General features: G+C 43.0%; 3 protein-coding genes, 1 long non-coding RNA gene, 2 other non-coding genes and 2 pseudogenes across 11 annotated transcripts; 2 read left to right on the top strand and 6 right to left on the bottom strand.

The window, feature by feature from the left end:
• Positions 1-13251: 13251 nt before the first annotated feature.
• LOC133923326 (small nucleolar RNA Z247) lies at positions 13252-13390 on the bottom strand. The gene has a single exon (XR_009910584.1). It is a non-coding gene; the product is annotated as a small nucleolar RNA Z247 (small nucleolar RNA).
• Positions 13391-22183: 8793 nt separating this feature from the next.
• LOC133923323 (small nucleolar RNA Z247) lies at positions 22184-22322 on the bottom strand. Its single transcript, XR_009910581.1, has one exon. It is a non-coding gene; the product is annotated as a small nucleolar RNA Z247 (small nucleolar RNA).
• Positions 22323-26051: 3729 nt separating this feature from the next.
• LOC133921112 (uncharacterized) lies at positions 26052-27929 on the top strand. The gene is made up of 3 exons (XR_009910210.1): positions 26052-26433; positions 27335-27443; positions 27543-27929. It is a non-coding gene; the product is annotated as an uncharacterized LOC133921112 (long non-coding RNA).
• LOC133921111 (putative D-cysteine desulfhydrase 1, mitochondrial) lies at positions 26487-31532 on the bottom strand. Of its 4 annotated transcripts, none has more exons than XM_062365855.1 (11): positions 31223-31532; positions 31011-31076; positions 30688-30882; positions 30503-30613; positions 30055-30146; positions 29497-29586; positions 29306-29363; positions 29122-29235; positions 28763-28860; positions 28382-28572; positions 26487-26542 (listed from the first exon to the last, which is right to left on the bottom strand). In XM_062365855.1, the coding sequence occupies exons 1-11, from the start codon at positions 31460-31462 to the stop codon at positions 26502-26504; spliced, it is 1296 nt and encodes a 431-aa protein (XP_062221839.1). In that variant the 5' UTR covers positions 31463-31532; the 3' UTR covers positions 26487-26501. The 4 variants fall into 4 exon arrangements, with proteins under 4 accessions (XP_062221839.1, XP_062221840.1, XP_062221842.1 ...); XM_062365856.1 differs by lacking the exon at positions 26487-26542 and adding an exon at positions 26596-27193; XM_062365858.1 differs by lacking the exon at positions 26487-26542 and adding an exon at positions 28179-28274.
• A 6913-nt stretch (positions 31533-38445) lies between these two features.
• On the top strand, positions 38446-46430 carry LOC133921109 (probable cyclic nucleotide-gated ion channel 20, chloroplastic). 2 transcript variants are annotated; one of them, XM_062365853.1, is made up of 14 exons: positions 38446-38655; positions 39396-39459; positions 39857-40304; positions 40404-40589; positions 40847-40945; positions 41799-41936; positions 42543-42791; positions 43220-43486; positions 43727-43872; positions 44036-44113; positions 44623-44752; positions 45227-45473; positions 45555-45717; positions 46057-46430. In XM_062365853.1, the coding sequence occupies exons 3-14, from the start codon at positions 39867-39869 to the stop codon at positions 46205-46207; spliced, it is 2292 nt and encodes a 763-aa protein (XP_062221837.1). In that variant the 5' UTR covers positions 38446-38655; positions 39396-39459; positions 39857-39866; the 3' UTR covers positions 46208-46430. The 2 variants fall into 2 exon arrangements, with proteins under 2 accessions (XP_062221837.1, XP_062221838.1); XM_062365854.1 differs by lacking the exon at positions 38446-38655 and adding an exon at positions 38690-38920.
• Positions 46431-53073: 6643 nt separating this feature from the next.
• Positions 53074-53653, bottom strand: LOC133920784 (uncharacterized; annotated as a pseudogene).
• A 1504-nt stretch (positions 53654-55157) lies between these two features.
• On the bottom strand, positions 55158-57279 carry LOC133920783 (uncharacterized; annotated as a pseudogene).
• A 2436-nt stretch (positions 57280-59715) lies between these two features.
• LOC133921108 (protein trichome birefringence-like 1) lies at positions 59716-62931 on the bottom strand. 2 transcript variants are annotated; one of them, XM_062365852.1, is made up of 6 exons: positions 61948-62931; positions 61368-61848; positions 61080-61272; positions 60793-60989; positions 60530-60688; positions 59716-60434 (listed from the first exon to the last, which is right to left on the bottom strand). In XM_062365852.1, the coding sequence occupies exons 1-6, from the start codon at positions 62726-62728 to the stop codon at positions 60092-60094; spliced, it is 2154 nt and encodes a 717-aa protein (XP_062221836.1). In that variant the 5' UTR covers positions 62729-62931; the 3' UTR covers positions 59716-60091. The 2 variants fall into 2 exon arrangements, with proteins under 2 accessions (XP_062221836.1, XP_062221835.1); XM_062365851.1 differs by having other exon boundaries at positions 61368-62931.
• Between the last annotated feature and the right edge of the window lie 5884 nt (positions 62932-68815).

Here is a 68815-nt window from a genome sequence, read left to right as displayed (position 1 = left end):
CTACTGTTCTTCACCATTGGCAACCTCACAATCATTGGCCCATCTGCATCCTCCTCGGCACTGTGCAGTTTCACTGGATCGGAGGACCATTACGCAGGAGGGGCTAGCTGCTGCTCTTTACAGCGAGGAGGGGGGCACAATGGTACCAGCTTTGGTTTCCTTTCCGGTGCCGATCTTTATTGCTTGCAGCTCAACATTCTGCGCCAGCCAGCCACCAGCTTCAGCTGCTGCTGCAGGGTGAGACTGCAAGAGAGTAAACTGCACGCGCGCCGCTTTGAAATCAAAGGCTCAGACGCATGCAGCACCGCGAACGTGGATCGCTCGCCGTCCTTGGTCACTGGTCATCGACAGCGTAGGGTACGTGTAAGGTAAAATGTGCTGAATTCGATGAGTTACTTTCACTGTAAAAGTGGTGAAAATTCGTACTACCATTCATCGATTGACTGACGCCCGTGGTGAAAACTGAACCTGAATACGTTTCTGCAGACGACAGTGTTGAGGTAGCCATCAGCTTTCCAAAGAACGCCGGCACGTAGCACTGTGCAATTTGATGCAACGGTTCAAACTTGCAGTTGTAGATGGAGATAGCTAGACGAAACAAGCATGCATGCCGGCCGAAATGATTACGCGAAGGATCTAAGCTGGAATTTGGGCCCGGCGCTTTGCTCATCCTGCCGTTCAAATCTAACCATGTCACGGCAACTTTTACCCCACAGGCATGCATGTCACGGCAACTTCTTTTGGTAAAGTGGAGAGAATGGATGGTTGTATGATCCCTAGAAATTATTGGGTAAAGACTCGTAAAGATGAGCAAATAAAGCGCCAAAGCGACAGGCAGGCTCCATGAGGAAGTCTCTCCAGCCCGATTTGTGGCGGCCTGGCGGGTCGTCTCGTCCCTGAAAGACTCTTTTGGCTTTTGGATCGATGGCTACGTATGGTGCCGCGCCACGATTTGCAGAGCCTGAAGCCAAGACGGATGCACGTCACAATCGGCAGAGCCATCGGTTGCAGTCCGGCGCCACGAGGTCGCGGAGTCCCCGAGCCCGCGACTTTCTGTCGGCTACTCGGCTTGTTGCCTCTCGATTCGGCGGTTCCCCGCTCCGCGTCCGCCGAGCCGCGCGGTCTGTTCGTTTCGTCGCATTTCTGCCGTGCCGGTCGGGCGAAGCGCGGATGATCGGGACAACTTTCCTCCAGCCTTTGGACTTGGAGGGCGGCACCAAGTCCGCTGCTTGGGCTTTCCGCCCCGTCTCGGCGGAGCGGCACACAGTTAAGGATGCAAATTTTGTATTTTTTAATCATTGAATTGATTTGAATTTAAAAAGATGAATTAAAGATTCACTACTTAATTAAATTAAAGAAAAAATAATTAAATAGTGATCTAAATTACATATTGAGTACCCACTTTATATCTGCAGGTGCACAGTTATTTGGACCATCCACGGTCAGTAGATTTGCTTGATGGCATGCCATGTGTTAGGAATGATCTCCCGCCCCTCTTCGTATGGCAAGTCGAAATTTACATATGGCTAAACACTCATAGGTGTTGCAGGGATGTTTCAGAAAATACAAGTGAAGATCATGGCGTACCTTCGGTCGAAGCTCGAAGGTTGGCCCATATCCTTCATCCGTGCGGGCGAAAGCCAGGACGGGCCTTTGGTCGAAGCTCGGAGGCACGTCCGCGGTTCCTGCCAGCCGCGTCAGCGAAGGCATCGACAGGCCTTCGGTCGGCAGCCGAAGGTCGACCGGCAATTTCGCTGACCGAAGGGTGCGAAGGTACTAGCGTATCTTTGGTCGGAGGCCGAAGATCGACTCATGGCGCCGAAAGGCAGGAGCGAAGCTCATGGTAAACCTTCGGCTGGAAGTTAAGGAGGAGCCTTCAGCGCAGCCATGAGATTGGCCGAAGACCACAAATGGACGTCGAGATCCACTTAACTGCATAGGGCAGAGTTGTAATTATGTAAATATACTTGATTGTATCATAATACCCCCGAATATGCTGAGAATGTAGCAGGTGAGGGGTGAAATTGTAAATCCTAGCATGGAGTGGTTGAGTACGGGCTATAAATAGGGTCATATTATACCCGAGATGGGAGAGGAATCAATTGAGATTATTTACCTCTAAATATATGTCACACTCAGAAATCTTCGGCTTTCCCTTAGAGCGAAGGTTTTTTTTGCTTGGGACTTCGGTTCCAACAACAGGGTGCATCCTCGATTCTCAAAAAACTAGTTGATGTGGGGATATTTTGTCTTGATATGGGCTAAGGAGCTTGGTTATACTAGTTTGTTAGTGATTATGTTTATTTTTTATTTTTTAAAATTAAAAAACTACAAATATATATGTTTATTTTAAAAAATTGCAAATCTAGTAAGGCAAGGATGCCCAAGGCGGGGTCGCGCGTTTTGCAATCGACTTATCCACGTCCTTGTTCATGTTGTATCACTCATAGTTCATACACGGTTGAATTGTGGATGGAAGCACGCTTTAGAAAAATAAATTGTGGATGGAAGCACGTTACTAATAAAGAGTGGCACGCACGCAGGGACATAGGGTGTGCCAAGTAAGTTGGGTGTAATTTGCGAGGAAACTTTATCAAATAACGGACTGGTATTAACAATGCATTACAAGTAAGTTAGGCGTAATTTGCGACGAAACTTTATCAAATAACGGACTGGTATTAACAATGCATTACAAGTAAAGATTAAAGAAATCATTACACACAATCTAGAAGTGCCGCGTAATGACCCATCCTAATAACACTAGCTAGATTTGGCTTTGAACACACCTTGTTAATGCACCACCATGTTCTGGGACAAAACCTACGGCACAAATCCATGCAGGCACATCCGTACTTACAAAACATATAATAAGAATATGTTTGGTTATTCAAATCTTTCCTAATCTAGTTTAGTATATGTGTATAATCTTAGTGAGAAGTATATTTAATTACTTGAATTTATTGTTTCAGTTTTACTCGACGGATATAAATATACAGAAAGTGAAACTTTAGCTTCACTCCGCAGCTTGCTCCCACGAATATATGCTATGAATCCACTCATACAAGTAGACTCATTTATCAGTGTTAAAAAATAATTTTCATACGAGTAACTAATCATAATATTAATTCTTACATTCGCTTCTACAATCTCAGATTCAATCAACTAAATAGAAACTCAGCTTAGTCTATACAGAAAGATACAATCAATCAAATACTATTTTTTTCAACAAATATGACTCTGCATAATATATTTTTCCTCAATTTATTTATACGATACACCTCTACAAAACTATATTCCAGAAACTAAACACACCCTAATCATGAATGGCGCTGCCGAGACGCATGCTACGTTCTAAAATGCAGTGGATGCATCAATACTAGTTCTTTGCTGGGTCGATATATGCATCGGCCAAGAAGTACTAGCAGTCTCATGCACAAGTGCAGCAAAAACGGAGGAGTTTAAAGATCCCCTTCTTAACTGCTCCGCATTTTAGTATCGGGTTACTAACATGAAAATTCTATTAAAATATACGGATATATAATTTATTAAGATAATTTATTTATATTAAAATTCGAGCTACATAGATAAATATAAAATATGTGAGAGAATTAACTGTTAGATGAGTAAAATGAATAGTCAAGATAGACGTAAATACCCAATAACCTACAAGTTGCATTTCCCGTCTACCTCTGCCTCATCGTCTCATCTCCCACGCGGCGCGCTCCCTGTCCCCTGAACTCGCTCCATGACGAACGAGCTAGCCAACCGGATGATGTAACCGTGGCGCAAGCAGCTGCTCACTGCACACACTTGAGCTGCTTACTCCCTACGCAAACTCAACTTGCATGGATCATATATAAATACACGAGCCCTTCGCCACAAATGTGGGGACATTTCACGCCTCTTTCGGGGTAGATGCAGGGAAAATGTGTAGAGGTGGAACCTATGGCGGACGGTTCCATTTGGGAACACAGTGCCGACCTGATTGCTTCGATCAAGGAACTTTTCACCAGTCATACACACGGCAAGTTCTTCGCCACATATGGCAAGCAACCAAAATGGGACTCTGCACGTCCATGCGGGCAACTGATTTGGCGACCTCCGCATATGGTCGTGCACGGTGCACCGTACATTTTTCTTTCCAGAAAGTGGTGCGCATAGGCTAGCGGTTGTAATGTACGGCTCATAAATTTTTTAACGGAGTGTTGTTGCTTCTGCGACGTAACTGACATCGTTTTTATCAGATTAGTCTATGCTTGACACCGTATATTTTTCTTCCAAGAAAATGTGTGCACAGGCTAGCGGTTGTAATGTACTAATCGTAAGTTTTTTTTTTTCATTAAGGATGCCATACTCCTCAGCCACACAGGTTGGCCTGTGCTAGTCTAAAAAAGGTTGACCTGCTCTTTGCGGCTAGCGCCACCAAATCTTACAGTCAGTCCACCTCAGCGTACTATCAAAAACCATGTTCATACATGGAATGTTCTATAATACATCGATCAATTCATGTTGAAAGACGAAAGGAAAACTGCCAAAAAAAAAAAGAAATTGTCCTCACATGCTGAAAGCATCCTAAAATAGGGTTATCTCACTCATTACTACAGAATCGTTTTTCAAATCGGTTCGTAACCGTTTTCACCATCAATTTTTAAACCGATTGCCAGAAACAGACTATAAAAATCGGTAACTATTGCAGTTGATTGTAAACACCGTCTGCAATACATGTTACTGCAATAGGTTTGGAAGCTCGATCCGACTGTATTGTACTCGTGAAAACTTCATAGAACCTGCTTCCCCTTCACATACAACTGTTCAGATAATTAGCTGGGGAAAAGAACAAGTTCCCAGAGAAATTAAGGGGAATAATGCTGCTGCTAGGTTTGCCAAATCAAACATACGGATCGGAGTGTTCTCTTTAAGAGCAATAATAATACGAGTGTTTACGCGTCTAGAACGTTAGAGGCTTGTTGCCTCCCGGTTCGGCGGTTCTTCCTCTCTCTCCATGTCGGCGGCGCCGTGCGGCCCGTTCGTTTCATCTTATTTCTGCCGTGCGCGGCGTGCGAAGCGCGGGCGCGGACGATCGGGTTCACGTGTGACCAGCGAGGTCAGAGAGCACCGTTCGCTGCTTGGGCTTTCCATCTCATCTCAGTCGAGCGGTGCACGGTTCTGGGGCCGTCCGGCGTCGGCGCTGGGGCTGGGCTGAGTTCCCCGCGCGCCAGGGGATTTGCTGGACCGCATGCCATCGTACGTCCTCCGATCCGCTCCCGCTATCGAGAATAGATAGCAGCTGTTCATGTGCTCAGTACATAGTACAACGCAACACAAGCTGTTACTCGTTCAAGTTAGCAGATTTAAACCGAGGCAAGATTGGTAAAAATATTTGTAAATGGAAGTGCGTTGCTGAGAAAGAGAGGCACGTACGTTGGGTGTGCCTAGTGAATTGCTATGAACCATTATCAAATGATGGGCTGGTATATTAACAATGCATGGCAACACTTAGCTTTCAACAAGACAAACCTAGCTACACTTAGCTTTCAACAAGCAGAAAAGAAGGGGCAAGACAAACGCATGCAGGCACACTCATACATGCTACAAAACAAGATGATATACTTGCTAAAGAAGCAGTGGATGGATCAGTATTAGTGGGCAATATATGCATCAACCAAGAACTAGTCTGATGCACAGACACAGCAGAAGCACAGGAGTTTCACGATCCTCTTCTTAACTCCCCCGCGTTGTGGTGCCGGGTTGCTCGGCCTCTGCTTCATGTTCTCCTCTCCCACGCGGCGCGATCCCTGAGCTTCCTCCATGACGAACGAGCTACCAACTAACAGTAAGACACAGTGATGTCTGATGTACCAAGCTAGGCTCTAGAGAATCAGCAGCTTACTACGCCAACTCTAGCTACCAGCTGCTTACTCTCTCTCTTTCTCTCTACGCTAGCCTACCCTGCATGGGTCGCGAATTTATACGCGGTTTTGCAAGCTAAACCTGAAACCTTCACCACAAATGTGGAGACATTTCACGCCTGTTTCGGGGTGGAAGCAGGAGGCCACTGGGACGTACACGGTTCCTTTTGCGGGGAGGAAATGACCGCCCGATCAAAGAGCTAGCTTTTCACCACTCGCGCATGCACGGCAACTTCTCGTGTGTTTGTGTCTGGCTTCGCCACATATCACAGGCAGCAAAAATCCAAATGAGGCTCTGTACATGCATGCATGGGAGCAGGTTTGGCGAGCCCTACTTTACACGGTGCGGTGCACATTTTTCTTCCCTGAAAGTGCGTCCGTAGCGTAGTGTTAGCTTACATTCATATGGCTAGTAAGCTTGCATTAGAATCCTAGTGCTTCTGCGACGTAAGTTACATGGTCCTCTAAGTCATAAGGGTGTCCCCTAATGCTAGTCTGAATTTGTTCGCTCGTTCTATAGTCGCCCCGCCTAGCGCCTAGAACCCTTTTGTTAGCATGTCTTGTCATCGTGTAGGAACAAGAACGGCGACAAGAGGGGTAATAGACGTTTCAACAAATTTCTTTCAAAATAGATGATCTTTTTCTATTTCTCACCTAACGCATCTCAAAACGCTCAAGCGGAAGCAAAAGAATTAGAGAGGCAAAGCAATAAGACTAGTTTCATAGCAACATGACTCCACAGATGGAATATAAACCATAGTTTCTATTCAAAACCATTCCATGTGTCTTTGTGTATAAAAACTCACAACTTCAAAAAAACTAGAGAAGATGGACACCGGACAAGGTTATCCTCAAGATGATAGTCTAGTGGCAAGGGGACTCAAGACCCGCTCAAATACATGAGTATATGAGTATTTAACTCACTAGCATCAAGAAAAACAACCCTACAAAGGTGAAAAACTGCAGCTCAAAGAAAAGATTTTCGGACAAGGAACCTCTCCAAGTTGATGATCTAGAGGCAAGGGTACTCAAGACCCATGAGCATACACTCGTATGTGAGTTTTTATACCTCTAGTAACGAAAAGAATGATCTCACAAGATGTTGAAATTTCAGCCCAAAAATCAAAACGAAAATCAAAATTGAAAACCGAAAAACTTACATACTAGCAAAGGAACCAATAAAGAAAAACTAGAAGGAGGGGAATTCAAGCATATGCAAAAACATAAACTTAACTTAAAGAGGTCAGCCCTATTTTAGGCGGATTACAAAGATTTATCTCTCAAAAATCTCACATATTATATAGGCTAAGCACTCATCATTCTCTCATCTAAAACTCTAACTCTAAGGCTCTCAAATGGGTGGCATAAGGGGGCTCAAGTGGCTGGTTCAAAGCTCTCTTTAGCTCTACCCCTCTATTTATAGGTCTAGGAAACTTGGCACTTAAGTTTCCTAACTTTTTCCTAAAATACCACTCTCTTATAGTGCACTGCTACCTACCACTCAGGATATTTTGGTCAATTTTCTTCTCCATTCATCGGACGGCCGCAATGCCTTCACGACTTAGCTTCGCGATGGTGCTACATACTCCTCCAGTCTTCCTACGGTTTTGAGGCCAAACCGCCTGCATGCTTCTCAAAGCGTGACTCACCGCCTTGCTTACATCTTAAGCAAGTGCTTCGATGTCGACGCGTGTACTCCGTCATGCGATCCTAACCGCCGGCAAGTCTCTCCCGCTCCCGATCCCTTGGGCTACCTTGTCACTTGCACCGGTATCCCCTTCGCTTGACTTCGTCAACACGCCGTCTCTATCCGTCTTCAATGCTTTGCTTGACCTCCACATATTCAACTAGGATCATCCTTGACTCCGTCCAGCCTCCTTGATCGTCTGGCACCAAGCACTCTGCTTGGTCCCATCATCCCGCCGTCGACCGCCAAGTTGCATCCATCACCTGCACACCATGAGACAAGCAAACACATATCTCCAACTCCAATTCCAATTAGTTCATAATCAATATGCTCAAATGAAATCTCAAATCAATTCAAATCACATTAAAGCTCATGCAAAACCAAAGATCATCAAACCAAATAAATGACAATATCAATCACTCATCACAAGAAAACCAATGCATATTACAACTTGGTTTCTCAACCTCCCCCTTGATGAGTGCATTGATAACCCTCAAAGCACAAAGATTTTGGTTTGAAGAAATTAAAACAAGATAAGATCATCCAAGTGACCAAAAATTCGAGAAAGAGCAAAATATGTCACTTGGCATAAGAAACATTGCAAAAGCCCTAAGAACAGTAAAGACGAGCCAAAAACCTCAAAAAGCAAGAAAAACTCCAAAACCCCAAAACACATCCCTTGTTGAATATTTGAGCATAAAATTTTTGGCATATTTTTTCCCCTTTGACAATGCAAACATCAAGGATAATAGACTATGCAAAAGATGTGCAAATAAAATGCAAGCCTACAAAGCTTCACATATAGATCACAAAGTACTTGCAAGAATTAGATATGTCAAAGCACTATTAGAAGTAAACAATATAACTCAAAGGCGCACAAAGTCTCGAAGTGAGTTCATGTCACAAGCACCGGGAGTGAAGCAAGTTTTGATCATGTTGTTCAATTATCCAAAAGATATCACCACAAAAACATCCGCAATTTCATGTTCAGTACAAAGATTAGAGAAACTAGTTGTCGGAGAGTGAACTCCTGTCGCAGGGATCCCGAAAGACCCCTTTTTAGAGATTCGGCCGGGGGGATGATCCTGGAAAAACTTGTTTGGGAAATAAGCGGGAACGGAAATAAATGCGATGGCTGGCGGGAGACGATCACCCTAATGCAAGAAAAAGTGGGTACGCCGGGTTTTAGACAGGTTCGGGCCGCACGGAGGCGTAACACCCTACTCCTGTATGAGCACTATATTTATCCTTGAAGGGAATTCTTCAAGGAGGAGTCCTATGCTCATCGAGCATCGTCCTAGCCATCTCCACCAAAGTCTTGTTCTTTCTCTCAACCACGCCATTCTGCTGAGAATGCGTGGGGCATAAAATTGATGTTCAATGCCATGTTCAAGGCAGAAAGCATCAAAGAGATAGTTCTTAAACTTGGTGCTATTATCACTACGAATTGCTTTCAATGCACCAGGAAGTTATGTGAACAATCTCAAAGCTAAGCTCTAAAAGTGTGAGAATACTTCATACTTGCTCACAAGAAAAAAGACCCAAGAGTAGCAAGAGAAATCATCAACAATGATAAGAACATACCACTTCCCACCCGCCGAACGAATCCGAGAAGAACCAACAGTGTTCATATGAAGAAGTTCTCCCGATCGTTCAGTCATCACCAGATTGACTAGTGGGTGAGGAGCGGCAATCATCTTGCCATACCGATAAGTAGCACAAACAAGATTCTTCACAAACTTAAGCTTGGGCAACCCTCAGATGAAGCCTAGGTCATTCAAACGAGTAAGCAAATAAAAGCTCATGTGTCCTAGTCTTCTATGCCACATTCAAAGCTCAGAATAAGGTTGGGTAATTAAACACCGAGATGAACTAGAAGACTCAGAAAAATCGGCTCCAAAAACTCTCCCAACTCGAGAAATCTTGCAAATCAAAGTGCTAGAAAAATCAAGAACTCAAGAAGTATCATGCTTGAAGCGCACTTCCAAATCCTCATCAAACAACTAAGATACAAAAAGTAAGTTGTATCCGAGATGCTCAACTAAAGCCACATTTTTTAGAGTAAAACTCTCATTTACCTTTATCGTTCCTTTGGTCTTCACTCTACCTTTCCGATCATCCCTGAATGTGATGCACTTGTGATGCTTCATTGGTGTGAGGCTAGAGAACTATGATGAATCTCCAGTCATGTGATGCAAACAACTAGAGTCAATGAGCCACTTGTTCTCCATGCCTCTGTCGGCCAGCTACATATGAGAAGAATAGAAAGTGGATGGCACAGTACTAGGGTTAGTCAAAAACTTCATGGGAATCCAGTACTAGGTCATCCACCCTGAAGCAGAAACGATAGGTGCATGCAACTTAACACCAACACGTTGGGGGCAAGTACCACGATGAGGAAAATGTGGTTTGCCTAAGCGCTAGGACTCAAAGACTCTTACGTGTGGACCAAAATCATATTAGTCTTGGTAAAATCTACGACAGGCAATGCCTCTAGAGGAGAACTGAAAAGTGTCAGAAACTCACAAGCGAGAGTGAGGAAAAGTCTCATGTACACCAAAAGAGGGGCGGTTCGTGTCCTGAGTACTCCATTCCTACTCACGTCGCATACAATTGGTGCAATGGTAAAGTCTCTCGAGAGCTCGATTGCCGGTCACTCTGGGCTCTCTCACAGGGGCTCTCACCTTAGGTTGTGGAGCTTTCTTGGGCTGTGGTTCGTGTTTCTTCTTGATGGGTTGTGACATGAGTTTCTTCTTGATGGGTGATGGTGTAGCATCAATCTTAGACTTTTCGGTTTCTAGGGTAGTAGGTGTAGTGAATACAATCTTACTCTCTCCAATGTAAGCCATCCTCTCAAAACCCAACCCAAAAGTCAAACCCGCCTCGTCAGTACACATTTTGGTCTTGGCCAAGATCAAATTCATTTTTCTCTTATCATCTGAGCAATTCTCCACTAGAGAAAGGGTGTACTCATTCTCTATCAAAAGCTTTTAAACTTGCCATCTAACTCAGCTGAGTTTGTCCTGAAAGACTATGTAGGTGGAACTGTTCAGCTGCACATCCTTTGAACACCTAATACTCTCTAATCTAGATTATAGATTGTTAAGGCGCTTGTCTTTTAGTTCAATATTCTTTCCAAGCAAATAGCAATTCTTGCAAACACCTAAGAGAGTAGATCTAGACTCTTCCAACCTTTTGACAGTGCAATAGACAAAACAATATGAATAGTGCTAGCTTTGACTACAGGACTGATGGTGTCCACATAGTCAATACCATATCGTTGTTTAAATCCTTTAGCAACCAAACGAGCCTTGTATCTATAAATTGTACCGTTTGCCTTTCTTTTAACTTTATAAACCCACTTACAATCTATGATATTTCTTCCTTTACAAGGCAGAACTAAATGCCATGTATCATTTTTCATAAGAGCAGCATATTCATTTTCCATGGCCTTCTTCCAATCTTTACTACTAAAATCCACTTGAACACTTTGTGGTTCACCAGTAGCAGTCAAAAGTCATACCTTACATTGCCATATGTATAAATTTTTGGTTTTGTAATACCTTGTCTTGATTTGGTTACTGTTTTGGATGGTGCTGGCGCTGGCTCAACCGCTGGCTGCACTAGCTCAGTCAATACGGGTGTTGGTGTTGGTCCTAACTCAGGTGACGGAGGTGATTCCGCATTGGATCCAGGCACATCGGAGAGTTCAACTCCTGTCGCAGGCCCAATCACAAAACCCGAAGTTGAACCAGTGGAAGCATCGCCTGGAATCGTACGTGTGCGTGCATCTAGGGAAGGCGTCCGCCCAGGAGAGTGCGTGTCGGCACCAATCAATAGTGCACCAAGTGAATCCCCACCGGGATCAGTGCTGCTACCGCCATGCATGTCAACGTCCAGAATCTGTAGGAGCTCAAATTCTGCACTGTTTTGCACTTAGTTTTCATCACTGATAGCAAATATCCACAAGAAATATTAGCAGGATCATTAATAATAGATTGATCACCTATTGTTATACCCTCTTGATAAATATGTGATGGATTTTGAAGACTAATAGGAAGCAAGGAAATTTCCAAGCGAAGAAGAGCACCGGCATTAGGATGAAGGTGAGCAAAAGGGAAAACATTTTCATCAAATACATCTCTAGAAATATAGACACGCCCTTCGGATATATCTAAGCACTTGAATCCCTTGTGGAGAGGACTATACCGAAGGAAAGCACATTGCTTAGAATAAAAAGCTTTTTGGGAGCTATATGGTCGGAGATTTGGCCAACATGCACAACCAAACATGTGAAGAGAATTATAATCCAGCTTTTCATGAAACAGACGTTCCAAAGGGGTAGAGTGCTTTATGACTTTGCTGGGAAGACGATCGATTAAATATGTGGCTTTAACAAAAGCTTCATCCTATAATTTTAATGGCATAGAAGCATAAGCAAGAAGGGCCAGACCAACCTCTACTATATGACGGTGCTTTCTTTGTGTTGAGCCATTCTGCTAATGAGCATAAGGACATGAGACTTGATGGGAGATGCCAATCCTCTGGAAGAAATTATTTAGCCTTTGATACTCACCTCCCTAATCTATTTGCATAGTGATGATCTTTCTACCAAAGAGTCTCTCTACAAGATTCTAAAACTCATGAAATTTTTGAAAAACTTCAGATTTTTCTTTAAGCAAGTAAATCCATATAAACTTGCTATAATCATCAATAAAACTAACATAATATTTCTTTCGTCAAACAGAACTGGGTGTAGGACCCCATACTTATGAAAACACAATTTCTAAAGGGAAACTTGAGACACTTGTAGACTTATGATAAGGCAACTAATGGCTCTTACCCTTTTGGCATGCATCACACACAAACTCTTTATTGGACTCATTTGAACATAAAATATTATTCCTACTAATGACTTGTTGGACGATAGATGATGATGGATGACCTAAACGATTGTGCCATCTTGTAGACAAAGGTTTGATATCACCACAAACTTGTCGACTTGGACTAAATGAGAAGGAGGGCGTCAAAGGATAGAGGCCACCCTTACACCTGCCGTGAAGAAGGGTTTTCTTCATTGCCTAATCCTTGATCAAAAAGAAATTTGGGTGAAATTCAAGGAAGGCTCTATTATCAGTAGCAAGGCGGTGAACAGAAACAAGATTTTTGTTGGCCTTAGAAACATGTAGAATATTGTTTAGATGAAAATTGCGACTAGGGGTATGAACAATAGCATGACCAATATGATTAATGTTCATATCTGCACCACTGGCTGTGTGGACTTGACCATTGCCACTGTACTTCTCTCATAGTCAGTTTGTCAAGGTCGCTCGTGATATGATTTGTTGCCCCCGTATCGATGTACCAATTTGTGTCAACATCGTATGAAGTGGTGGCTGCCGTAGCCACTCCTTTCTTCTCCTGTAAAAGAGGTGTCAAACCTTGCATAGCACTTAACAACAGTGTGACCAATCTTGTTGCATAGTTGATAGATCAGCCGATTGGAGTTGTTGTAGCTGCCATTGTTGCTTGATTTGTTGTTGGAGTAATTCCCTCGGCCACGGCCACCACGCCCGTGACCATCACGTCCATCACATCCTCTTGACGTGGAGTTGACAGAGGATTGCGAGCCGCCATGAAGAAGGTGCATGCACATCTCAAAGGAAAGCATTTGTGCATGGAGCTCGGCTACTGTGATGGGCTCCACTCGTGCAGCAATTGTCGAAACCAGTGGGTTGTAGTCAATGTCGAGGCCGGCGAGGATGTAGGACACCAGTTCTTCATCGTCGAGTTTCTTGCACGCAGATGCCATCTCATCTGCTAAGGATTTTATCTTGCTGAAGTACTCTGCGATAGTCATAGTGTCTTTCTGTGTCATCAACAACGCCATGCGAGTGTTGATGACTCGCGCTCGAGATGGTGAAGCGAAAATTCCTTAAATCGCACACCACACATCAGCAGTCGTTGACATGGTGGCAACTTGGGTGAGAATCTCGCATGACAAAAAGGACAACAGGAAGCTAAAAACTTGTTGTTCCTGAGCCACCCATCGGTCAAGCGTGGGATTCGGAACCTTCTCTATCTCCTTGTCACCCTTGGCAACCTCCAGAGTAGCAGCAAGCGCAATGGCGTTGCCGTAAATGAACCCGGCCTTCTGCGCACCACGCAGAGCTGTGAGGACTTGAGCCTTCCAGATTGGGTGATTGGACTTCGTGAGTTGCTCAATGACCGATTGGCCAAGGAGAGGGGATCCAAACGGGAAGGACGCCGCCATGGATGTGGAGGACCAGACGGGAGGGGCGCCACCATGGATGTGGAGGGAGAACCCTAGGCTCTGATTACCATGTAAACAAAATAGGAAGTGTTATCACCCTGTTAGGGGCCGTGTCATGTATTAATAGGAAGGAACAGCCCCTGCGGCGTGTACAACCGTGATCTCGGATTACAATCAATTAAAAGATATTCTAGAAGATTACAAGGTGATTTACCTGAGATACAATCTTATCTCTAAGTATATCTTCCAATAACCTGAAACCAAAACAACGCTGAAACTGAGCAAGACAGGATGGGTGGTGCCCTCGGTGCAAACAACCAGGACTCCTAGAACTCTATTTATAGAGGTTGTGAAAGAGGTTAGTTGTTCGTTAGTTCCCCTATAGGGTCGTCTGGGAGAAAAAAACTGAGAAATGAAAACCCAAGAAGATTCACTGGAGAACCAATCCTCTGAATATTACTTTTTTCCCCTTCTACAGCTGATGCCTCTGCATGGACGTACAAGCGAGCCTAACATGTTACTGTTTACAGCACTTACCGTCACACGACCGAGGAAACTTGGCCATCACGTACAAGGAAAAATACGTGAAGAAACACGAAGTTGATTCAACATGTAGATCAGGTCATCGGAATATTTAGTGAAAGATACATACTCGAAATGACCTTAAAGTGAAAATACGAGTTGCTTGGGATGCAAGGCTTACAACAAGTCTCAAAAGCATAATTCTGGAGTATTTCTGTACGGCTATGAGCAAGACTTGACCTGACTGTGCTAGTGTCGGTATGTGACTGCTCGGAATTCGATGGAAATTCCTGGGCTGGTTTGATGCCTTCCGGTCGGCATGTATGAAACACGGTTAGACCATTTCAACCGTATTCTCTTAATTTTGTTTTCTTTTTTATTTCTTTTTTTCTAATTTCTTTTGTTTTCTCTTATTTTTAATAATTTTTTTAAAAGAGATTTGTAAATAAAAAGAAGAGAAAATCTCGTTTCGGAGGAATGATCTTGAGAATCCTTTCATGACGGAAAATATAAAAAAAAATTATTGAAACACTGAAGTTAACAAAAATTCTTTTGTGAAGGGATTCTCGTCCGTAAAAAGACTCTGTTGGAGATGGTCTTACTCCACGCACAATATCCTAGTTTACATCTTTTTTAGGATTGTTTATCTTGCTTGGAACGGTTCAATTGCTGCTACTGATAATTGAAGTGTTCAAAGAAAGGGAAACTGTTCGCGTATCGACAAGCGTTTGGACGTCGTTCGGACTTCGTGAACGCCGCTGATTTGTGCTTGTGTGTGTGCTTGCATGCATATGTGTGTGAGAGCAGGGCAAATGCAACTCCAAAGGGGTATGGATACACGGTTATTTCGCATGTTCATCTTTTTCACTTGATAATCATAAATCCATTAATTCTCTTATCTATTTAATAATTTTTTTATCTACTCCTCAATACGAACCTTAATGATCTTAGGCTCATAGAATTTTCCTCTCCATGAGAGCAGCGATGCACCATGTAAGAAACAAGTATGATGTAACTTCCTCGAACGCAAAAGGAAAACAGAGTACTCGATCTAATGTGTGGAGAGGAGCGTTCCAGTGACGTGATCCATTGGTTAATGAGATGAAACGTTCCTCGGACGTGTGGTTGCTCTCCGGCCATATGCATCCAACATGGCATGATAGATCTAATGAACACTCGTGAAAAAACTTGCTTCCGGTTCACTTGCAACTTTTTTTTCCGAAAATGACGGTAAGAGAATTACCGATCATATATTAGAAGGAATAAAATAAAAGTTTACAAAAGAAAAAATACATGACATGACCGACTTCCCTAAAACCGAAACAGAAGGAGATGCAAACATCATCGAAGATACAACCGGCCAAAGACTCACTCTGAGAACCGAGACTAAGCAACGAGAAAGGGAAAACTGTTAACAACAAGCTGAAAGCTTAAGAGAAAATAACAGAAACTAAACGACATTGATCTATCTCCTCCTTGAGCTGGAAAGCCACCTCTGTTACTGATAGATGTTTGTTTTTAAAAGTTCTCCGATTACTTTCTTTCTAAATATTCCACCAAAAGAAGATGATAAGACCGTCAAAACTTTGTCGTTGATTACGTGCCACCTTCTTACGTGTCTGTTGCCACCATCTTTTAATTGTTAGTGTTCACTTGCAACTCTCGAGAGAACTTGTTCAGGTCAGGAAAACAACTTTTAAGAGAAATCAAGAGGAATGCTACTGCTAGGTATTGAATAACAAACATATCGATCGGAGTGTTTCCTTTAGAAGCCATCATATAGGAGTGTTTACACGTCTCAGAACATAAATTCTGAACATCCAGCTGCAGGTCTGCAGACTTCAGGTACTATAGTTTTGAGCAAATCAAGACATCACAGAATAGTGTTTATGTTGGATAGTTCATGTTTCAACCTCTTGGCTGACTTTATCATATTTAGATAAAAAAATATCACGGGTTATCATGTGGCACGATGCATTCTTAAAACAAACTCACGGTAGATAACCAAACGGGCAAGCTTTTATTCCAGGGTATATTTTACATGACACTTACATTCCTTATTTCCCTTACAGCAGAGATGCCCAATTCAACTACAATGGACAAACTGACACAAATTGAATCAAACAACTGAGTGTACCGACTCATAACATCCTTCGTGATGCCAAACACGAATACAATTTAACAAGACCAGATACAAATTAAATCAAACAACTGGGTATACCGACTCACTAGACATGTCATGAAACAACTCCTGACGAACTGTACGAAAGAATTTGGCAAGTTTAGATCCTTAACCTCCAGTGCATTTAACTCCGAATTAATCACTTTGTCTGGGGTGATGAGCAGCCGCAGAGGAACTGCCAGATGCTCTTCTTCACATTGTTACGCTTAGGCTGTCCCATCCTTCCAGCAGAGATCGCTGAGCCTGACGAGTTCGAATGCTTCAAGAAGATGTTCCTGAGTCCTGACTCCTGAGAATAACAGAGTATGGATGGCACGAGTCATCTCACGTGAAAAAGAAAATCTGAAAAATTAATTTGGCCGCGCTGTTTTTTTGGAGTAGCTAGAAACTAATGCAATGAAACCTGCAGAGAGTATAACCAAGCATATTCTTACTGCCTCTTCCCTAAAAAAATAAAATATATGCTTACTGCCTCTTCAGGGTAAGAAGATACCCATACCTTCAAAGTGACTACTCCGAAAGAGCTAATTAGGCTTGATGCCTTTGGCTGAAGCAAGGTGCTCCTTTTATAGGCATACCTCGTGTAGTAAGTTCGCTGAAGAGTATCCCCTAATACTTGGCTTAGTACTTGTACGAGACTTTACTTGGAAAAGTTCACTAGAATCTGCACGAATCTTCAGAGAAGAACGAGTCCGGTTCCAGCACTAGAAATGCGGCCCTCTCTGGCAGAAAGTTCAGTGACAATTGCCCGCCAATAGCTTAACTGAACCCCTGTCCTGCATTGCACGCCCTGCACAGAAGACAGAACGAGTCTTAGACGTCCAAGCAAGCTTAAGCACTACATGTTTAGTAAACTGTAGGCTAAATGCTACTTACTACTTAATTCCATCGTTTAAAAATCAAAGATATGGGTACAGTGGACTTCTGAGAATGTTTCGGGGATCTTTGCCGCGTGCATACGCGCAAAGAAAGAAAATTGCGTACAGCGGGTGTCGCTTCTGTTGTAACGAAAAGTCTAGTCTTTGTTGGTTGAAATATTCAGCATATGTTTCTTTCAATAAAATCGACCATGTATGGTGATCAAGTTTTCCTCAACCATGCACGACGATAGGAACGGCACTGAAGACGAAGAACTACTGTTTCAGTTTTCTTCCGGCGACGGCGGTGATCGAGAGAGCAACCTCGACCGGACACCGGTGAAGAGCTAGCACTTCTCCGAGAAGGTACGGGCTATTAGGAAGCATTATCACCTCTCGCGAGGCCGCATACTTGTATTTATATGGGCTGTCCAGCAGGAGATACAGATGAATTACAACTCAAACAGGCTGATTCGGTCGCTTGATTTGAGTCCGCCGGTTCTATCTACAAGTTCTATCCCTAACAGAAGTTCAACCGGCGCATAGACACAAGAGCGAATCCACCTCAACCAACTCTTATCTCTAACATTCCCCCTCAATCATAACATCTGAGTTAAGATTATGTCTAAATGCTTCTAAACCTCGAGCTGATAATGGTTTGGTGAATCCATCAACAACTTGATCTTTTGTTGGTACAAGCTGTATATCTAATAATTTCAATGGAACATGCTCTCAAATATAGTGTTAGTCTACCTCAATATGCTTCGTCCTTGCATAAAAGACAGTATTTGTTGACAAATAAGGTGTACCAATATTATCACACCATAACCGAGCTACTCTAGGAGCACAAACTCACAATTCATCGAGCAACGTTTGTATCCACATGACTTCTGCTGTTGCATTAGCTAAAAATTTGTACTCTTCTTCTATACTTGACCTGGCAACCGTTGTCTGTTTCCGTGTATTCCATGATATAAGATTTGTTCCAAAAAATATTGCAAAACCTCTCATAGATCTCCTATCATATGAACAACGCTCAGTCTGCATCAGAAAAATCACTTACTAGCATAGAGGATGACCGACTAATTCATAGTCCAAAGCCCATTGTATGTTTTGATATCTCAAAATTCTTTTAATTGTTGTCCAGTGTTGAGTAGTAGGAGAATGTAAGTACTGACACACTTTACTTATCGGAAAAGTAATAATTGGTCGTGTCAGTGTTAGATATTGCAAAGCACCAACAATGCTTCTATATTGTGATGTATCTTCAGGTCCTAATGCATCTCCTTCATATGATGACCATTTTTCTGTAACAGAAAGTGGCGTAGAAACTAGCTTGCAGTGCATCATTCCTACTCGTTTCAGTAGATCTAATGTATACTTTTCTTGTGTTAATAGAGTACTTCACGTACCTTTTTAACTTCAATTCCTAGAAAATAATGCAGATCACTCAGATCCTTGAATGCAAACTCTATGTTAAGATCTTGAAGTAGAGCAACAATTGCTTCCTATTAAGAGCTAGCCACAATTATGTCATCAACCTATATAAGCAAAATATATTGTGACGTTGCCTTTATTATAGAAGAACAAGGAAGTGTCAACTTTAGATGGACATAACCCTATATTATGTAATTTCATACTTAATTATGAATACCACGCTCTTGTGTCTGTTTCAACCCATATAATGCTTTGTTCAATTTACACACATAATTTGGCACGACTTATCTTCATAACCTGGTGGTTGCCTCATATACACATCATCCTCTAGAACACCATGAAGAAACGCGTTCTGCACATCCAATTATCGAAAACTCCATCCTCTAAATACTGCAATAGACAGAACAAGCTTAGCCCATATAATGTTTTTTCCAATTTACACACATAATTTGGCACAGACTTATCTTCATAACCTGCTGGTTGCCTCATATACACATCCTCCTCTAGAACACCATGAAAAAATACATTATGTACATCTAATTGTCAAAGAATCTATCCTTTAGATACTAAAATAGACAAATCAAGCCTAATAGTCCTCGCTAATGGTGTCTGTTTCAACCCATATAATGCCTTGTCCAATTTACACACATAATTTAGTACGGACTTATCTTCATAACTTAGTAGTTGCCTCATATACACATCCCCTCTAGGACACCATGAAAAAACACGTTCTACAAATCTAATTATCAAAGACTCCATCCTCTAGATACTGCAATAGACAAAGCAAACCTAATAGTTGCAGCCTTAGCTACAGGATTGAAGTTGTCTTCATAGTCAATACCATACATTTGCTCAAAACTCTCCGAAACTAGTTTACTCTTGTATCTGTCAACAGTATTATCCACCTTTCACTTTATTTTATACACTTATTTACAATTAATAATGTTTCTCCCCTTATCTGGTGGTACGAGATGCCGTGTTTTATTTTTAACAAGAGCCATATATTCAGTATACATTGCATCTTTCTAGAATTATTACTTAAAGCCTCTTGCATGTTCTGAGGTTCTCCGGTTACAGTTAACAGGCCATACCTTATTGTTCTGTACGTATAGACTTTTGGTTTGCGTATCCCACTTTGTAGACGAGTACGAGGATGATCCAGCAAATTTGGCTCGTACACAGATAGATGTAAATCATCTTCGTTGTTACTACCAGATATGCTGACACTGTCGCAGCAGGCGCTGGCGAGTTGCAGGCAGGTACTGGTGACGCTGTCGGTGCAGGTGCTGACGCTGACACCGGCTCAGGTGCTGTCGGTGCAGACCTGGTCTCCCCGGGTGTACACTGCAGCGCGCCGGGTGACGTGGCTCCAGCAGACACTTGTGCGGGACCAGAGGGCGAGGACGCCGAGGAGACCGGAGACCCTGCGGCACGCCGGCGCCAATCCCAAGCCGGCCACACCAGTGCAGGGTCTGCCACCATCATTGCCAGCGCTAGGATTTCCTGCAGGAGAAGCTGCAGAGGGTACCGTGTGCTGCGTAGAACATTGATTAGAGGGCACAGAAACTCCATTGTTTTGAACAGGAATATCAGGATTTGCAGTACTATGAATATTAATCATAGGACCATTAGAAGGAGCACCCCCAGAATTATCAATACTGTTTTGGCACAAAGAAGAAGCTGGTAGGAGAGGGATTTCGGATCGGAGCATGGCACTGCATTGGGATTTAAATGAGCAAAGGGAAAAACATTTTCGTCGATGATTACATCACGTGAAATGTAGACACGACCAGAAGCAATGTCAAGGCATTTAAACCTTTTGTGTAGGTTACTGTAACCGAGAAAAGCACATTGCTTGGATCTAAATTGAAGCTTGCGGTTATTGAAGGGACGAAGATTAGACCAACATGCACACTTAAAAACTCTAAGAGAAGAATAATCGGGTTTTTGATGGAATAATTTCTCTGAAGGTGTAGAAAAGTGGATGACTTTGCTTGGTGTTTGATTGATAAGATATGTGGTAGCAAGGAAAGTTTCGTCCTAGAATTTTATAGGCATAGATTCGTGAGCTAGAAGAGAGAGACTGACCTCTACTATATGGTGATGCTTTCATTCAGTAGATCCATTCTGTTGATGGGAGTGAGGACAAGAGACAATGTGAGTGATCCCAACTTTCTGGAAAAAGGAATTTAGTTTCTTATATTCGCCTTCCCAATCTGTTTGCATAGAAATAATCTTTCTGCTAAACAGCCTTTCAACTAAGCTTTGGAACTCATGAAATTTCTAAAAAACTTCAGATTTATGTTTGAGCAAATATATCTAAGTAAATTTGTTGTAATCATCAATAGAGCTAACATAATATTTCTTTCTTCCAACCGAATCATGCGTATGATCTCATACATCTGAAAAGATTAGTTATAAAGGAACACTGGACACACTAAATGACTTTGGATAGGGTAGCTAATGACTCTTAGCTTATTGACAAGCATCGCACACAGACTCTTTATTGCTCTCACTAGAACATGAAAGATTATTCTTACTAATGACTCGCTAAACATTGGGAAGTGAATGATGCCCTAGACGATTGTGCCACCTGTCTACAGAAGGTTTAATGACACCTAGCGCCTTATATTTAGCCTCGGTTGGGATGGTGGCGAGGGGATATAAGCCACCTCCACAATTGCCTTGAAGAAGGGTTTTCTTCGACACTTGATCCTTAATCAAGAAAAAAATTAGGATGAAATTCAAGGAAAGCTCGATTATCAGTAGCAAGGTGATAAACAGAGACAATGTTCTTTTTAGCTTGAGGCACATGAAGAATATTTCTGAGATGAAGATTATGACTGGGGGTGTGAACAATAGTATGACCAATATGATTAATGTTCACACCTACTACGCTCGCTGTTTTGATTTGATCCTTGCCAGTGTATTTATCACGAACCATTAGCTTGTCCAGTTCACTAGTGATATGATCGATAGCGCCTGTGTCAGTGTACCAATTTGTGTTCATTCCATAAGAGTTTGTCGCGGCTGCAACACTTCTTTTATCTGGAACAAAATCAGGATCGAAGCGGTTCCAACAGTTTATCGTTGTGTGCCCATTTTTATAACACAATTGACACTTAGGTCGACGTTCATTGTTGCCACCATTGTTGCTGCTATTATTATTGTTGTTGAATCTGCCATCATTGGAGAAGTTGCCACGACCACGGTCTTGACCGCGACCACAACCACGACCACTCCAACCACCTTGATCGCCACGAGATGCAATAGTGATAGAGGACTGAGAGTTACCTTGAAGAAGATCCATCCGAGTTTCAAAGCTAAGTAGCTGAGCATACAACTCGTTGACTGAGACTGGTTCCACTAGTACGAATATGGCAGACACAATTGAATTGAAATCAATGTTGAGACAAGTGAGGATGTAGGAGATCATCTCTTCGTCATCTAATGGGTGTCCGGCTGCTACCATCTCATCTCCTAGTGCCCGCATCTTCCCAACGTACTCCGCGACGAACATATTGCCTTTTTGTGTTGTGGCCAGTGCTATACGCGTGTTCACAGACCATGCACGTGTTTGTGAGGAGAACATGTCTTCAATGGCCTTCCACACTTGTGTGGAGGTCTTCATGGCAAAAACTTTTGTTTTGAACGAATCAGCACGAGGAAGTGCTAATTTGTATCGCAAAATGAAGAGTCTTTTACAAGCTAGCAGCCTTGGGAGGCCAACTAGCGAAGCCAAGAGAAAACCAGGACAAAAAAAAGTATTAGCCTCTCAAAATAATACTCGCAAACCAACGTGCTCCTGCTAGGACCCATGTTCTGGCCTCCTCTTTGATCTTGACAAGAAGCAACGTCACGAAGAGCTCTTTGTGGTCAATAATTCTTGCGTTACGCTTCTTCCAAATCTCCCAAACAACTAGAAGGATTAGCAATTGGCTAGCTCTTTTTGGCACTCCTTGTGTGATAGCTAGCATTGTCCACCATTCATGCATTGAATCACTTGGGCGCTAGGAAGATGGTTGGAGTTCCGGGTATGCAACCCATGCAGCAGTTAGAGTCCACAACATTCTCGAGAATCTGCACTCAGCTAGTAAATGAAGTGTCAATTCAGGTGTGTGCCTGCAGACAGGGCAGTGTGTGTTATTTGGCCATCCCTGAGCCGCTAGACTATTTGTAATCCAATCACGGTTTTGAATGATGATCCATGCAAAGAACATGCATTTTGGAGGAGCTCATACTTTCCAAATCATGGTGTTGTGCATGGTCCTCACCGATCTAATAAATTGTGCTCTATATGCCGAAGATGCCATGTATGTGCCATTAGCGTTGAGCTTCCAGCAGATTTCATCCGAACGATTCGGGTTGAGCTGCAAACTATGTGCCATATTCCACAGAAGGACATTCTTGTAGGGTTGTCGTTGTGATATTGCCATGCAAATTAAGATCTTGCATCCATGTGTTTTCTCTGAGGGCCTCCTTGATTGATCACTTTTTCTTATTTGATAGCTTGTATAGATTTAGTGCTAGGTCTTTAGGACGTTGGCCTTGCAGCCAACCCGAGAGCCAGAAGCTCGCCTTTGCACCATCTCCAATGGTAATTGTTGTCACTGCTGCAAATAGCTTGCTGTCAATATCATCACACGATGTTCCCATTCCTTTCCACGGTTTATCCGATGATCTCCATTCTTGCCATAACCACGTTGGAGATGCTCAGACCACGCTGTATTATAGATCAAGATGTCATCAAAGAAAACTAGTACAAAACGGCAAAGGAAGGGACACAGAACCTCGTTCATAAGCGCTTGGAAAGTGGATGGTGCATTTGTGAGGCCGAACAACGTGACTAGGAACTCGAAATGGCCATGGTGGGTGCGGAACGCTATTTTCTCAATGTCATCCGGATGCATCCGCACCTGGTGATAGCTGCTCCTCAGGTCGAGCTTTGTGAAGAAATTAGCGCCTTTGAGCTCATCGAGGACGGGAATTAGAAATTTGTCCTTGACTGTCGTGGCGTTCAAGACCATGTAGTCGACATAGAAATGCCAAGACCCATCCCGCTTGCGCACCAGCAGCACCGGTGAAGAGAACACTGATGTACTGGTTCGAATGATGCCTTGCTGAAGCATGTCCTCACACTGATGCTCGATTTCATCCTTGACTAGTTGAGGGTAGCAGTAGGGTCAAACCGCCTCGGGCATCGAGCCGGGGAGCATATGGATGCGGTGGTTAAGGTGACGTTGCGGTGGAAGACCGGATGGGGACTAGAAAATGTCGTCGAACTCTGTCAGCAGCAGCGCAAGCAGATCGTGACCCGTCATGGCGGACATCTTGGGTGCTGGTTCAGCAGCCCCGCCGACCCACTTGATGCGGTGGTCATTGCACCAGAACATCATTGTCAAGTGCTCGGAATCCCAGATGATGGGTCCCAATGTTTTCAACCACTGGCAGCCTAAGACAAGCTCATAGCCATCCAGTGGAATCAAGTAGAGATCGATGGAGAATTCCTCGTGGTCGATGGTGACGTTGACGGCTTTGCAAACACCCGTCGATGGCACACACTTAGGTGTGGAAATGGATGGCAGAAAATCCGAATTATCCGATTCCGTATCCGTTAAAATGCGAATATGGATATCCGTATCCGTATTCGTTTCTGAAATGGATACTAAAATGGATATATCCGAATTCGTTTTCGAGATTTGGATTCAAATGTGGATATCCGAATTAGAGATATATCCGATTCGTATCCGTATCCGCCAACCAGGGAACCAAATTTTACTAAAGTTTTAGAAATTTCAGATATGAATGAAATTCCAACCCAATCAAATTGGAACAATTTCAGTCAAATTTCATCAAATTTCAGTTAAATTTGATCAAAAATTTAAATTTCCAACATGAATTTTGAACAAAATTTGTAAAATTCCGGCCCAATCAATGTAGAACAAATTTCATTCGAATTTTATCAAATTTCAGTCAATTTTTTTCAAAAATTTAAATTTCCAACCTGAATTTCGAAGATCGAGTAGATATCCGAATGCGGATTCGTATTCGAACTATCCGATTCGTATTCGTATTCGAAGATATCCGGATCCGTATTCGTATTCGGATTAAAATGTGGTAAATCGTACTATCCGAATTCGATTCCATGCGTATCCGATCCGTTTCCATCCCTACACACACTCGCCATTGGTGACGCCAACGGACAGCCTAGGCCTTGATTCTGGCGTGAGGCTGAGGCGATGTGCATTGTCGGTAGCGATGAAAGAGTGCGTGGAGCCAGAGTCCACCAGTGCTTGCAACAGTACGGAGATGACAGTGGTGGCGAGGTGCATCGTATTCCCCATCTTGATGCTGGTGAGGGCGTGCAAAGAGATTTTGACGTCTGTGTTGGAGGTGTCGTCGTCCACGGGCGTCGCATCGTCAATCTCCATCAGGTAGATCCCCTTCATGGTGCACGGCTTCATGTGCTCCCTTGAGAATTTCTCCGGGCAATTGAAGCACAGGCCCTACATGCGTCGTTCGGCCATCTCCCCTAGAGATAGACGCGTGAAGCGTGCCCTTGGTGTAGGAACCGTGTGGGCGGGTGGTGTGGATGCCGATGAATTGGTGCCGACAACTGCTGGTGCAGGTGCTGGCTTTGGCGCTGTCGTGGATGCCGAGCCATAGGCGCGTGGTGTTGATGAGGAACACAGCGACTCACGATGTCTGAGATGATGATCATCATCGTCGATCTGTAGATGTCGTTCAAAGGCTCTCGCCATGCCCAGTGTGTCCGGACCTTGCATCTCGACATCAACGCGAAGCTGATTGTGGAGAACGACGGTGAAGATGTCGATCTATTGACACTCGGTCACATTCTCGCAGTGTGCCAGGAGCGTCAGAAAGTGATCCTCATACTCGGCCATCGTGCCCATGTGGCGCAAATGGGTGAGCTCACTAAGAGGATTGCTCTAGACTGACGGACCGAAGCGCAGGTTGACGAAATCCACAAATTGTGGCCATATCGGCACTCCGCGATTACGTTCAAGATGGTAGTACCATTGTAGCTCTGTCCCGGACATATAGAACGAGACAACGTCGCCCATGATCAAGAGGTCTCTAATACCTGAGATGTTATGGCTAGTTTGGTGGTTCGCTGAGACAAGGAAGCGATGGCGTGTTCACCCTCGAGTGAGGCTCTGAACAACCAATTAAGTGGCTAGATAATTCCCTGTTGATCTCCAAAGTTCTGCCGTGCTCTTTATCTAGAGGTGGCCCTAACAACTGAGCTAACAAATCCCTAATCAATCTCCTAACAAATAGCTAACAGCCACAACTCAATCTAACTCCAACTAACTCAATCTAACTCGAACCAATAGAAGCTAACTAACCAACAGACGCTAGCTGTGGCGCATTTTGGCTTGTGCGTGTTCACAGCGCGTCCTCTGCTGTCGCGGGGCGGACTCCTGCTGCTTCTTCCTGCGCGCGTAAGTCTTGCCGACAAAAGCGTCTACAACAGGAGGTATAGGGTCAACCCTGATAAGGAGATACTGGAGATCCTGCACGCTGCATCCAAGTCCAACCAGGTAATTGCTCTACAACAGTAACTGAATCTTTCACGGAATTATCTGCAGCCGCGATGCGATCACGCGCGCTAATGTGGTAGTGCACAATTCTTCACTCTTTTTAAGGGTTCTGCTGTCGAGGTTGGTAAAATAAAATATTATTGCAGCGCAGAACAGAATGCATAGTGCTCAATTGCTTGATCTCATAGATAAAAATAAATTAACAGATACAGTACAATAGTAATGGTCCAATGGCTATGCCAACGTATGGTACTTTTCACGCTACAAGGTACAGAGCTGAACAGTATGATTGGAAAGTACTTGAATTTCCATCTAAGTTTGCATCGTCACCTATCAGATTAGTCAGCAAGAAAGTACACTCTTAAATTAGTCGATTTTGCATGTCTATATACGATTTCATCATAGTTTGCCTAAACCTCACGCTAAAGATTAATCGTTTTCCAAACATTACTTCATCCAATGAGGCTATAAGCAGTGTGCAGGCCTGTGTAAACCTGTAGGGAATCCCTAAACGAAAAGGCAAGGAATCGGTACCAAGTCCTTATTGGCATCACAAAAATGTTCACCTCAGCAAAACCTGACTGTACGGGGGAAACCACGGGCCAAAGACCTCCCCACTATAAAACAACCGGCAGAATTAGTACGAGGACTGACATATGAAAGAATTATTTGCATGTCATACAGCCAATTGATTTCCTCCACATTTTCCTGAAGTTATTTGCATGGCCTTGTCAACAGTCCCTTCTATATCTTTGGAATGCTAAGCCAAACAACCAAGTATGAGAAGTGGCTAATCAAACATTGTAGAAATACTTCTGAAGTTTGCATCAGCAAAGTTATAATAGTATTGTATCCAAATATGATGCTAAGTAAAACAATGCTTCCATATCGGCTGGATCAGGTAGAAGTACTAGCAAAGATTTACTGGGGTGATGCAAGGGAGAAACTCTGTGAGGCAGTAGATGATCTCAAGGTCAACACCTTTGTGCTTGGTTGCAGGCCCTTGAAAGGTTAGCATGTAAATCTCTTCTGTGTTAAACTACAAGTGGCTAGTCTTTGGCTAATCACAGCTTCCTCATATTTCTGCATCTCCTTTGATCTCAATGCAGGGCCCTCCTTGGAAGTGTCAGCAGCTATGTAGTCAACAACGCAACATGCCCGGTTAATGTGGTGCATGGTCCAACCGGATCAAGTGCCTGATCCTATTTGCTTAAAGGTGGGAGTTTTTAATGGGCTTGTTTGGGTGCTCAGTTATCCACTAGCAAGGTTATATCTGAATTGATATTATTTGAAAGGATGGTGATGTTTGGATCTGACGATTAGCCTTTCAGTATTATTACTCGAAATCTGTTGTCGATTTGTGATATTGGTGAATTTCCCTCTGTTACCTCTTATCGACATTTCTGCTGTTTTTTACAAGATACTTGTAAGCAAATGCCTACAAACTTACTTAGTGTGTGGATGGTGCATTTGCTTTTATATATGTGCATGACATGGCTGCCCAAGTAAATATGAATGTTTACTTCACAAGTTTCTGCCCAAAAGCAGAAGGGTTTTTTCATACAAAATTATTTCGGATCCAGCTGATAAGGGGACCTTATTGGCTGGTACTTGGCAGCTGCTTTATTGATGGCACTAAACAGCTACTGCTAGGCAGGCCTTTGTGCTAACAGATCCAATACTGGAATTCTTTACAACTAAAAGCAAGCTTAGATAAGAAAAAGAAAGACCGGAAAAGGAGCCCAAACATCAATATACAGAGCTTTATTTCCAAATGGCAGAAAAATGTGCTTTATTCTTAAATTCCATCAATACTCTACTCCATGCCAACCCTCTCTATTCTGCATTTTCTTGCACAAATGTATAATTATACTCTGTATTGCAAACAATGTCTGGAAGACTAAACCATCATGGAAGCATTTGGACCATACCAATCAGAACATCTTACCAGTGCCATCTTTGCGCGGAATAGAATCTTCAAGGTCCATTTTGCGCCAGCTCCCAGACAAAGATGACAACTCGTCAACCTTATCACACAATCCAAGAAGACCACCTGTGTGGACAAACAGGATTTTCCGCCCTTTCCACTTTGTTGGATTGCTAGCCATGTCTTTCAACATTCCATATGCTGCCTTCCCACTGCAGTAAGATAAAACATGTATATGCTCATTAAGGAAGGGAATTTTTTTTTAAGGATCTTCAGTATTAGCTTGACAAAGTAAAACATTTATACAATTTTATGACCAGCTAAGACTAGCGCACAGGATATTAGATCATATATCCCATGCCAAACCTATTTCATTACTTCAACATAAGGAATGTATAGCACCTGTAGACTGGATCAAGGACAATGCCTGTTGCTGCAGCTATGTCTTTGACAAACTTAAGCTCCTCAGCTGTGTTCATGGCATAACCTAATCCCTTAGCCTGTCAAGCGGAAGTTGCAGTTGAGCAAGTAAATGTTCACAGACTCCCAACTTATATGAACAAGATGAGTTCAATGATTAGAATTACATTGTAAAAGCTAAATTGTGAAATGAACAAATAAGTTGCAGAACAATTATATTCTCTATATGATATATGCATTTAGACAAGGTCGTGGTTGTAGGACACAGAAGATGTAATTTTTGGAGTCTGCGTACCAAAATAATTTACTATCCAATATTGAAAGTTCCAAAGTATACTTACACTTTCAATGCTGACTATATCACGTGAATCCAAACCAGATTTAAGTCCATCAATCAAACCTTGAACATAGTCATAGAAGTATCCAGGATCATCACAAACAGAGAATGCATGGACCTATCCTACAAGCAACTTATTAGTCTGGAAACTTCAGCAGGATAAGTCAACAAATAAAGGAAGATCGTACTTTTGCCTTTAAGCTGCTCAATCTTGATCCTAATGCAAGACCAGCAATGGTTCCACCACTGCATGAAATTAAATATCTCCAGCCATAAACTGACAATCTTGCAACTTTCTGGATCGAGGCATGCATAATGGGATCTAGGCATACACACATATACCGTAAAAAGTAATAAACAACATGTGTTGATGAAATACCTGCCACATGCAACAATAATATCATCAAACTGATCGTCAGCAGAGTGCTGAATTTGTTGCTCAATCTCCCTTGTCGCCTCAATATATCCCCTATAAGATTTATTAAGATAAGTATTCATTTGATAATTTTTTGAGAGAGTATGATAGGCTACTTGAAATCCAACTGTTATCTTTACAGCCTGTAATCTCTTATTTTTATTCACCTAACAGTTGACACACAGCTCAAAATAAAAAATATGCTACATTTCCCCCTCTTCAGCTTCTTTACATTGATCACCATAAGTCACTGCACTACATTCCACTAATCAGCCACTATGTCACGTGTTACACAGATCTTCTTGCATTACATGAGATCCACCCACTACATTCAGCGCCTATAATATCCCCAGTGTAGTATAAACTATAAAGGCCAACAGATCTTTATAACAAAATGAGATGCTAATAGTGTTCATTTCAAGCATAGCAACAAAGACTGTTTTTTAGATGGACTATAATACAAACACAAAAATATGATATGCAATCATGGTTTCGCAGTTAATAGTGAATATAGGATAATACCAAGTTCCTAATGAGTTTGATCCACCGACAGGAATCACATATGGCTTCCGCCCTTCTTCCAATAGCCTCTTTTTCAGTAAATCAGCTAAAGCCTACACCGAAAAATCCATGTTGAGGTTAAAATTTTGTTAAGCAAAACAGAAACTAGAGGAAGTGTTTGCACACATTGGAATGATGCACTCTTTTGGTTTATCTAAATACATACCCAGAGAACAGGCAGTAAAACCAAGATTTTGAAAAGATGTAACAAAATGAGCCTGTTGAATTGTGCAGTACGAAAATTTATTGTGGCACAAGCAACTTGCTCAGATCTCCAACAAAATTATGGCTAATCAAGTGTGGATAATATGTAAAACTACTGTGGAACAAGACTCTGGCCAAACATGGCCTGGCAGAGCTACAAAACAGCTCATAGCAATGACAGGATAGAACATGGAAAAGAGCATACCACACTGCCAATTTTTCCATACTCTTCTTTAGACACAAGATCAATGTGTGCCCCCACCAATCTCTCGACAAGTAGATTGCCAACCAAACCAGGGTCCTTTTCCACAAGAAGCTGAAAATGTCCATCCAAACCAGTTTATATCACATCATTCTACTGATTTCAGCACATAGGCACATAAAATTCACCTTGGAGGTACGTAGTATCAGGTAGCAATCAAGATTCAGATACTTCGCAGCCACTGCCGTGGCACGACAGTGGTTGCTCTGGATACCACCAACGGTGATAATGCAGTCCGCGCTCTGCGCCACGGCATCCTCCATCAGAAACTCGAGCTTCCGCACCTTGTTGCCGCTCAGCTGCATGCCGGACAAATCATCTCGCTACAAATTTCCCAAAAACTCCCATGTCAGAACCACATGTGACAAACAAGCTACAGCGAGTCAAACCTTTTCAGTTTTCCTTAGCATAGCAATGGAAATTTAGAAGGATAGTTGCTCTTTTGTTGCACCTTGATCCATACTTCCGTGCCTTCCGGCAGATTGGGCAGATTCCACTTGTGAATCGGTGTTGGAAACTGTTTTGATCAGAAAAATATAAGCTGTGAGCCACACAAAAGTGATTATTTCACACACAATTTCGAATCAATTTAAACTGATTTGAAGTCATGGATTAGAGCAGATAGGTGTCACTGGATCAGGTAGTGGAGATAGACAAGCGTACATGGCCGAGCGAGAAGGTATGGGAAGGGACGGGCGAGAGGTGCGTGGCCCACGACGGCGGCACGTACGGCTTCTTCGAGAGGAAGCCCCCGATCTGTGCGGCGGCGGGGGAGGTGGCGGTGACTCCTGCCATCCCTGCCGCGGCGATCAGACTCCGGCGGCGGACGGCGGCGTGGCGGTGGGGTAGTTGGAGAGTGGGAGTGACGGGAAGGGCGGGCCTGAGGAGCCCGACCAGGAACATGGAGATTGTCGGTTCTCCACTAGACGCGCAGCAGCCGGCAGAAGGCGGCCACAGCAACCTGCCCACACGGCCAGACCCACTCATAAAATAAAAATAATCCTGGCCCAACCCTGGCCTAAAGAACTGGGCTTGGGTAGTGCAATAAATGGGCTCATATCGTCAGTGGGATTTCTGAATATAACTAGTAAGTGATTCTATGTTGCAATGCAAACACAGCATAAATATTCAACGTAATAACATTAATCGTAAATTTAAGTATGAGAATATAGATATATTATGAGAGAATTATCGAACAAATACGTCTTGAGTGATTTTTAATTACAAAAATACAAGTCTAAGTGCTACTTTCACTTAAAAGTTGTTCTAACAAAAAGAAAAACAAACCTCTGCCACGCACCCTCCTTTTTTAGACCACGCACCCTCTTTTATTCTTGGTGTAAGCACTTCTACCGCATGCCGGGCAAAATCTAAAATAAACAACATATGGTATCATGTTTATTAAAATGGACAGCATATCAACATATATGCAAATTTACTATTTGTATTTGGTACCTTATTCACTAAAAACCCTATTTCGGTACGCGAGGTATTGAAAAATGGTGGATCCGACTATTGCCAAAAACGATCAAGTGCCAAAAACGATCGGGCCCACCCTTTTTCGATATCTCGCGTATCGAAATTAGGTTTTCGGTGAACTAAGTGTCCAATACAAATGCTAAATTTACAAATACGCTGATATATTATCTATTTTAACAATACGACATCGTATGTTGCCTATTTTTGAATTTTTCCCACCACATGCCCAGCAGTATCTTCGTCATCCATCCCCGCGCCAACTAGTGTTGATGTCACTATAGCAATGCTATGTCTCATCTTGCTAGTGTCGCATGCTTCTGCCCTTGAGACCTCAAGTCTTGTGGCTGCAAACCTGCAACATCGTCGCCACTTCACCGCTCCATCTTCGCTCGGCCTTAGGGTAGGAGCAATGTTTATGGTCCCGAATCGAGGCAGCGTCCTATCCCGACTTCACGGCAGTTGTGATGTTGTGTTCTGTCGAGGTGATGTCAGGGCGATTCTTCTGGATCTCCTCCCCATGCCAATAGTGACACCCCCTCCTCGGCTGGATTGAGTACCTCATCAATCAGATCAAGCTCCAAGATAGTGGATTAGGGAGGAGTGGCCATCGGCAAGATCCACACCGTGAACTCCACCTCTCTCTCCGCTCGCTGCCCCACTCCACTACTTGGTCGGGGTCGCAACTGTCGAATCAAATGGCGACTGTCACTACTACAGAAATGATTTAGTAGGATGCCCCCTGTATAAACGCATATTCGGAGCCATCTGTGCAAAGGGTATCACAGACGATTCCAAACTAGAATAGTCTGAAAATGATGAGGAATAGTTTCCATGACATGGGACGCTTTAGTGCAGACGGTTTGTATTTAAGAACCATTTGTACTAGTAATATAGACGGCTCCAAAATGTGACTATCTGTACAAATGACATAGTTCAGACGGTTCCAATAGAAACCGTGCGTCCAGCTTCGTACTGCACTTTGACACGCAACGTACGCTCCCACACGTTCATTAGTACATCCCCACAACCTTCTCCAAACCGCTCCCCCTCAGATCCAGAGTTCCCCTCGAAAGCGAACTCCACCACGTCTCCTACATAGATCTAGAGCACCCCTCAGATTCGGCCCCCTCCCTCCCCATCTCTAGTGGCCTGAGCTGGGGAGAAGGTCAGGTTAAGCTCCACAGATGAGTCCGGCGCAAGCTTCATGGAGGAGGCTTGCACCACCACAGATCTGGGAATCTGCGTTGTCGAGCCCTACAACGCCACCCTCTCTGTGCACCAGCTCATCGAGAATGCTGACGAGTGCATGGTGCTCAACAATGAGGCGCTCTACGACATCTGCTTCTGCACGCTCAAGCTCACAACCCCTAGTTGTATGTACTTTTTTTGCCCCTTTCTGTTGCTTTCTCCTTGCTCCTGTGCCTGTGTGCTTCAGTTGCTCTCCATCCAGGAGATGCTTTGTCATGCCAGCGAGCAGTTCACGACCATGTTCCACAGGAAGGCCTTCTATTGCTAGTGCCACCTGCCCTGCGATGCTGTTCATCGTCGGGCTCGGCCTCGGTGACGAGATTGACATCACGGTGCGGAGGCTCGATGCCGTTCGCAGCTGCGCCAGGATTTACATGGAGGCCTACACCTCCCTATTGACCCTCGGCCTAGACCCCTCCATGCTCGTGAACCTCATGCATTCTCTTCACTTGTCTGCGCGCCACCTGTTCAAGCAAATACCGACGTGGCTAGCCTGGAGCTTACCCTCACATGCTTGGTTGCTTTCTGGCGCAAGGGAAGATGTACATGAAGGAGATCACGGTCGCCGATCGGGATATGGTGGAGCAGCGCGTCGACCAGGTACTGCGCGAGGCTACCAACACAGATGTTGCCTTCCTCGTCATCGACAACCCGTTCGAGTAATGAATGTTTTGCTTCTTTACGGTGTTTGAGTCGCCTTTTTTTGAGCTCGTGGCCATGGACATGTGGGTAACCATGGCAGAGCACACACTTGTTCTATTGTTCGTATGCGGATGTTTCTATGGTCTTATGTACACATCTTCTTGACTGGCTGAGAAGGTCGCAACGAGGGTGGCGCCGACGTGCGAGGCGGAGGTGCTGCGCAGGGACGCCAGGACACAGGTCGCCGTCGAGGAGGCGCTCATGCGTCTGTTGCTGCAGATTAACGTGGTGCATTGGGCGAGAGTACCGGAGGAAGGTGACAAAGAGGGTGCTTGTGCTGCAGGACACTGTCGATGCCCCTCGAGCCCAAGCCGGCACTGGACGCTGCCACACACCCGCTTCTCTGCTAGCCCCCCCTGCAATCTTCTTCAAGCTCTGCCACTGCCAGGATTAGTAGTGATTGCGAGGAAATCGACGCTTAGGTCTAATGGTTTTTTCTGTGTATGTTCACTGCAGTAGGGAATCGATGCGATTGCCATATATAGTGTGGTTTTACGTATTTCATCATCTTTTATCTATGTAGTTCGTGCATGTATAGTGTTTAGTCACTTATCAAAGTATAGGTCATATTTTTATTTTTTGGTATGTTTTCTTACCACATACGGTTCTAAATTAAAAATGTCTGTACTAATCATATGTTCAAATAGTTCTAAAATAAGAACCATCTATACAAATGATTAGTACAGATAGTTCCAATTTAGAATCATCTATACAAATCATTTATACAGACTCTTTTCCACAGACGATTAAAAAAACATCTCGCATAAAATTTCCAAACGTTTATACAAATCATTTACTTCTCCAACTCTATAGCTGATGGTCGCTGCCGACCTCAAGCTCCCTTCGCCAGAGCCGACACGTGCTAGTGTTGCAGCCTCCGTGATGCTGCATCAAGCTCACCGTACTGCATGCAATCTTCACCTAGTGCCATCTTAGCTTCATCCCCGTGGTGTAGCAGGCAACAACAATAGGCCTAGAATCCAAAATTAGACAACATACATGAGCGTATTTACCGAAATAGATAATATATAGTCATATTTACTAATTTAGCATCCATATTCAGCTCACGGTGTGTCGAATATGGCACTGTAGCCTATATTCAGCACACCGTATGTCGAATATGCCTTTTTCCTGTTGAAATATGAACCGCAACATGACCGCACAGGAAAAGGTATTTTCAACACACTGTGTGCCGAATACGTCATTGTAGCTCATATTTAACACATCGTGTGTCGAATACTGTTGTGTAGAACATAGCTTTTTCGGTACACGGTATACCAAAAATTCATTTTTGGTACACGGTGTGCCGAATACAGATGCTAAATTAGTAAATACGACTACATGTTGTCCATTTCGGTAAATACACTCATGTATATTGTCTAATTTTGGATTTTTGCCCAACAATAGAGAGAGAAAGAACGGGAGGGAGAAGTGAGATATTCGATGATTTTTTCCCCTTGTTATCGAGCGTGTGGTCGACTTTTACTATTGCTCAGCTTATGATTAACTCCACAATGGCTATGGTCCACCACAGGGAATTTATTGCCTACATTTTTTCTTCCCCTTGGATGCCCTAAGAGTTCTTCTATCCCATTTTTTATCCTCCATTCATCTAATTTCTTTAAGAAGATTCTTCAATAGACCTCCTATCTGGCACTCTATTTTACTGGACACGCCATTCACGTGGTCACACATGTCAGATGTGACGTGCGTTCTTCCCACGTCATCCTTATATATAAGAGAGACAGAGAAGCCAACTAACTTTCGCTTCAAAACTTTATTTCTTCTCTTCTCTTTTCTTTCAAAAATTTAAAAAGTGATTCAATCGAACTCCTAAAACTACATCGATTTTTATAGTAATAGAATAAATAACAAAGAACCTGTTTTAACCGGTTTCCACTAAAAAATCTCTTAGACATTTTAAATAAAAAATCTCTAAATGTGAGTTTTTTTTTACTTTCTTTGTATTTTTAAGGCATAAATTTAATTCCCAAAAATCACGAATATTCATATAAACTAATGTAATAATTTTTAAAATTATTATTAGTTATATAATACTATTAAAAAATATAAGAGAGAACATGAAAGGTGCAATATGAATACGTTGTTGGAGTAATATGAATGAGAAATCTTTATAGATGATAATTCATATGAGGATATAAATAATATTATAGATGATCTGTTAGAGTTACTCTTACTCATACTTGTAGCACAATCTTACTCATACTTGTAGCACAATCTTACTTGATGGTCAACCTCGGCTCTAGTGTGTCACAACTCCTACCAAACTTGCAACTGATACCAGATACTTGGCCACTCTCAATACTAATTTCTTAGACATTAATTAATTAGATGTTCACATAAATAAAACAATGATATGACAAGTAATTTAAAAATGAGAGAGAATGATCTTGTTTCTTACAAATAAAACTAAACCTTCAAACGATCATAGATGATTGTGAGACAATAAATTACTTTAAAACACCTCATGAAAGTAACAATACATATATACATTAAAAGCTTATTTCTTAACATTAATTTTTTACTCTTTTTCTCCTCTTAAATATTGTATAAGAAACAAGCATTAAGAGTAACCTTACTTCCATTCCAGTTGCGTGTGGCCCATTTGCATATTATTGATTTAACCTGCAACTCGTATCTATGGTTAGAGTTTCTTTTTTAGATCAATCTATGGTTAGAGGTAGGGTTTTGTGTGTTGAACTCTAGTCCCATTTGTCTAGCTTCTTGCTGTTCACTGCCACTTACAAAAATCGCCATTTAGGAAAGGTGGTTTTTATCTTTGTTACATAAGTTTTTACTATATAAAAAATAGATAAAGGAAATATGAAATTGATAACGGATCGTAATATTACCCGTTACTTATAATTAATAATGATATGTCGTAGTTGTAACCTATCACTTATTAACAGTTATAATATGACGGATTAAGTTGTGACCCATCACTTATGAGGTCAATCATAGATGATTGGTCATCTTTAACCAGTCATAAGTGACGAATCAAGTTGTGACCTATCACTAATAATTAACTCATCAGTGATGAATCATCCTTAGAGAGTCATCAGTGACAAGTCAAGTTATGACCCGTCATTAATGATCAGTTTTATGAAACATAGCAGTGAAGGAATTTTAATTAATCAATCATTAGATATATTAGTCAATCAGTTTTTTATCACAACTTACTTATTTTTTACTTATACAGTAAATATATACATAGCATGATGTTATGTTTTTTTATTTTTATCTTATTTTTCTCACCGTAGAATATGAATCATTATACATTTTTGCTCAAGTCTGATGTAGGGATGGCGGTTGTGGATACAAACTCGTGTTTTGAAAGTGGTGTAGAAACTTCAGAGGGCAAGAACTCAATCTTTTAGCCCTTTTTAGCCTTGAAAAATTCGTCGAACTCGACACTATTGGAAAAAAATAGATGTAATTTTTTCTGTAGATATTTGTAGATTAAAAAAAGTTAAAATCAAAGTCCATATATAAAAGTTACGCTTATTTTACTGAAAATCACTCGGGTCCTATTAAATTACAATTCAATAAAAAATCAGTCATAAGTGACAAATTATAATTTAAATCGTCACTTATAACTACTCATCAATATTATATTTGAAATAACAGATATATAATCTATCACTATAATAATTATCACCCGTTATTTACACATTTTTTTACGGAGTGTTTGAACACAGGCTTCACACCGGTCAAAAAACACTGGGATTTCCTACTGAACACTCTAGTTTTGTCAATCGAGAATTGAAAAGTCCATTCTGAGACGTACAACAAATTATCAGTATGAAATGTTGGATGGTGACGGTTTTAATTTTTATTAAGTATAAGTTAAACGGACACTCACTCACATATGTATATCACATCTACATCCATACATGTCTATATAGATATATTCTATTATACGTTTAAAATAGATTGGAGGTATTATTTTACATAGCGTGAATATTCGTTTTGACCGCTTAACGCATCTATATGTACATGTATTATTCATTTTAAAATTAAATCTCAATAAAATTTAATCAGATGTGTCAAATCTAAAACTCGAACTCCTAAACAGGTTACGTTACAAGGTCACTAACCAACTTTCGCAGGCTACAATTTTAGAAAATAAATCAAACCAGACAATTCTTTTTTCCCCGATAAGAGGGATTATCGTCCGGCTTTGAGAACCAAAACAAAATCATTCATTCATTCGTTAATAAAACATGACTTCCCGAGACGACCAGAAGTGGACCGACTCGATCCTCCGCCGGCCGGCCCCCATGGCCCGCAACCCCACCAGATGGCGCCGTGACACCGACCAGAGGGCCCCGCTACGCCACACATTCCATGTGCCCAGACGTCAGTGAGAGAAACAGTTCACGAACCCAGCACGCCTCCTCTTTCCTCTAGAAAACAAGGCGTCCTTTTGACTCCTCGCCCCGTCTCCGCTCGTCCGCTCGCTATCGCTCTGTGTAGCGGTGAAGCCACAAAAAAATTGATTAAAAAAAGAAAAGAGAGCGAGGGAAAGCTCGCTCTCATCCGCTGTCCGAATCGCACAATTCGAAAGCGACCGCCGCCGCCGCCGCCGCGCTTCAGCTGCTGATCCGGACAGTCTTTGGCTCCTCGACTCTCGAAGAACAGTTCAGGTTTCAACATTTCGCTTCTCCTTTCCTTTTCTGCGCGTTCCTCGGAAGATGTGGTGGGAGGGGCTGTTTGATGCTAGGGGAGATGACGAGCAGTTTATTATTTTTGCTTAGTTTTATGCAATTCTGGTTGCTTTGTGGGGGTTCCGGCGCGCTGCGGGGCTCAAACAACGCGGGTTTGGAGTAACATTTGGAATAGTTGGCAGCATTTTCCGCGTTTTGGACGGATTTCCTGTCCTTTTTGAGCGTTTCCCAAATCTCAGCACGGGTCGGTGAGATTTGGAAGTGCAGAACGCTGATTCCGCAGCTGTTGTTTTATTGCTATTTTCTTAGTGCATCTCGCGGGTGTAATTTTTGGTGATGTTCTCTTCTGAGGTTTATGGGGGATACCCTGGCAATAATTTCTTCCAGTAGTCGTCTCTTGGTTCATCAGATTTCGTAGCCTTCAATGGGCTCTCTGTTTGCGCGATTGGCATCTCTAAGCCCAACGAATTGCTTCCTTTCCTGATCGTTGATTTTTAATTAGATGTAACGAGTAAGCAAAACCTTCATTAGGTGCTAGTTCACATCAGTTAGGTTCTGTTGATCGATAGTCTCATGTACTGGAGACACAACTCGCAGCGAAGATGTTCGTAGCTGTAGGCACTTCTTTAATTGGCTCATGCTTCCTGTAATGCTCACCTTTTGAGATGTCATTTTTCTGTGTCTCTTCAAACAGTTATTTGATGTTCTTGTGTTTGCAGGGGCTGCAGTGTATTAGATGAAGACTAGGTCGTGATTCAGTTGTGGTTGCTATCAGATATACAGGTAGTTTCAGCACATCATCATCAAAGTATTAATCCAACAGATTATTATTTTGTTTGGCCGATAATATGCAGATTCTGTTGTTCAGGGTTTATTTTATGTTGACTGAGCAGTTTATGTAACATTGCAAGCTAAGAATTTCATATTCTTATTTCCATCTGATGGATCATTTCTGACCTTGGACATTACAGTATCGTTATTACGTTGTTTCCTCCTGATTGTCCTTAGAAATCGAGCAATAAATGTCCACTAAGCTGGATATCCATTGGAGTCCTTACTTTCTAGAGACAGATAATATCTTCTGTTTATAAAAAGATACAGACACTATCTGCTTGTGAAGAATTTATATTTTATTCTTTAATTGAAAGTGATGTGCTAATGTAATGGATGTTGGCTGCAGGGTTAAAAAAATGACTGATCAGGAGAGAGATGATGTTCCTATGTTGCTAAGAAATGTTGAGCTACCAAGGTTTCCTCTAAGAAGTACTTCAATGTGTATACCAGTCAGGGATGATGAATATGAAGAAGACACCTTTGTACCCCATACTGGTCCTCTATTCATCCAGCCACCAATTCAGACAGCACCAGGCATTCCATGTACAAGTAGAGACACACCGAACAGGCTGCCTAGACCTTCACAGGGAAAACAAGTCAACAAGCCGCACGCAGTCATGCCAGAAGAAATTGGAGGAAATAGGTGGTCTTACAGTGGACAAGTTCCAAAGAATGAACACTTGATGATGTCTGGACCTTTGGGACAATGTGATAATCCTGATTGTGTCAATTGCCCTCCTGCTTGCAAAAATAGAAGACATTTCCACAGAGGCCCGAATGCTTTAGATAATAAGGTATGTCCTTGAAATATGTCATCTGTTCTAAAGTTGCTAATGATAGCTCTTAAAGCTGTTGACAATGGCATTAATGTGTTTTCTTTTGTTCTCTTGAAGCTTCATAATATTCGTTATGGTCATAATGGTGGGTGGAAGAAGAAGATTGAGCAAATCCTCTCATACATTCCGATTATGAACCCACATGCAAAGGTTGTTCAGCAGTGGAATCAATTCTTCGTGATATCATGCCTGATTTCCATTTTCATCGATCCCTTGTTCTTCTTCCTATTATCAATCAATCAGGTAATATTTTACAAAGTTTTCAGTGTTAAATAGATATGTGTTAATGCTTCTTATATGTATTTGATTACAGCATTTTCCCAAAGCAGTCTCCCGAAAATATTGTATACTGAGCATGCCATGGTTATAGAGAGAATAATATCTGGTTATCTCAGAAATTGTAATACCTGGATGTGCTGCAATTTGTTATCTTAGTCACTCTTGCAGTAATTTTGATCAGAGCTGACCACATTTTCTTTATTTTATTTCATCCAATGCAGGATAACAAATGCATAGTGTTAAACTGGAATTTTGCTACAGCACTTGCTGTTGTCAGAAGTGTGACTGATGCTATTTATTTTCTTCACATGCTTCTTCAGGTAAGTGCACCATCACTTCTGCTTGTCCAGATATGGTTTTGCATTTTATACAATTTTTATTGCTCTAAACAAAGTAGGTACGAGATGGAATGCTCTAAGTGATATGCCCGTGATTCTGGATGCGTATTAAGATTATTATATTCATTCTTTATTAATTGTTCGGTTTACGACTTTGCCGATAACTTCTGAACTTTCTTGAAAACAAATCTTAGATTAGATGCTGAGTTCTGGAAATAGAAATAATCAAATTGCACTGTCCAGAACAACTTTCTATTGTTGACTTGCACTGACGGACTCAGTTTTCATTGCAGGAAAGCTGTATATACTTGACACGCTGATCTTATTCTAATAACATCAATATACTATTAATCTTCAAAGGATGATTGACTTTACTTCTTACATCAAGTGATTGCATTATGTTGATATACTTTGCCTTGTTAGTTGGTTTATCATGCTACTCCGTCCTCAATTTTTGATAAAATTTCCTTTTTTTAGTTTAGATTTTATTTCGTACTGTGTTGGAGTTTGTCCATTGCAATAGATAATTATGGATCTACAAATTTATATGTTTCTATCTGATCAGTCCTACCATCAAACAGTGTTTTTATAAACGGGTCTACTAGGCCGTATACTCGGCCGCATAAAAGGAATGAGTGCCCATACCTGTTACCGTGTAATTGGCAGCTCGGCCACATAATTGCCTGGTTATACCCTGATTACACCATATGATCGCTATTAGGTGGGGTGACCGATCGAGTGCCGGTTACCGATTTTTAAAACCTTGCATCAAATACATGTTCTGTGTTTATTATAGAAGACTATTCATGAATGTAATTAGAAATTTGTCTTTCAGTTCAGATTGGCTTATGTTGCTCCAGAGTCACGAGTGGTGGGAGCTGGAGATCTAGTTGATGAGCCAAAGAAAGTTGCTGTCCATTATCTTCGTGGTTACTTTTTACTCGATTTCTTCGTTGTGCTTCCACTCCCTCAGGTAATATATACCTTGCCCTTCTGCATTAATGCCTATTATTTATTAAGCTTCAATAACCATTATGAATGGAGATTTCTTATTTTTGCTGAAACATTCTGTTTACTGTACTTCCAATGATACCATATCTATTATTGAGCCCGTTTGGTTTGCTTAGGTTGTCTTCGTATATCTCTAAGGTCTGAGAAGTTTCCAATATATTTAGGGCCAACAAGAAATAGTTTTTTTTTTGGCTGTTTATGTAGTATATACCGAGGCACACCATGAGTTTCTCTATTCTGGAGCTAGCGACTTGTGATTCAGGGCCTCTGGGAAGAGTTGGTGTTCATCGAGAACCCCAAAAGAAACCGCACTTACTGTTTCCTCACCTGTTTGCTACTTTGTATCCATGAACCTTTTGTCTGTTTGTGCAGCACTAGATCTGATTTTACTTGAATGAATGCCCGTTTATCTGCCTACTGCTAAAGTTGCTTGTCCAAACTCTAAACTGATGACTTGTTCTTTTTCAATCTAGTTAACAACAACCATTCAGTCAAACAATTTGATGCATTCTTATCTTTGTTGCAGTCTTTAATCTTTTTGCTAATATATTTTTATTTCTTAATCAAGGTGATGATACTGCTAGTTATCCCTAAATTTGTCGGGTTATCAGCTGCAAACTATGCTAAGAATTTATTGCGCGTCACTGTTCTTCTTCAATATGTGCCCCGCATCATCAGATTTGTACCATTACTTGATGGTCAGTCTGCCAACGGATTCATATTCGAGTCAGCTTGGGCCAATTTTGTCATCAACCTTCTAATGTTTGTTTTGGCGGGGCATGTCGTTGGTTCATGTTGGTATCTCTTTAGCTTACAGGTTAGTTGAATATCTTTGTATTGAGATTTGTACACAAAAGTTTGTATTACATATTGATTCAAATGTTCTAATTTGGATAATTGTACCAATGAATCTAGTGTGTTTTACTAATGAGAACATATACCTTTTGTCCACATTGTTGCGTAGAACAGTTCTGAAAAATGCATCAAATTTCCTTGAAATTGTATGTGCTCTGATTATGTTTTGAGTTCAAAGATGGAAAATGTGCAGCTCTAATATAACTAGTCAACTCAATTTGTAATATGCTCAATGTTGTATATACAAGCACAACTCATTTGGTAGTCCTTGGTCACAAATCGTTTAACAGTTCGACCTACTCAGAAAGTACTTATTTTTATAGCTGATACTTGAAAGTTGAAAGTTGAGATCAATCGTATCATTTTCTCTTGTTTCGCATTTTGTCACAGAGGGTTAATCAATGCCTACGAGATGCTTGTTCTGCATCGACCATTCCGTATTGTTATTCTTTTATAGACTGCGGGCATGGCTTCAACATTGAGGGACAGAGTGGACCGAACAGGCAGCAGTGGTTCAATGACTCGGGCGCAATAGCTTGTTTTAACACTGGAGATGGTGCTACATTCCAATATGGAATTTATGGGCAGGCTGTTATGCTAACTACAGAACCAAGTGCTGTTAAACGGTATATATATTCATTGTTTTGGGGGTTTCAGGTATTTACGCCATATGCTTTTTGCTTGTGTCCTTCTATTTTAATTGGTGCCTGTTTGTTGCATCCGAAATATATGCTAACCAGACTATCCTGCATGATCCTTCTAAATCTTTACTCTTATCTGCCATACTGATTAATGAGGTTTCATTCTATTTGCATACATCATAACTCTGCCTAATGTTTTTGCCCATATTTCAATGCCTAATGTTTTTGCCCATATTTTTCAATGGTTTGATTTCAGCAAATAAGTACCTTAGCTGGCAATCTTGTCCCAAGTTACTTTGCATGGGAAGTTCTGTTTACTATGGCCATTATTGGTTTGGGACTGTTGCTTTTCGCATTGCTTATCGGAAACATGCAAAATTTTCTCCAAGCTCTTGGAAGACGGTATGTGATTATACTGCTTATTTTTTCACGCCATATGCTTTTTGCTTGTACAGTCATGAACTGACACCTACATGCTATGCATGCTAGGCCTCTAAAAAGGAAATCAGATTCTAATTATATAATCTTCGCGGGTGAACATTTCACTCCTTTTCTCTTCTCACAGGAGATTAGAAATGCAACTTAGGCGCCGTGATGTTGAAAAGTGGATGAGCCATAGACGATTGCCTGAAGATTTGAGAAGGTTCCTCTACAGAACTTATAAACCAAATCTCTGCAGACTCTTTTTTCCCCTAAAAAAAATTAGCATTGCATATTTGTGTGTCCGCTGCAGCCATTTGCTACTAAACTGTAGAGCAATAATACTGATCAGACCGTGCTTGACGATTGACTATCTCAAAACTAGAGCCCTTATGAAAGCAACGATTTCCATCACAGATCTTTAATTTGTTTTAGTAGCTAATTAAAAATGTATGCTATATTGTCAGAAATATTTTTTAATCCATTCAGAATTGACAATAGTGATTAAGGTTCCATCTCCACAAGATGTATCATCTGATGATAATGTTAATAAGAAAACCTGAATGTGGTTTGGAGTGTTGTACGATCATAATCATGAGGGCCTGTTTGGATGGATGTATCAGACCCGAATCCTTAGCATTTAGTTCAATCAAAATTTGAACTAGATTAGGCTGTAAGCATTTTATTCTTACAGTGGAAGATTGCAACACTTATATTTTTAAAAATGTGTAGGAGGGTTAGACGAGCAGAAAGGTTCACCTGGGCAGCTACCCAAGGAGTGAATGAAGAGGAGCTTTTAGGTAATTTACCTGAAGATATCCAGAGGGACATACGCCGTCATTTCTTTAGATTTCTTAATAAGGTTTGTTTCTTGGATGACATCAACTATTTACTCTGATACCTTCTTTATTTTCACTCACATCTGTCTTTCAAGGGGGTAAAACATGTTTGTAGCTAGTTTTGTGCTTATATTTATTATATTCTACTATTCTAGAATCAAGACCAGTACTGCTTGGGTCCCTGAGCACACAAAATTTGGTAAATGTAACAGTGATATGAGCAGAGAGAATGGAAAAGAACTTGATCTCAAGAGAAAGAGAGTTCGAATTGATGTGGGCCCACAACCAAATGTATGGCTGGACCCAACTTATAGTTCGACACTCCCAATTAAGCTATTAGCGACGACAGAAAATGTGAAAAAAAGGAGCAAAAAGAGATTTGTATTATTCATTCATGTTCTGGGCTCACCTCATTGACATGATTTTGTGCTATAAGATGATGTCTGATAAAGGTAACTCTTACAAGTTTCAATGAAGCACTGACTTTTTTTTGGCAGGTCCGATTATTCACCTTGATGGATTGGCCTATCTTGGATGCTATCTGTGACAAATTAAGACAGAATTTATATATCGCCGGAAGTGACATTCTTTATCAAGGTGGTCCTGTTGAAAAGATGGTCTTCATAGTGAGAGGTAAGCTGGAAAGCATCAGTGCAGATGGAAGCAAGGCTCCGTTGCATGAAGGAGATGTATGTGGAGAGGAGCTCCTGACATGGTACTTGGAACACTCTTCAGTGAATAGAGGTATCAATCTCTACCCTGCATGCCTGTTCTTTTTCTTTTGATTTTATAATTGTCACATCACATGGATTGCTACTGTTTCAGATGGTGGGAAAATCAAATTTCATGGTATGCGGTTGGTTGCTATACGTACTGTAAGATGTTTAACAAATGTTGAAGCTTTTATACTTAGAGCAAGCGATCTTGAAGAAGTCACATCACAGTTTGCACGATTCTTGCGTAATCCACGAGTGCAAGGAGCAATCAGGTAACCACATTTTTGTTTAATTGTCATATGATTATCACATTCGTGCTCATCAGAATACCTGTTCTACCCGAATAGTTGAGGCTGTTTTCTTTATTAATTTCATGCGTTCATGGCATTATATGAGTAACTTCACTGGCTAATCATGCATCGAGGTGATTAAAGATTATTAGGTGCAATCTTTGGAAGGAAGAAATGTTTTCTATGAATACGTGGCTGTTGCCTGAAGCTTGTTTGTTATGGTTATTCCTAGGAATGTTACCAATTTATGGCATTCAAACCCTTTTGCCTTACTCTGTCGACTGACGCTTGAGCCTCTGTTGCTGCAACTGCATCAAACAGGTATGAATCTCCCTACTGGAGAACCATTGCTGCAACTCGTATTCAAGTTGCATGGAGGTATCGGAAAAGGCGGCTGAAGCGAGCTGAGCAGTCAAGGTTGAACGAACAATCGTACCCCTTGTATTCCAACATGGCGCATGATGCTTTTTAGCATGGACGGAGGGGACGATCTCTACCTGACTAGGCACTAACTCTTCGGTTACAGTTCTACAGCTATAGCTGCTAGAGCCCTGAAATTCTGAATCTGTCTGCTTGGTGGAATGTAACACACGGGTTTAATATTTTTGGCTTTGGAGTTCTCTCATCTCCTAGCTTCATTATACTTGCAGAACCATGCACAATCGTTTTGTTCTTGGCGTAAATCATTACCTACATCTCTGAAAGAGCCAGTGCGCACACTTACATGTTGCATCCCAAGCTGTAACTAAATATTGACCATCAGCATTTCAAGATGACACGAAACAACTCCAATTCAGAGTAAGGATCCATACAGTATTGCACCAGTGAAACTGCACGAGATTTGCAGCCAGTTTCAGCTATCGAACGATTCTTTTTACAAGCAGAGCACCCACCACGGTCACGACTGATCTTAGGAACTTGGGAATTGGGATGTTTGAATTGTTTCATGTGAAAAACTCTGAAATTGTTCCTTCCAAACCGTCGATATGGTCATACTGAGGCGTTCCTACTGAGCAGCTAATATGTGCCTACTACTTGCTGCGGCCATGGCCATCGCTGGCTTGGAGCACGACGTCGCGGATGTTCTTGACGAACTCCTCCCACCCGAGCCACGAGCCCTCCACCGCTGGATCGAAGCAGGCCGAGAACACCCCGTACGGCACGCCCAGCAGGAGCGTCACCCAGGGCGGGGGCTCCAGGTCAAGGCCCGTCACCGCGCCCGCCGCGCGTCGCCTGCCGCTGACGCCGCGAGCGCCGCCACAGCACCTCCTCGGACTCGAGGAGAGCGAGATCACGCCGCCGCGCCCACTCCTCGTCGCTCACCGACGCATCCAGACCCGCAGCGACCCGAGCAGTTAGGAACGACGCGACGCGAGCGAGTAGACGAGCGGCATCCACGCAGGCACACGCGCTCCCGCGGCGTCGCCGAGGTACCCAGCAGCGCTGGCACCCCCGCGAAGGAGAACGCCATGACGGCCGGGAGCTTCCACAGCACGCAGAGGTCCGGGTTCCGGCAGCGCGCGGAGGAGGTCGTCCTCCTCACCGCCGAAGACGTCCGACTCATCGACGAGGTTCTGCAGGAAGGTCCGGAGGCCGTTGTTGTGGTGGGCATCAAGAACCTTCCTTAGCACTAGATCTGAACTGTATATCTTATTTAATGGCTAGATATATTAAATCACTGTTTTCACAGATAAGTGAAGTCAGAGCATCTCAGTCCGTAACGAGGGGGCGGAGACTGAGCGAGGAAGCAGGGTGAGTGAGCGGAGGCTGAGCGAGGAAGGAGGGCGGGGCCTGGGGTCCGACTAAATCGATGGAAGATGCTATTCTACGCGCGCGTCAGGAATCAAACCAGTAATTTTTCCAACAGCCCTCCGACTTTCTATTTTTTGAAAAAAATTCTCCCACGTCTTTCATTTTTCTAAAAATTTCCGAATAAATTTTCTAAATAATTTTTCTGAATAAGTTTTTCAAAAAAATTAACGGGAAAAGTTTTTAAAAAAAAATTGAGAAAAAATTAATAAGAAAATTTGCTTAGAAAATTTTGAGATTTTTTTTTAAAAATCCAAAAATAGAAAGTTTAGGCCTATCGGAGAGGGCGTAAGCAACGGAGCGAGCGCGCCTGCTAATCAGGATTCGCGTAAATCGAGGGAGAAGGGAGGACTCCATTGCTGTGGCCTGTGCGGAGTTCGTGGGATCTTGTGTTGAATAAGAAGTCATCCATCCATTCATGCATTGTTGCCATGCTCTTATCCCAGGACCCACGAGGGATTATTTGGGCCGTGAAATCGTGGCCCAGCTACTTCCGATCTTTCCTTTTCTCTGCGTTCCCTTTCTTTTTTGGAGCCCGCTTGAGTTGAACTTCCCCTATTAGACAAGGCTTCGGCTTTTTTGTTGGTGTCCCCATCATCCAATTCAGGCGTTAGATGAGAACCCAGCATTGTTGATGAGTGTGTGCATATATCTACGAGTTATAAAGATGTTTTTTAGTTAAAAATTAGACGTTAGATTTTGTTGGCTTTATCAATTTCTCATAATTATATGAACATGCTGTATGGGTTTTGGTTGATGATATTTCTGCTAAAACTAAATTATATGGAGCACTGGAGACCCGCATCCGTTCAGTCTCTTGATTTTCGCACCACACTCTCTCTCCCCTGAATACGAGTGGTAGCCGGTGTGGTAGTGCCCCCCTCTCTCCCCTTTTTATCTCTCCCCACTAGTGAACTGCTCACATTCTCTCCCCCTTAAAGTAGAGATGATTGTTCTCATCTCGATCCCTATTGTCTCAACCCCGATCCTCAACTATGTATCGACGATTTTAGATGGGGTGTGTGTTGATTTCTAGTGTTTTGTTGCTTGATCTATTTGATTTGGTGGTTGATTCATTCATTCCCCATACAGTTTTTTTTCGCTATTTAGCTCCCAATCTACTAGGGTATTTTTTGATTTCATGACTTCATTTTTGTCGCTAGTGCGAGGGCGATAGGAATCTAAGAGCGCTTCTTCGGTCATGTGAGCTTTTTGTATGTGGTTATGTTGTTGTTTTTTTGCGATTTATTGGTTGATTCATTCATTTTCCATCTTTTTTAAGGGTATTTTTGATTTCATGACTTATTTTGTGTCTCTGGTGCGAGGAGGAGAGGAATTCGAGAGCGCTTCTTCGGTCATGTGTGCTTTTTGTTTGTGGTTATGTTATTTTTTGTCCACCCTTTTTTCTGTGATTTGTTGGTTGATTCATTTATTCTCCATCTTTTTTTGCTATTTTGCTCCCGATCTGCTAGGGTTTATGATTTCATGACTTGATTTGTTTCGCTGGTGCTTAGGGGAGAGGAATCCAGGAGAATTTTCTTCGGGTAGGTGCACTTTGTATGTGGTTATGTTGTTTTTTTATCATCTTTTTTACTATGATGCCATTGTTAATCCCTTTTGTTTTGATGTTTTTTTTAGGATTTGAGGTGTGGCGCAGCAGGGGAACAATGAAAGTTATCGAGTAGCTGGTCAGATCCTTTTTCGTTTGGTGGTGAGTTGTGCCTCTAGCTCACGAATTTTTGCATTGTATTTTTATGTTAGCATTACTCTATTTTGCTGCAAGTTTTTGAAATATGAAGACTGCCTTTTGTTTCAGCGGGCTCTAAAAACATCCTACCTTGGGTTATGCTTGACAGGGATGGTCAGAGACATCCATATTTGCCTTTTCCCTATTAAAAAAAATTGATCCTTCTTATCTTGACTCGATCTCACGAAATTGGATTGACCCGCAAGGTTTACTTGTACTTGCAGTCATCATTTTCTCTTTTATATAGATGCATTAATAGGTTTCATCTGGTTGTTGGAGCTAATGAGACTGAACCTGATCAGTATATTTGTGTTCTGAAGGTGTAATGAGTCTACCATAAGAGTGCAGTTTTGCTTGTTTATGTCATTTGCATTTTTGATGGGCATGTGGATGGGTGTCGGTGACATGGAAACCAGGGTCCTCGAGTCTCGAGGCTAGGACAGCAGAATGTCACATGGCGTTTTTTCTCGGGGACTATCTCCCCGAGGTACGAGAAGACCCAGTTCCGGGAGATGTGCTCGGGGCCATGAACAGTGGTCCCCGAGTACCCGAGTTCCCCGAGGACCTGAGAATGCAGTTCCGGGAGAGGGCGCTCGGGGCCATGAACAGTGACCCCCGAGTACTCGAGTTCCCTGAGGACCCGAGAAGACACAGTTCCGAGAGGGGACGCTCGGAGTCATGAACAGTGGTTCTCGAGCACCCGAGTACCCCGAGGATCCGAAAAGTCATATCCGGGAGAGGGCGCTCGGGGCTATGAACAGTAGTCCCCGAGCACCCAGAGTTCCCCGAGGACCTGAGAGGCCCCTTGTCAGTGGTCCCTACAAGGGCTCAGCGATGAGGTGTCAATTGGTGAGAGGTCCGATGTTGCATTTAAGAGGGAGCGTGGCCTATCACTTCCAACCACTCCTCCCACGCCTGCTGTCAGTCCCTGTCACCGCCTGGCAGGGAGGAGTGGGGACATTTAATGCGATGGGTCCCATCGCGCGTCAACCGCCGCGGCTTGGAGATATCATCGTTGGGCTCGAGGCATATCGCCTACTACCCTGCTGTGTCAGGCTTGCTCTGATCGGGTGGGCATGCGGGGTTGCTCGGTGGCTGCCCGATGGGCCCCCCTGCTGCACCGGCTAAAAGAGTGCGTAATGGGCGACAAGACCGGCCGAGAGCGGATTTTTCACCCCCTGTAACAAGCTGCAGCCCCATGATGGTTGCTTTCCATTTATGGCTCATGGGGACTTGTACCCTTCTTTCTGGGCACGCCAAGCCTCACGGCGGTATAAAAGGGGAGGTGCACCCCGGAGAAAAACAAGTCTGAAGTCGAATAGTTGAAGAAGCATTCGGGCACAAGACTTAGAAGATCATCAAAGCTTAAGTACGAGTCGAAGAAGCTGAGCAGAGGTTTACCTAGACCGAAGCTCTAAACTTAGACAAAAATCCTTGTAACGCAAGAGATCCATAGAGAGGTATTCCCAGAGTATTTATAGCACACACACAGGAGTAAGGTATTACGCTCCGTGCGGTCCGAACCTGTCTAAATCCCTCGAGCATTTATTTCCGATCATCCGTCCCACCTGCATCTCCCATATACTCGCATTTAATTCACGTACGAGGTAGATTCAGAACCATCCTCCGACCGAATCTCAAAGAGGGTCCCTCCGAATCCTCGCTTAAGGAGTTCATCCTCCGACAACGAGCCTCTACAAACATTTGTTACAATTTTGTTCATAAGGACAGAGGATTTATAGTGCCCCTAAAGACTAAAGGGTTGGGTGTCATTTCAGGTTATAGTGTTCTGTGAAGAAAATGATGGTTGGACTGCAATTGTAGAATGTATGGTTGTATGGGCAGTAGTTGTTCCTGTGTGGGTGTAGTGCTAGTGATCGAGTTATGTGTATCTATGATGATCTGTGTTGTGCTTATATCATTAGCGTCTAGGCATGCTTAACTACACTCAAGTCTAGGTCTTAAAATGCAACTTGATTAGCACCAGGGGAGGACAAAGCTGTTTGCATTGCTAAAATGTTAGGTATAGATAAATAGCAAAATCCTAAAATTAATTTTCCACACAGGAACATGTTATGTTGATCTCTATGTTTATCTACATGACTATTACTATGTTTATCTCTATATTTATGTACATGTCTATGTCTATATGTATATATACGTTTATCTCTATATTTATCTACATGTTCATCTCTATATTTCTCTACATATTTATCTATCTGTTTATATTTATCTATCTATTTTGTTTCTCTTTGTTTGTCTCTTAATCTGTATTTCTCTTTATCTCTCTCTATATCTATGTCTCTCTTTATTTCTCTCTATCTCTGTCTTTATATATGTCATTTGCTTTTCTTAATCTTTGTTTATCTTTTTTTCTCTTTCTCTATCTATGTGTGTCTATATACATGTATGTATGTATGTATATATATGTGTGTATCATTGTTGATTTCTGTATTTGCTTCTCTCTGTTTCTCTCTTTCTCTTTCTTTCCCTTCTTTATGTTTTTTCTGAGATATATCTGTTTTGAATCATGGCCTTTCTTCGTTTTTGTTTGTTGGATGTATGTTTCTATCTATTTCTCTCTCTATATATTTATGTATGTAGCTATTTTTCTATATGTATATTTATATATCTCCCTCTCGATCTATTTTTCTGATATTTAAATCCTTCTCTATGTATCTCTCCCTCTCTCTCTCTTTCTCTCTGCATATAGGTATTTATGTATGTAGGTATTTCTATCTGGATATCTCTCTTTATCTCCTCTATTTATCTTTTATCTCTCTCTTTATCTCCTCTCTGTTTTATTTTTTTATATTTAAAATCTTACTCTCTGTATCTCTATCCCTTTCTCTCTCTCTCTCTCTCAATCTTTATCTATATGTATTTCTCTTTGTATGTTTGTGTGTGTGTGTCTATATATATATATATATATATATATATATATATATATATATATATATATATATATATATATATATATGTTTCTCTCTATTTCTATATATGTTTTCCTCTTTGTATATCTCTCTTTCTCTTATGTTGTTTGATTCTTCTTCTTTTTGTCTGTTATACTGATTTTGATTTTGGAATCCATGAGATATTTGTTTTGTTCTTAAGGTTCCAGCATGTGGTGGTGTCCACCTAATCAGAGTACCTAATTCTGACCATTTTATGCAGGTGATAGAGGTCATGATGCGTGAGATTAACACAAAATATCACTCTCACCTAGTACAATATTCAGATATTGAAAAGGAGGTCAAAAGCTACTAAATACAGACAACCTTTCAGATTTAAGCATATAAAACAAAGAGAGTTTTGCCATGTAATTCTAATTACAATATATAGTAGATTCAAGCATATGGTCTTCTTTCCTTTTTTGAGTTCCCTATGTATTTTAGGTTTTTTTATTCTTCTGCAAGTTGATCTATGCTAGGGTTTTTTTTCTGTGATTTTGTGTTATAAGTAACGTTGTTTGTTTGGCCTTTTTTGGTTCTTTTGTTTTTTTGGTTTTAGTCTTTGCACCCGTTTGTATGTTATCGTGTTTGACTGCTATGCAGACTCGTTTTGGACAGATGCTATGGCAGTGTTTTGTTTGTTGGGCTTTGAGTGTTTTAAACTAATAGCATATATGACAGTTGTTAATTGGTTCAAAATTTGACAGTGTCGACCGTTAAATGGACAGACAAAAATGAAATCGAAACTTTTACTATTCACTATCGTTCTAAAGTTCTGTATAACCACTTCCATGTGGTTTATTTAACCGAGGTCTGTTATTACATCTACCCTTAATTAACACTGCCTTCTTCATCCTCTTCCTCGTAGTCCTCTTCGTCATCATATTCCTCATCCTCCACTAAGGAAGAGTACTCCTTGGCCATGGACAGGACGTTCCAGAGTTGGACGGTGAGGTCCCACCCCAGCACGGAGCCCCTCTCCGCGGCGTCCCACCTCGATGACAGGAACCCGTAGTGGACCCCGAGCAGCCCCGCCGCAAACAGCACGGCCGAGCCCGCAGCGGCGGCGCGTCCCCCGGCGCCGCGCGGTCGAGGAGCCTCAGGAACGCGGCATCCGCCGCCACCGCTGCCGCTGGGGGCACCAGCATCCGCCACACCATCCCGCACCGCATCTCCTCCGGCAGGTCCAGCCCGAGCCCGCCTGCTCGCCGTTCTTGGCGGTTCATGGCGACGCTAGACGTCGCCGTGGTGTCGATGACCTCGACGTTGCTGGAGCTGGCCGCTGGCTGGGCGGTGATGGTGCCGGCACGGCGAAGGGGGCAGCAGGTTGGAAGGAGCGGGCGGGTGGTGGCGGCGCGAGACGGGAGGAGCAGCAGCTCCATGGCTTGCTTGGAGTGATGGCGTGGTGGTGTCCGGGGTGCTGCGGGGTTGGGAGTGGCCGTACGTACGTGTCTGAAGACGAGGGAATCGTATCCTCTGACTTTGCTTCTGCAAATTCAGAGGATGAACAGTACCATGACATTGGATTTTTAAAAACCGTTAGATCTGGAATGGATGCACTAGATTAACTGCTACGGTGATTTTATAAACAGTAGAATTGCTACAGTATTTAGCTATATTAAATTGCTACAGCCGAATAATGTTAGGGTACTGTTCACTAGACTCATTTTACTGTGCATTTCGGTGATTTTGTGAAGCAATGTTAGAGGATGCGCGTTCGAAAACGAGGAAGGAGAAGGGCGCGGTTCGATGCGTTATTCTGCCACCCCCACCAATCATCATGTACCTTTATGGTCGGTGGCGCCCCTACTGCTCCGTTCTATATTCGTCTCCTTCGTCGAGTCGATCTGTTGCCCGCTGAGAAGCCGTCACTGCCAATCTCGAAGTCTTAACTCATCGTCACTAACCCTGTTGTCAGAATATGCCTCATGATTTTTAGACATCTAAAAATTAAGAGGTGCGTGAAACTAATTGAATTTGATCGCGTAGAAGAATGTTTGCCATTCTGTCCGAACATGCTAACAGCGCTGGCTTTAGCGTGCCCATGTACTGATTCGATGACGCTGATCGATTCTTATACTGATTCGCCACATACATGCACTGTCTGCTAATCGAAGGGTTTGACTAAAAAACTTTCATCTAAACAAATGTAATCTTTGACGCATCACATGAAACCATGGTCTTCATGCTGCTCGTTCCATCGTCGCCTCAGGCGAGGCAGCTAGAAGCCATGCAACAAGGTGTAAAATAGCCGGGCTACACTACGGCCATTCGGCCTCCCTCGCATGCAGCTTTGATATCTGCTAGCTCATCCGGATCTCCTCTACGTGCTAACATCCTAAAGCATCTAACAGAGTAACAGACGCAAGTGGAGCTTTGCTTTGACACTGACAACTTCCTCTGTCCTTGGTAGCCTTATGTCATGTCAGGCCTTGTCCGGATCGCTCTGTTCCAACTTTTCAGGTGATAATTTGACGCGAGGAAATGCTGAATTGCTCAATGTACTGTTGTAGATCGATGCAACGTTCCATGAGCACCAGCAAATGACAGTTTCGAGAAAGGAAAAGGAAATGAGCAGAAGAAAATACACGGTGACTTGATATTTGAACCCAAGCGGATGCAGTGCACCACGAACTGCAAGTGAAAGTTGCACCAGCACAGTAGCAATGGTGCAATTCCAGTTGCATGCACGGTTCTGGATTCTTGGATTCGGAGATGGTATAATGGCTAGAATATCCACCGCAAAAATTTTAGTCACAGGATCTGCAATGCTATTGCCACAGCTACCACAACATTTGCAAGAAGAGAAATGCAACAAGAATTCACAGTCACAACCAGATTATATATCTACAATGTCGAAGAATCTTGCAGTCCCATCGATCTCAGCCAGCCGTGCGCGCGGGCGCGTCGCGGGCCTAGCAGTCGGCCTTGGGCGCCTTGGGCGCCGAGGTGACCGCGGCGGATGCGTTCTTTCTGTGCTCCGTGCGGCCGAGCTGGCCGGCTCCGTCGCCACGCCCGGTGGCCGCCGCACTCCGCATCCGGCCCTTGCCGAGGTGGTGCTCGCAGAGAGCGTAGCCCACCAGCGTCATCTGGCTGCAGCGCCACCCGCGCCCGTTCATGCGGCTGCACCGTGACCCCTCCAGCAGCACCGCCGAGCCACGCCGCTTCCTTATGCCGCCGCCCCCGCCGCTGCTGTCATCCTTGATCTCTTCCTTCGTCACGTTCGCGGTCACCGGCATTGCTCTGCCGGCGCCGTTGACAAGACGCTTGTCGGCCTTGATCACCGGCTCAGGTATGTTGTGATGACCATTCTGTAGGCTGCAAGTGCACAATGTAGCATTTGCACATGGCTTAGATGGGACTAAAATGCGATCATGGTGACCCAAGAAGCAGCACATCATATATTAAGCATAGCTCAAGGATAGCAAGATCACAACATTGCAAAACATTATAGTCCTACTGACACTGAACTAACCGATGGTGCTCATGTCATTATAATCCAGTCTGCATGATCACAACACTGCAGCGCATTATGGTTGAGGCAGTGCAAATCAGAACCTATTCCTGGCCTTTGAGTAAATGCTACGGTGCAGTCCCTCTTCTTTCACTTCATCGATCTGAATGCATCATATATGGATGCAATTCCAAGCAGCTAGCGCCGGTGCAAAGTACTTAGTCCTAACAGAAAAAAAAGTGCGGTGTGGAAGAGAGCTGAATAGTTCATGATGCGCGCGCACGATCGCACATGGTCCATGTTTCCCAAAGCACTGGTTGCACTCATACAGATCGAGAGAACATGAACGATCTAGTTACAAGGCGATCAAGCAAGGACACAGCTAAGGAGCCATATATATAAGCGCCCCCCGATCAAAGTGGCAAAAGAGGATGCACACAAGTGCACTGGATCGATGTAGCATGCATGCATATAGGGGTGGCAGCAGTGGTAGTGCCTCAGCCTCTACTACAGGGGTACATTTACATGTGGGGTTTGTCTGGGAAGGAGGGTATTAACTGATTGGACTGATGTGTCTCGTGTGTCAAGCTAGCATTGTCCCACAGCTAGTATAAAACAGTAAACACAAGCCCAGCAAATAAGAAAGGGCCTTGGATGCTTTCCCTTCTTAGTTATTATTCTCACAGCCGCACTAACACCCACACAAGTACACAATGGCACAACTGCACAAGAACTTTCTTGTTTTGCTCCTGTTCCGGTTTCAGACAGCGGTTCATCACATACCTCCTGTGACCATCTGCAGGTTGTTGTTGTGCACCCAGGCTCCTGCTGCAGTCCTCCACATTGTCCTACAAAAGTAGCAATCCAAGAACATGGGGTTAGCTAGATCTGGGCATGCATCCACCCCAGGGGTGCAACCGAACAAACTTTTCAAGAACTGTCCTAACAAATTCCCTCTTCTTGGAGCAGTATATCCAGATTGGGATCAACAAGCTAGAAGCATGCATACCTGCGGCAACAATGGCAGCAACGCCGCGCGCCTCACCGCCGAGGAGGGCTCGCGCCCGAGATCCGCGGCACCATTTGGGTGCAAGCGCAACTCCTCCTCCTCCTCCTTCTTGTCCCCCACAGTGCGCTCCTGGTGATCTCTCGATGTATTTGGCGATGGCTGGGGTGCGGACGGATCTGAGGGCAGCAGGTAGGAGAGAGGCTGGCCCTGAGGCCTCCTCCTGATCCTCATGGACGGAGGACGAGAGAGAGAGAGAGAGAGAGAGAGAGAGAGAGGGCAATGGAGATTTGGGGAGGGTGCAAATTTAAGGAGGGTGGCTTTGTGCGTTGGTTTCTTGGTTTCTCGGTTGGCCTTTTATGCCTGCACCCTCATGGACGCATCGCATTTATTTGTGGGAACCAGTAAATGGAATAGGGCCATCGCGGTGCAAGATTGGTGCCGTTTCACTCCGGCGCTTGCTGGATTTTGGGTTGGTTTTGGCACGAGAGATGATGGTGGATGCGGATGGCATGAGGGGTTGAGTGAGTGGTGGGATGCTCCTTTGTTTTTGCATGCAAATGATGCAATACGCCATGTGCGTTAGAACTGTTCTATAGGGGATGGGATGGGGTGGCAAGGCAGGTGAGGTTTGTCTGATGGGTAGTATTGCTAGGTGTACAAGCAATGCGTATCTCAACGAGGGTCGCTGCGATTATAGTTTGAATACGGGGTAGAAAGCAAAGCCCCGAATTTGATTAAGCAATTTTTTGAAGTTTTTATGCTACGTCCAGATTTCGTGTTCAATACGGCAATGGATCATGAGGAGAAAAACATTTTTGGCACGAAATCGCAACAACCTAGAACAAAGTACAAGAAAAGAGCCCAAGAGTTTTAGAGATTCAACAACAATCAAAGAAACACTCAGAAAAGCAAAGAGTGTCGTATTAGAGAGTTGCGGTGCCCAAACTAGACCTAAGGTTAGTGGTGACGCACGTGAACCCTGATAACATTGTATGGCCATCAACTCTCTCGCTCATATCGGGCGTGATCCCTTGTCATAATTGGATTTAGGGTTAATGATGACACATACGGATCCAGACGACATTATACTGTAGGCCATCAACTCTCTTGTTTACATCGGGTGTGCACCCTTACCAAAATTAGACCTAGGTAGTGATCACGCACATGGATCCATATGAGGTTGTAGGCCATCAATTCTCCCGCTCGTGTTGGGCATGCGTCCTTGCCCTATGAGATGGTATGCGAAGAGGAACAATTAGGATTTGTACGCTTGCAAGATTGCAGCAAATACGCTTGCAAGATTGCAGTCATACGAGCTTCGATTTCACCCTAAAAGATGCAGAAACACGGAAGAGGAAGCAACATTATTCACATTGGTTGGTAGGATGAGATGATCAATATCTATCTCATCAACAATAATCACAGATATCCTTCTAAGCTTTTGTACTAATTTTACGTACTCGAATTGTTATCACAATCATAATTAAGAATGCCGGATAAAAGTACATGGATGGTTATTGTATTTGCATGTAAAAAAAATCTTGACAACATAATAATAGCATTTCTGGTAAGGCTTAACAGGTAGACAATTATTGTGCAGATCGAGCAAATGCATGTTGACATGAAACCAGTTAGGTGCATCCGGCTTTTGGCGAGCTTTAATTTGTGGCCTATATGAGTTACCCACGGCAGCACAGTGAGCTGTGCTATATCGATTACCAGCTTACCAATTACCATAACCCTTGCCAGAGCTGCTACGGGTACTAGTCTTGAGACGCTGGTGTAAGAATTTTCACTGACCAGTGGGACCCCCTTCGCTAATATTGAGACGTACCAACACAACTGCCAATCCGACACCGGGCTTGCACGGAGATCATGATCCCTAACAGGCCGAACCTGCTTCTGTCAAGTCTGGGCTTTTTGGGCCAGATAAGTTGGATTGCATGTACCTGCCTTTTTGTTAAGATGAGGAAATCTTTGTGGGAACTAGCAAATATGTATAAATATCTAAATAGTAGATGTTATTCATCCGATCTTTATCCAAATGCTATAGTTAATCTCACCAGCCTAATGGTAGAGGGATTATTTCGCGATATTTTGTGTCCGCATAAGAGCTTTCTGCACATCAATCCTTTCACTTGTGGGATGGTAGGATCAATTGCAATCCTCAGATAAGGATTAGACATACGACATTTGATATTTACACATTTATATATATTTACTTATTTACACCAAAGATTTTCGCTATAATTGAATTCGTTGCTCTGTCACGACTGCATGCAGACAGGTTGATGGATACCCGCACCGGCCCTGTACCATCAGATGGTTCGGTGATCTTAGCGTTGGGCTGTCTACATGCAGTCCACATGATGTGTCCTGTCAGAAGAAACTAAGGCAAGCAGACAGGTTGATGGATACCCGTACCTGCATGGCCTTGGACCATCAGATGGTTCGGTGAATCGAAGCTGAGTGCTTATGGGCAACGGAGCAGAACACACAAATGCTCCAAACCCATGCATCAGTAGCTGCTAAAAGACCCCAGCAGATACGTTCAGAGCACGAAGACAGCAAGATGTCAACACGCCATACCAGATCAGAGACCCCCATACAAATCCCAAATTACGGGCGTCCTTAAGTACGGTTACTTGGAAGGGGGACAGAGTGATGCCATACGACAAGGGAAAGGACAAGTGAGATGGTCCTTGCAATCAAGCTCGAGGTAAACAGCATACCCAAGTGGACAGCAACATGCTTTCTGATAAAATGTTGCCAAGAAACGGTAAAAACTAACAAGTCGTTAACAGCCCTTGTACAGGCTACATTGCTACTGCATACACATGGTGAATCGAGAAGGTAAAAAACCAGGCAGCAATGGTGCTCACAGTCACAGCAGAACTGCTATGGAGTTCCTACCTGAATTAGTAGCTTCATCATATGACAAACTTACTGAAAACTTCAGGACACTCCACTACATTTCAGCCTCATTAAACGCTCCAGAGACATGGAAATGTTGATTGCAACCACTTTCCGTATTATTCGGTACACCAAAACTGAACTCAGAATACAATACAGATAGACAAAAGTCTAAAAAAGAAGAAGATCGTCATTTACCATCTCATGTATTGTCCTATTCTCTTTTTTTTTTTCCCCTCTGATTACTGCTAGCTAGACATGAAGTTTACATCATAAAATCCTATTGAGCCTATACAGATTTCTAGAACTAGAGATCTCACTAAATGTTTGCTTTACTCTATGCAAGGATTCCAAAATCCTTGATCTCAGTTATATCAACTTTCGTTGACCGATTCGTGTGAATTATTATCCTAGGAAACTCGATATTTGACTACTACAACAGTTCATGTACAAGAACAAGTCCGCACTTGCCTTTATTGTTGTATCGTATGACGCTGTTTGACCAACATTTGTGCGTAGAGAAGTTCGTTCCAGGAGTCCGGTACTCCAGGAAGGCACCAGTGGCTGCAGTCCTGATATACCTCAGGCGACTTCTTTTCCTGCTCAGTCAACTTCTGCTTGCGATAGACTGAAGGGTGTGCCTCCTTCCTGTAGTCAGTCATCCTTGTTATGTTCAGGTACACAACGGGTGTTTTCATCCCATGGAGCACCTCCTCCAAAATGCTCATCTTTGTTGGGTACGGTTCGAGGTACTGCTCATTCGTTATTGGCTCTGTTTCCTTGTCACAACTGCCACCTGAATTCCATTGACCCCCGCTGCATAACAGAAATAGACACTAAACATCAGTTAAGCTGTACCTATATATCACATCAAACTGATCCTGCAAGAATTCACAAATGGATCTGCGTGCCTGAAATGGGATGCTGAGTAGCCTCTGAAAAACACAGTGGTTTTCTTGGGATTTACGTTGGAATCAACCCACTTGGCCCAGGTGTTGAGAGCTCTGCGATAGGCATCATGGACATCCAGCTCACTATACACGCGGTTGCCCTCTTGATAGTAATCTTTCCTGTGGCACAATTTAACATACTTATAACAGTAAACAGCAAATGAAATGCGGGATATATGTACTGCAGATCTTCAGTGAATCAGGCAGGGCCTTGTATTGCTTACCCTAGAGCAGTTTTGTCATGCGTCCACCAGTGACCAGTATTGAAGATAATGATATCTGCATTCTTGTACCTTGGAGACGCTCGATTGATCATGTCAAGCCTGAGAGTTTCCCTGGTACCCTTCCCATTTCTGATTGGCATCTCCCATTCCTGAACAAGGAAAGGGGAGACGAAGAACTCCACACTGCAGTTGTATTCCTAAACAACAGGATGTTTGCACATTAATAATTCAATCTACTTGCTTAAACGAGCACAAATAACAGAAAAAATGGAATATAGCATATCTACCTGGAACAAGAAAGAGTAAGAGCCCTCAACCCTGAATTGGCTCCTGCCGGATACCTCAAACACCTTCCTCTTGTCTTCGACAGAATTCCTCAAGATACAAACCAGGGATTCCCACATGTTCCTGTTGAGTGAATCACCGACAAACACCAGTCTCTTTCCCCTCAGCCTCTCCAACATATCAATCGGATTTAACCTAACATAAGCATCATATAACTGAATACGTCACACACGGCAAGAACTAACAGAATTCACAAAAACTTCACAGTTGCTCAAGTAAATTTTCGTCACCTTGGGATTCTGCATCCGCTGGGTTGCCACCGGAGCCTCTGGTAAGCTTTGTCAGGCCGGCCGTTGCGGTAGCAGTTGAACGACTCATCGACGTGAGGACATGATCCCGCAGGGTAGAGAGGGTACGAATCATCTTGGACCCAATTCCCGTAGAACATATCGCAGCTGGCCATGTTCTCAGTCCAATCAACCTGCTTGCGTCCGCCCGGATTAGCAGCCTCTTTCACCGGCGCAGCACTGTTGTTATTGGCTATTCTGGGGACTGCTTCTGCTGAATGATCTTTCAGCGAACTAGCACTCCCCTGAGGACCAGTAGTTGCTTCCTCGTGCTTATTCGCTGCACTGTTGCTTCCATCTGAAGCATCAGTACTTCTAGTATGATTCAGGTTGTCTGCAGGAGCCTGAATTAGGACGGTCTGGTTATTGCCTGCAGCTCCACTGCTCTGGGACGCAGCTCCATTACCGCCCATGGCCTCTGTAACTGTACTCCCAGTCTGATTAATGAATGGAACAGCACTCCCAGTCTGATTAATGAATGGAACAGCACTCCCAGTCTGATTAATGAATGGAACAGCAGTACCATTGCCTAAAGCCGCTGTTCCACTCCCTAGCTGGTGCGTGGAGCCGGCAGCATTCCTTGCACTGGCTTTCACCGCTCTGCCATCTTCGGCATCCACCGAACTCGCATTTGCGTCGGAGCCGTTGATCCGAACAGGCACGCCTCCTTTCGCCGCAGCCCCAATTTGGGCTGAACCACCGCTCGGATGTTCAGCCCCACCCTTCGCCTCGGCAACGGTGCCCCCGGTGGAATTTTCGGCTTCTGCACTGCCGGGCACACGATCGTTGGGCGGCACGCCGCTTGTCTCCGCGGCAGTAGCGTTGCCTGGAGCGCGATCGCCGTCGAGAGCTCCGCCCGTATTGCTGATCGGGACCTCGTCTCCGCTTCCCAACTGCTCACCGGGCCGAACCGCGATGGAGCCATTGCCTCCCGTTTGCGAGCCCCTCTCCGCGAACCCGCCACCGCTCGGCCCGCCACGCCTCGCCGTGACGCCGCCAGGAGGCCCCGGGGTGGAGGAGTTGGTGGGGAACAGGGAGGAGAGGAAGCCCGAGACCTGCGCGCGGTAGGGCGACGCGGAGGCGATCAGGCCGTCGAACCACGTCGCGGCCGGCGACGAGGGCGCGGGCGCGGGGAGGGATGGCGCGAACGCGAGCAAGACCGCGAACGCTGCGAAGGCGAGCGCGAGGCTGTAGAGGCAGAGCCTGGCGGGCCGCGCGCGCCCGACGTACACCGCAACGCCGCCTCCGACGCCGAGGTGGTCGACCACGGCCGCCACGCCGCTCTGCCTCCACGCGCCCTTCATCCGGTGGCGGGCGCGGCGGGAGTTGGCTAGGGTATACAGGAGCGCGGGGCAGCAGCGCGTAGGCGGTGGCGGGGTGGGAGGAGAGGAGGGAGCGCGCCGTGCGTGGCCGATCGATCTGCTGCCGCTGCGGTTGAAGGCTTTTGTAGGGAGGTGTTGGGGGCGCGGCGTGGTGCGGGTTGGGAACCAAAGTAGTAGTAACCAACTACGTGATCTCTTGGGATTTTTAAACCTCTTGCGTTTGGTTTCATGGGGTGCCTCGCGAGCGAATCCAACCACAGTTGTGCCGGGCTGCCAAGGCGCAACAGAAGCCGGATCTCTCGGGAACTGGAGTTGAGAGGAAGGCTGCTGGGAGTTCCGTAAATTGCTGTGTACTATTTGCTGAATTTGAGGCTTCAGCATAAGTAGCAGAGAATTTGAATGCTGAATTTAGATAGAGTCATCAGAAGATATGAATTTCTGAAGTCGTGTTGTTTGCAAATCATTAGGAGAGCTACATGGTTACATTGCGACTGTGATTAGGCATAGAAAATGACATAATTAATTTTTGTAGTGAATATCAAAGTTGTAGAAAATTTTGTGTAGATAATTTTAATATGCTTATTGTATTGTGTTTCCTGATGTAGAAAAATAGATATGAAAATGAAAGATTACTAGACTATAATGGATGTATTAGTGTTGTGACTGTTTTGTAATACAAATTAGTTTAATATTTACAATACTTTCTAACTAGAAAATGTGGTATATTAAGTACGGTTTTTGTATATAAGTACGATTTTCTCATCCTCAAGGCAAATATGTCTTTTCTATAGGTTAAATGGATGATAGTGCGCGAGAAAGAATTGAAAAATAGAAACAGTGGCAAATAAGAAAGTTTATTTTGTGGGATAGCAAATAAGGAATGATCTTATCTTCTAATGGCAAATAAAGAATTTTCTCTGCATAGTAATGGGTAAAAAGAACATATTGCACCCATCATGAAAATTTTCCCAAAATGAGGAAAAACATATATAATGCTCTCTTGTATCACTATGCCCAAACCCAAGCAAACAATACACAACCATACCAAAATTTGTGCAGATAATCGCAAAATCTTCCTGCATTTGCACAATCTGTTCACTAAATTCACCACCTAGCTCAAAATTGAGATCTTTTGTACTCGTACTGATATATCCCTTCCATTATCTAGTACCGACTCTATGTAGAAAACAAACGCAATCCCCGTATTGAGCTCGAGTTAGGCGAAACTGTGCATACTCTTTCCCCTCAAGGGACGCCTCATTTAGAGCCCAGATCACGCAGATTTTCTCATAGTTTCTCCTTGAATGTCTCCTCATGTTGCATGCCGGTGCCGATTTTGTTGGCATGCCCTCATGCTAATTTTGCATTGTTGCTTAGTGGGGGCACAACAAATAAACGGTTGGATTTTCTTCTACCACTATTTACATGAATGTAGAAACTTGAGAGGCTATATGCTGTTTCAGCATATATAAAATGGTACTTCCCTTTTGCTAATAGCTCATCAGTCTCCTGGCCAACCATGTCATCTATGAGTGCATAATGTAGTGATTGGTCGGATCATTGTGACATTTTAGTTGTCTAGGCAAAAGGGGCAAAAATCTAAAATTAGACAACATACGTGACCGTATTTGCTGAAATAGACAACATATCAGCGTATTTACAATTTTAGCATCCGTATTCAGTACACCGTGTGCCGAAAATTCATATTAGGCACACCGTGTGCTGAAAATTCATATTCGGCACACCGTGTGCCGAAAATGGCACTGTAGCACCGTATTCGGCACACCGTGTGCCGAAAATAGGCTACAGTACTGTATTCGGCACACCGTGTGCCGAAAATGGGCTACAGTGACATTTTAGCACACCATACTCCGAAAATAAACAGTACCGCGCATGAACAGTACAGCAATGCGTTTGAATTTCATTTTCCCTCTTTTTCAAAACGGTGTTCTTCTATTACTCCAAAAATTTTAAATTTTTTTTACGTGATCCATAATCCATGGGCAACCCATTTTAATTAGATTCACTGAAAAATCTTTTGTATATTTAAAACTAAAATTCTCCAAAAAAGACTACTTTTATAACTTGTAATAATTTTTAGTGTCTCAAATAAATTCCCAAAAATCTAGAAAAATTCACTAATATTCTTCTTATGTGATGGAATAATTTCTAAAATTATTTTCAACCCTAGTTTATATGATGAAAAAGTGAGTTCCTTTGTAATGCTTCATTTATATGCATTTTTATCATTTCATGTAAATGAAGCATTACAAAGGAACTCACTTTTTCATCATATAAACTAGGGCTGAAAATAATTTTAGAAATTATTCCATCACATAAGAATAATATTAGTGATTTTTTCTAGATTGTTTGGAATTTATTTGAGACACTAACAATTATTACAAGTTATAAAAGTAGTCTTTTTTGGAGAATTTTAGTTTTAAATATACAAAGTATTTTTTGGTGAATCCAATTAAAATGGGTTGCACATGAATTATGGAATATGTAAAAAAAGTTTTAACAATTTTGGAATAACAGAAGATCACCGTTTTGAAAAAGAGGTAAAACGAAATTCAAACGCACTGCTCTTACTGTTCATGCGCGGTACTGTTCATTTTCGGAGTAAGGTGCTCCTGCGTGCTGAATATGGTGCTACAGTGCCATTTTCGGCACACGTGTGCCGCATATGGATTTTTGGCACACGGTGTACTGAATACGGATGCTAAAATTGTAAATACGCTGATATGTTATCTATTTCAGTAAATACGGTCACGTATGTTGTCTAATTTTGGATTTTTGCCAGGCAAAAAGTAAAACTTCTATCTGGATACTGTACTGTTCTCTCAGACCAAACAAGTCTTAAGAAGCGCTTTAAAAACATGTTGAGGTACACAAACACAAGCGAGGCTTCGAGAACGAGGAACAAATGCACCAAAAATGAAATAGTGGAGATTTTCGGACTCATTTTTAAACCAAAATTTTCAGATTCACACATGAGTCGAACTTTTATGATGTGAAGTCCCAGCTCTCCAAACAGCATGAGCAGCCCCATTCTTTTTTCCCCAATCATGCAAATCAGCATCACTGACTTTTACCTGGAGGCTGGGTAACTGTTTGGCACACGCCTGCCCTCTGCCGTACCGTACGTAGTGCGATCCTACCTTCCCAGTCCGTACATCTGGTCATCTCGCAGTTAGTATTGTAGTCGAATAGCACAGCGCTGCCACAGTTAATACTATAATAGTTACCACATATAATCTTTTAAATTCAAAATAAAATATCCTCACAGCATCAAATATTTATAGCGCCGTGCTATTCAATCACGACGCAAAATATAATAGTGCCGTGCTATTCAACCACAACGCAAAATATAATGACGCTGTTCTAGCCGTTTAAGAGAATACATTTTTAAAAATTGTTTTTGTAGGGATTTATTTATAAAATATGTTTTAAAAAAGATCAAAATGTAAAAATTCCATTCCGACAAAGCCGTCGAGTACTTGCCATTTCGACGACGAGCAGCCGCAGCATGCACTTGTTTCTTTGCACACACCTAACAGTAAGTGCAATAAAGAAACATGTGCTTGAGCTTGACACAACTGTGTCAAAGCAATGCATATTGCACACAACTTCTCTAGCGGTCTAACTGGACTGGGACCAACCAAATCAACCGGGCAAGTTTCGATCGATCCGGGACGCCCGTGTCAAATCTGACGTGTAGTGACACATCTATGCATCAGAGAGCGCAACCAGGTCCCATGTGTCGGGTCTGAAACAGAGAGATCAGAACAAATTAGGTGCGCCGGTTAAATTTAGGCGAAACTCCAGGTCTGAACTGATATATCTAGTTACTTTGCATATATAACTAGTTAAATGCATATGTTTCGTAGGTAACACGACTGCACGTGAAAAGTAGACTCATATAGGAGCGGACGCGGCACCATGTGAGAGTGCGGGTGGGAGCGGGGTGGGTCCACGCGAGAGCGGATATGAGAGCGTGCGTGGTAGGTAAGCTTACGCAAGAGCACACGATAGTGAAAGCACGGGACAGGACGTGGATCTACGCGTGGAGCGGAGCGGAACACATGCGTTGAAAATACCAAAAGCAAAACACAACGTGTTTTTAAATACTAAAGATAATTACTTGCTTAGATCCTACAGGTCATAGGAGCAAGGCGGAGCTAGAGTAAAGTGACTGTGGTGCATCATTTTACTATACATATAACAATATATACAAATAAGTTATTTTCAAGACATAATTTTAGATTTAAGGGTTGCACGTATGATCAAAACGGGCCGGCTTCCAGCCTTCCACTGTAATGTTACTTTACAGGTGCCTGTGCACCACCTACCTATACGTGGCTCCGCCATACGAGGTTAGTCATTTCTCTACGCAGATGGACCATTCCCACAAGCCGAAAACTGCAACAGGTTGCGGATTTTTATTGAAGAAGGCAGCTCTGCGTTACTGCCTAACTCCCTGGATATATTGCACTGCAAATCTACAGCGTGTTTTTTTTTCCTATCTCCTGCGCAGTTGAGTGTTTATCCAAACAAGCTGGCCGGGGAACAGCCTAATCTCCTTAACTGATCCGATGCCAACTCCATAATCCTGATTAAGTGATTAGACACTATCACACTAGTAATCGACGTGGCAAAACAAGAAAGATTCCGGCGAAAAGCAGACGGGTTGCCAAATAGTGAAGATGAGCCTAACACATTTGGAAACTGGAGCTACAGGAAAATGCATGAAAGAAGACAAGTGTTGTGAACTAAACTCTGAAAAGTCGAGGAAGATATTCAGAGGGGTTAGGTCTCAGCTCACTTGTTGGCTCAGAGGATCTCATCGTGCCGATGCAACATTTGCAACTCTCCCGTTGTTGCTTTGGTAAACCTGACTGTTTTTTCTATTTCTTTTGACTTATCATGTTTGCCACGAAGCCACATGCAAAAAAGGTCCACTAGACTGCGGCCTGGCTTATCTGGAGATCCAGTTGAAAGGAACGAGCATGTTAGCTTTGACATGGAAAGATCGAAATGCGTGAAGGTTAGCTTGGAATCATCCTTCTCATGACAAATGGGCCCCAAGAGCCATTATTTCGATAGACAGGACCGTAGCATGCATCGTCATAAGCACTACGATCAATCGATCATGGCCCAATTGTACTCATCGTGAAAGCGAATCATGCATCATCTACAAACTTGGATATAACCTACAAGCTTAGTTAGGTACCAGCACAACATAGTACAAATTATGGATGTCCGGATCTGATTTAAGTGCGTTCGTTTTTCCTAATCTCAGACGATTCATGAAAGCAGTGAAGTGCTGAAAGATCCATGGAGTACGCCTTAAGCAAGGGTGCGTAGCTTTGGAGCTTTTGTTACCGTGGGACCGCAAAGGCGAGCCATGCAGGCAGCATGCAAGGTACAACCATCCAATGACATGAGTTCGTACACATGGTACAGGGCTAAAAGCCTAAAACGATCACCTTCTGGGCAGGGCTGATGATGGTTTCTCTAAAAGTTAAAAGTGTCCTCCAGCACCATAGAAAGCTCCTCACCGACGCTGCCCCAAACCGTCATGACTAAAGGTGTAAATTGGTGAATCTAACGGTACCTATTGATAGTATAACAGATTTAAAGTTAAAAATTAGGAGGCTCAACTTTTTGTTCCTCCTTCTATCCTTACTCTTTTTTCTCTAGTTTTTTCTCCTCCTTTTCTCTCTTTCTTTCTCTTTCATACCTAAAAATTGTAGAGCCAATTTTATAAAAAATACTCCACTATTTTTAAAAAATCTTATTATTAGTTAAACTAAAACGAAATAACCTTAGGTTTATCAATTTGCACACTAACCATGCCTGAAGTTGTAATACGCCTTGTTTAAGAGCAGCTGGATTTTGGCTGGACTTGCCATCCAACTGAGCCGGCAACCAATGTCCCTCTACCAGCACCACAGAAGAAGAGCCAAGGGCAAATGGCTCTGCACTCTTGCCGGTTCATCACCGCCTGATGTCATGGGCAGCTGGCTGTGACGGATCGATTCGGTGCTGGCCATGCCGCTTCGGAAC

The sequence above is a fragment of the Phragmites australis genome, chromosome 6, assembly GCF_958298935.1.
Source record: "Phragmites australis chromosome 6, lpPhrAust1.1, whole genome shotgun sequence".
NCBI lineage: Eukaryota > Viridiplantae > Streptophyta > Magnoliopsida > Poales > Poaceae > Phragmites > Phragmites australis.
Note: the sequence above shows the minus strand (reverse complement) of the source record. Positions and strands in the feature narration are given on the sequence as shown.

Excerpts from the sequence above, each read along its gene's own strand:
- LOC133921111 (XM_062365855.1), bottom strand. The coding sequence starts at position 31,462 with ATGTTCCTGGTCGGGCTCCTCAGGCCCGCCCTTCCCGTCACTCCCACT. Across the intron at positions 29,364-29,496 it reads ATTATTGTTGCATGTGGCAG|TGGTGGAACCATTGCTGGTC; the intron begins GTATTTCATCAA and ends AATTTCATGCAG. Across the intron at positions 26,543-28,381 it reads TCCGCGCAAAGATGGCACTG|AACCCTTAAAAAGAGTGAAG; the intron begins GTAAGATGTTCT and ends CCTCGACAGCAG.
- LOC133921109 (XM_062365853.1), top strand. The coding sequence starts at position 39,867 with ATGACTGATCAGGAGAGAGATGATGTTCCTATGTTGCTAAGAAATGTT. Across the intron at positions 40,305-40,403 it reads CGAATGCTTTAGATAATAAG|CTTCATAATATTCGTTATGG; the intron begins GTATGTCCTTGA and ends GTTCTCTTGAAG. Across the intron at positions 42,792-43,219 it reads GGTATCTCTTTAGCTTACAG|AGGGTTAATCAATGCCTACG; the intron begins GTTAGTTGAATA and ends ATTTTGTCACAG.
- LOC133921108 (XM_062365851.1), bottom strand. The coding sequence starts at position 62,728 with ATGAAGGGCGCGTGGAGGCAGAGCGGCGTGGCGGCCGTGGTCGACCAC. Across the intron at positions 60,990-61,079 it reads CTTACTCTTTCTTGTTCCAG|GAATACAACTGCAGTGTGGA; the intron begins GTAGATATGCTA and ends CCTGTTGTTTAG. Across the intron at positions 60,689-60,792 it reads CATGACAAAACTGCTCTAGG|GAAAGATTACTATCAAGAGG; the intron begins GTAAGCAATACA and ends ATTGTGCCACAG.